We start from the raw sequence: 72,089 nt of genomic DNA, 5'->3' as shown, positions 1-72,089 counted from the left end.
GAGATGGTAAAAAGGTTAGATTCTGGGAGGATTTATGGATGGAGGATAGGCCCTTGGCCAACACTCGCTTTCATCAAATCATGAATCACCTTAAAGGTATCCTGGGGGTCTTTGTTGAGGATTACTTGGTCCCAGGAAGGGGCTGGAAGGACATTGTTACCATATGCTACAATAGACCCAATCTGGTCCCCCTGGCTCAGAATCTGCAACTCATTTTGTCGAGAACTGGAATCCCCTTGGCTCCGATTGAAGATACCTTCATATGGAAAGAGACACAATCGGGCTATTTCTCGGTCAAATCTGCTTACAATCAGCTCCTCAAGCACCCTGTTGACGCGGAATGCTGGAAGAAAGTCTAGAACCCTCAACTAATCCCTAAAATTAATTTTTTCTGGTGGGCCCTCATGCATGGTAAAACCCTTATGCTTGATAATTTGGAAAAAAAGGGGATTCCATCTCCCCAATAGATGCAGCTTGTGCAAAGCTGATGAGGAATCTATCGACCACCTTTTTGTACTCTGTCCCTTTGCAGCTCACATTTGGTCTATCACTCTTCAAAAATGCGGTCTCTGTTGGGTCTTTCAGAAGAATATAAAAAAATTTGCTTTCGATTGGACCCCCCCCTCCCATCATCCCCTCATCATTCAACTCTAGAAACAAATCCCACCGCACATCTGTTGGGCCTTATGGAAAGAAAGAAATAACAGAATTTTCAGAGACACTGAGACCCCCCCAGACTCTGTGGCTCACATCTGCTTTAAGATGATTATGGAAAATTTAGAAGTCACAAAATGGAAAATCCCCCCGATCCTCCTGATGAGGTGGAGAAGAAGATCGTTGTTTTCTGGAAGCTCCCCTCTGGCTTTGACCGCGTCAACAACAACGCCAAGATTAAGAGACGGATGACTAGATGGTCAACCCCCAGACTTCACTGGTTCAAGCTGAATTTTGATGGCTCTGCTCAACGCAAGTGTTAGGCTGGTGGTGGAGTCATAAGGGATCATCTTGGGAATATGGTTGCAGCCTATGCTGGCAACCTAAGGGATAATACGGTCACTCAAGTTGAAGGAATGGCCCTCCTTTGGGGTCTGAAAATGGATAACTCCATAGGAATAAAGCATCTCGAAATTGAAGGAGATTCTCAAATCATTATTGATTCTATCAAAGGAAACGCTTCAGCAGGATGGAGAGTGGAACCTATTCTGAGAGACATCAGGTGCTTTCTGGTCAAAATGGAGGACTTCTCTATATGCCACATATTCAGAGAAGGAAACAAAGCCGCCGATTCCATGGCGGCTGAAGGAAGACTGCAGAATGGCTTACGATGCTGGAGGGACTCCAATCTGCTGCCAATCACCATTAAGGAAATCTTGGAAAAGGAAAAGGCCTTTTTCAAGGAAAGGACAGCCCCCTCCGCTCAATGAGGAAGGAAACCTTCTTGTATTTTTTAAATTGGCATGGAGATCCCGCCAATTCCCACCCTAGACGGCCACGTATCAAGGGTAGGCTGATTCACCACTACCACATGGGATGGATTCATGATGAAAGTACTAACATCAAAAATGATTACCCTCTCATTATTACCCGGACGAAGCCAACTGGCGACGACAAAGGTGGCGTTAGGAATCTGTCAACTCACATTGGCTCGAGTAAAGGCTCGCACACTCTGAGTAGATCTTCGGATATTGATATCTACGGGATTGTAAAGGGTAATAATCACTCTGATTATTATGACCGTTCACTTCAAGTTTGACACACCGTTCTCAACCATTCGGTCTCGCATTCGCTTCGGCTCTGTGTTCTGGTTTTTCAAACTGTGAATCTGGAGGACTCAAGAATGGGGGGGACAGGCTCAGACTGGAACCCAACAAGGTGGACGAGTTCAAAGCCAAACCGACAGCCTGGTTTGTGTGCATCGAAGGCGGTATTGACAAATTCATGAAAAATATGACGAGAGGCTCTCCAAACAATTCGTGACTTCTTGGGAGGACAGAAGGGTGACCATGGGGGGAATCTCTTTCAAAATCAATGAAGAGGTTATTGCTCAGGTGACGGCCTGTCAATGGAGGGCAGAAAATGGAAAAAGCAGAGCCGAATCACGGATTCTACCAGCCTCAACCAATTTTTCTGCCAAGGAGAGAACCTTATCAAGAGGGCTGGAGGTTTCAATAGGGAGGAGCTTCCCCACCCGTAGGATGAAGTCTGCTACATTGTGATGAAATATTTTACTCTGGAGGGCAGGTATGGCATTTTTTACTACTACCATCTCCCGTTCCTGAACCATTTGAGGAACAAAGACCTCATTTCCATTCCATTCTTTCTTCTGCATTCGATGGATGCTAACATTAAGGATATAGTCGAAGCTAAGAAGAAAGGGAAAGATTTTCCCATCCTGCATTAGGGCCTCATGCTCTGCCTGTATAACTTTCACCTCGCCCTTTGACCGCCCCATTCCATTTCTGTGCAGAATGTCAGCCCCTCGACCCAATCCCCAACCAATATTGACTCAAGCCCTTGGTGCCCGAAATTTGGATCCTCCAGCAAGAAATCCAAGAATCATTCCCCAGAGGAGGTGAGGACCCCTAAAAGAGTCAAAATCCAGGAGATTGACTCGGACTTGGACATTATCGAAGAAGCCAACACCCCCCGCCGCTTGAGCAGATTGGCCACTAAACCCTCGGAGAAACCCCTGCGAGACCCCTCTTCCTCGCATGACACAAGCAACTCCATTCTGTATGTTAAAGTGCCCCTGACCCAACACAAACAAACCCCCCATTCTGTGAGCTCCACCCAGGTTTCTGAAAGCCTTGTCTCCTCTATGAATCCGGAGCCAGCCAATTTCCCTTCCCCGACTTTTAGGATTGAAAAAATGTTGGTTGTTGAAGAGGCCAATAGCGTGAAGGAAGAAGAACCCAACCTGACTGAGCTCAGAAAAAAGATAGAGGCCATTTCTGATACTATGCAAGTGATTACCAGCAGACTGGAGGTGACGGAGTCCAAGATGCACGATGTGTCCAAGTTCACGCTGAATGTCATGAGATGCTCGGCGATGACACTGTGCCTCTTGTAGGATATCGCGGCCAAAGGGAAAGGCAAAGAGGAGGATGACTACAAAGGCCTATTCAAGTTCCTCATGAAGGAATGGGCTCGAAAGTTGCTCCCTAAGAAGAGCCAAGGGAAAAAGAATTAACTGTCTGCATGTGGTGGTGTTTTTTGTCTATGTTGTGTAGTTGCGGGTTGGATAAGCCCAGTTTTGGCTTATGTTTATATTTTGCTGGTTATAGCCCTGCGTGGCTTATGAACTATACTCTGACTGGGTTTTTTTATTGCTAATAAACTCTCATATTATGGTTTTTGTTTTTGATAGAGGTAAAAGGCTGCTACTTTGCTGTTAATGTGCGAACAATGGCCCTGCCACTGTTCTCTTAATTGTACCTATAGGTCAGCCCCCTCCTTTTTGGCTACTTTTATTATAAAAAACATAGTGCTATGTCACCAAAGGTAAAAACAATTGGCTTAACTAAGACCAATCGACCACCAAAACAAAGTATATAATCACTTTATGCAATATCCCATAATTTGTTAGTTTTACAAAGAATATTGGTTCCTTCTTGTTACTAACTATCTTTTACTAGGAGCCCAGGGGTCTGAACAAGGAATTTTACATGTGAATATGTTTCCAACAAGTTGTAGACAACCAATCTAATAACATTGAAACAAGAAGAGCTCCACTTATTCCCAAAACCATGATTAACAACACTTTCTACATTGGACTTAAAACACCACATATTAACATTTGACTTTTTACATTGTTTGTGGTCCCTTCGCTTACTCTGTTTTCCATTATCTTTTATGTCATACTTCGCTCCTCTATATTCACTATTGTTGCCACATTTAAGTTTATTTATTTATAGTTTCTAGCACTCCATATGGGCTCTAATGCTTTTAAGTATGAGACTAAGCAAACAACTAGGGTTGATAAGGGCTTGCCCTATCTCTTAGACCCATTTCTAAGTAATTATCATTGGGCTGCTCATTCAATCCATTCTTCAAAATAAAGAAAAAAACTACTATAAAAATATTTTTATTCAATTTATAATGAACATAATATTAAAAACCATTTATAAGGGTTTGTTTTAAATCTTAGATCCAACCATGAGATATTATTGCCTCTAAAGTGGTTTAGTCTAGATCATTGAGCTAGCGATTCGCTCTATTCTCAAAAATAAAGAAAAAAAAACTACTACAAAAATATCTTTATTTTACTTCAATTTACAATAAATCTAACATAACAAACTATTTTATGTTGTCTTAAGAATTAACTTCAATCAATCATATTCATATTAAATTCAATTGAAACAATACAAATTTTGAAAACAATGTGAATTCGTTTATTTTTTAATAATTAATTTATGATAAGCTTCGGTCAATCAAATTATGTGCATAGAATAAATAAAAACTATAATAATAAAAAATTAAAATATTATTAAATTAAAAATATATATATTATTTGCTTGAAAACAAAATTAGATAAAATGATAAAATTATTCATAAGTCAATGTCCTAAATTTAGAATATTTCATTGAAAGACAAATGACAAATATTCTCTTGCAAAATTTCCATGTTTCTTTTGATTAAATTTAAAATGAATTCATAGAGTGCAATCCTTCCCAATTTGTATTACTCACTCTATTTCAAAATGTACATTAGCCATTATTAAAATTTCTCCATCCTTATATATTACAATAAAATTTATTTATCAAATTTACTCTTATTTATTAACTAACCTAAATACTATATGATGTAGTATAAATTCCAAAAATGAATTCTAATGAATGATCAATATTCTTAATTTTGTATAGGTATAATAATTTGAAAAAATAGTAAACAAATCATAATTAAAATAGTCTACAATTGGCTTTTTGAGAAAAGTGGGTGGAGCTCTGCAACCAAGGACGAATACGAACAGTCCTTGGCGGCAGGCCGACTCTTTGTCCGAGGGCTCCCAAGCCTACTGGGAGGCCCCCGCATTTACTCCTGCTCGTGCCTCCATTAATGGAGAAGAATAGCGATGGGATTGGAATTAATACCAACCAAAGTAATAACAGTGGGAAAAAAACATTATGCCAAGCCATTCAAGGGCTCTGCACAACTTTCCCAAATGAGGCGAAGTTCGAGCCGGAGGTCCCTCATGATGCAGCAGCAAGCCAAGCCTGCGAAGAAGGTGAGGTTCCCTCAACTCATAGAGTTGTCATTAAACCTAATTCTTCCATGACTGATTGCATTTCTAAGGAAATTTCTAGGCTTAGGGATTTTGCGAATTTTTTAGTAGCCCTTGATGTAGATAGGATGTCGTCTAGACAATATTTAAATAGATGGTTTCAAGATATTTGGTGTACAAAACTTGGCATTCATTTTTCTTTCTCTAGAATGTTACAAAAAGGGTTATTCCTTATTTTTTTCAATCATAAAGAAACACAGAAGAAAGTACTCAATATGCAATTTTGGAATGTAGGAAATGCTTGTTTTAGGGCCGTTCCTTGGACCCCTGTTGCATGTAATGAGGAAATCATGGCACTCTCTAACCCTAAATGGGTAGTCATTAAAAATGTTCCGCCATTCTTATGGAACTGTATCTCAAAAATTACCGAACCTCTAGGCAAAGTAATCAAAATTGACTCTTCTGCTGCCTTATTACCCCATATGGATGCGAGGGTTCTCATTGCCTTCAATCATGGCTCGATTTTCCCCTCTGGAATAGATATATGTATTGAAAACCAGTTATTTTCATGTCCCTTATAGTATTTGGGGGAAATTAATGCATGTCATAAATGCAGAAGAAGTGGGCATTTCCTTAAAAATTGGCCTCTGATAGGAGGGAAAAATGTTGCCCCTTCCAAGAAGACCTTTGTTTGACACCCTTTACATTCGGCCTCGGAAGACCCCTCGAACCCTAAGCAGACTAGCCCTACTCCCCTCCCATTGCACCCTGAATCTTCATCTCTCGGCCCCTCCATCAATACATAGCCTAACTTTATCGACCTGCCACCTCCACCCGACCCTGATCCCCCACCCTATCACCCACAAGATTGCCCTAATCCATCCAATGCTCCTCCCTCGATTGCTGAGTCTTTACTCAAGTATCAGATGGCCCTGAAAGAGGCCAATTTGGCTGCCAGTGTCTCTATCCTACTCGAATCTGATGTAGTTGGAGTCTCCACTAATAAAGGTGGACCCAGAACTCAAAATGCACAACAAATTATCCTTGAAAATTTGAAAATGGCTGCAGAACACAGAAAACAACTTGAATTATCAATAAGTAACCAAAAAAAGGAGATTGAGTCCTATACCATGCCCTTCCTCCAAGAGTTGATCGAAGGGGAGGATGGTGGTGCTCATGATACCACCAATGCTACCGGTTTTGTAAGTCAATCCCCTCAGGGGTCTGAATGTAGGGGCAATTACGACATTCCTGGGGAGATGAACATTCCTCCAATATCAAATACTCCCTTGGAGACCAAGGTTGAGGGTGAGGAAGCACCACACCCCACCAAACCCCTTGAGCTGACATTTGGTGACATCAATGGGGAAATGGGACTTACTATTCCCCCTTTCGGCCAAACCTTAGAGAAGGATCATGGTACTGGACCTAGTTTGAAGTCTGAAGAATTTGAGAATATCAACAATCATGGGGATAATCCATTTTCCCCAGATCTTAGAGCTTTTGATTTTGGAACTAATAATGGGGGAGATGACCTAGCTAGAAATAAATCTAAGAAAAAAAGGAGGAAAAGATCTCCTAAGGCCGCTAAAGAGACATCAGTTAAGAAGGAATCATTGGGACTTGAGCAGCTCTGTGAGCTTAGAAAGAAAAGAGGTAGACCACTTTCAACAGTGGCTTTTGATGCTAGTCACCTCTCTAAGCTCGAGGAATGGCCTAAGTGCTTCGAGGGGTTTAAGTCCCCGATGGACACTCCTGAATTAACCTCCTAATGTTGAAAGTCATCTCATGGAACATCAGGGGACTTGAGGCGCCTGATAGGAAATATGTGGTCAAAAGATTTCTAAATATGCACAAGGACATTGATTGCCTTATGCTCGAGGAGCTAAAATCAATGGGATTTACCTTAAAAGTTGGTCTAAAATCTATCTGGAGGGAGGCCACTCCCTTCTACACCAATCACCCTAAAGGAAGAGGTGGAGCTGCAATTTTATCAAACCCTAAATGGGCGAATAAGGTCACTAAATTGGGACAATCCCCTTGTGCAAGGGCAGCATGGGCTATCATACAGAATGGCAATTCCACCTTTGGCATTTGTTCAATCTATGCCTCCAATGACTACCGAGAAAGAGGGATTATGTGGGAATGGCTTGCAAACTTGGAAGACATCCCCTGGCTCTTGGGAGGAGATTTCAACATGGTAATTAATGCACAAGATAAACATGGAGGAAACAAGGTGGAATGGAAGGGTGCTGAGAGAGTGCAATGGGAAATGATGGTTAACAAGATGAGACTGATTGATCCTTTAGCAGGAAAGAAGGGAGAGTATAAATCAATATGGTACACCTGGTGTAATCACCAACAGTATAATAAGAGAGTCTATTGCAGGCTTGATAGATTTTATTTCAACAAAGATTTCTTCGAAACTGTTAAAAATGAGGAGGGTATTCAATATGTTGTCATACCATATACACTATCAGATCATCATCCTATTATGGTTCGGCTAAAAATAACTAATAGTAGGGTAGCCCCACCAAACCCTAGCTCAAACTTTAGAATGAACACTAGTCTACTAATGGATGAGGACCTAAAGTGTGCCCTGTGTCTTGTTAGAATGTTTCATAAATACGGTAATAGCCAAGTGTCCAACATTGACAGATGGAACCAGAATGTTAAAACCTGAACCTCACTCTGTCAGGCTGTGGGTAAAAAGAAGGCTAAGGATACCAGAGCCTCTGAGTTACAACTACATAGTGCCCTCCAAGTGGTTGAGCTGGACCTTCAAGGGGATACATGTATCACTCACCAATCAGCTTATTAGGGCCAAGACTGATCTTAGAAGATTGCAAAATAAAAAAATCAAAGGGTGGAGAACTAGGGCTCAATTAAATTGGTTGGATACTGGAGATTGAGGTTCTAAATTCTTCTTCCAGCTTCTTAAGATGAAACAAGCAAGAGAGAAAATAGACACCCTATGGGAGCAGAATAAGAAACTCTCTGAGCCAACTGAAATTCTTGAGTGCTTTGCTCAGTTCTACAAGGATCTGTTCTCAGTTGAACTAGTTAGGGAGGAACAAGAAAATGCCAGAAAGATAGTCATGTCTTTGGTCCCCAAACTTATTGATAAGGAGGGTAGTAGGATGCTTGAAATGGCTATTTCAAAAGAAGAAATCAAGAAAGCTATATTGGCCCTCAGTAATGATAAATCCCCTAACCCTGATGGGTTTCCAATAGAATTTTATAAAGAAAATATTGAATGGATTGTTGATGACCTTCATTCCCTATACACTGAGGCTATACACATTGGATCCTTGGGAAAAAATATTAATCAAGGTCTGATCAAGCTTATTCCTAAAGAAGGTGACCGAACCCTACTTAAAAACTGGAGGCCTATTACATTGTTGAATGTGTCATACAAAATCTTAGCTAAGTTGACTGCATGCAGATTGGAGAAAATCCTGCCTAAGATTGTTAGTAATACTCAAACAGGGTTTGTTAAAGGACGTTATATACTGGAAAACCTAATTACCTGTTGGGAATCGCTCAACTGGGCTAAGGAATCAGGACAAAATGGAGCCATGTTACTCACAGACTTTGAGAAAGCCTATGATAGGATAGAATGGGATTATATCATTCAGATGCTTCAATCATTAGGCTTCCCCCCTGGATTTTGTAATATGGTCAGAACTCTATTATGTGATGCCAATGCTTCTATTGAAGTAAATGGGATAAGGTCCTCCAATTTTGCACTAACTAGATCCATCAGACAAGGATGTCCTCTAGCCCTAGCCTTATTTGTCCTAGCTGCTGATGCAATGTTCTACTTACTTAAGGACTCCTCTATCACTCCTCCCATTAGGGGTATATCCTTAGCTAACAAAAAGAAAATTTGTAATGTCCAATTTGCTGATGACACTACAATATTAATTAAGCTCAAGGAAGAAAACCTTGCTGCTCTGCTGAAAAATATTGATCTATTTTGTCTAGCTTCTGGTAGTAAGATTGCTATGCACAAATCCAATCTCCTTGGTTGGAATGACAACCCCCCGGGCTAGCTTTCAAAACTCTCTCTCAAATGGTTGGGCCCTACTCAGATTGTAAAATACCTAGGTATCCCTTTCTCTGTTCTTCCAAATCTAAAAGAAATGTGGGAATGGGTAAGGAATAAGATTGATAAGAAGCTCTCCAAATGGAACAAGAACTTTCTCTCCTTGGCTGGAAGATTTCAGGTGTGTCAAAAAATATTGGCCTCATATAATATCTATTTCTCATCAGCTTGACTCTTTAAGAATTACCAATTTAATCATGTTCAAAAGCAAATTAGGGAATTCCTATGGTCAGATGGAAAGGGTAATAGGAAGCAACATGCAGTGAAATGGGAGTGGTGCACTATGCATAAACTATTTGGTGGGATGGGGTTGAAAGACTTGAAACTACAAGGCATTGCCCTCGCCTCCAAGTGGATTCTTAAGGCCATGGAAAGTTCTTATAAGAAATGATATTGTATCCTCAGTCCCTAAGAAAGCCAAGACATGGAAAGATCTCCCCATTCTTGACCTTCTTCTTGGACAAATTGAGGTATCCCCGGTTGGTTCTGATATCTTTAAGGCCTTATGGAAGGCTTGGGAACAGGTGAAGTATTTGGTACATATCAAAGTGAATGGCACTATACAAGGGCATATTGCCGATAACGGATCAATATGGTGGAATCTATTCCATAATGGAAAACCATTAGCCACTCTCCAAAGCTGTTGTGCACTAAAATGACACAATATGGGTATTAAATACTTTGAGCAGCTATTTGAGAATGGCCAATTGAGATCATGGGAGGAGCTGAAACTTACCTTCTATCCCGACATCCCAGAGCAAGACCTATAACATACTTAAAACGGCTTTATCCTCTGCTCCCCCCCCTCTCCTCCACCCCCCCATCTCTGCACTTTGCTAGACCGATGGCACACCTCTCCCCTCCCTTAAAGCTAAAGGCATCTATTCTTCACTTACCGAGGCTGATACCATTTTTCTGCACCTTAACAGATGCTGGGGTCTAAACTAGGAACCAAAGGACTGGAAAGATAGGCTGTGTAAATTTTGGATGGCTCATAATGAGCCAAAAAAAAAATTCTTTGGCTGGCGCCTGCTGTTAAATAAACTCCCCATAAAAGATAAGGAGGGTAATTTCCTAAACTGTAACATATGCAGAATACCTGAAACTATGAAACATATATTTTTTGAATGCCATTTTGCAAAAGAAATATAGAGATTGTTTGGCTTTAATTTGGAATCTAACTCTGTTGAATACATAGATGTTATTCTAGGCTATATCAAGGGTTGTAGGAAAATTGCAAATATCTTTTGGTCTTGTTTTTTCTTTGGAAGTTCTTTGGCTCATATGGAAGTATCGTAATGATGACATCTTTAATAACAGTACCAAGCACCTCATTGAGTCTCTTAGAAGACTCATTATTTACTCTATCTCTATGCAGGTCACTATTGTACTTAAGTTGGACTCGGACAAATTTGACAGATGGATCAAGGAAGGGTCTACTACTTTTTACATCCGAGAGTTATCTCACAGATTCACTTGGGAGAGGGATGAACCGGGCAAGGCTGCATTTGAGCAAGCACTAATGGCCTTTACGAGGCACCTGGAGCGTAGACAGATACACATGGAGATCACTCGAGAGGAAGTTGACCTGATTCATGAGCGCACCTCTCACCCCCACAAACATGCCATACTTGATGGTCGGGTGGAAGTGTGGCAGGATGGAAACTTGGGGTGGGTGGCTTGGATCCCCCCATTGGGAAACAACTCTTCACCGGATTCTGAAATCTTATTTACCTAGTTTTCTAATGTTTTTTGGTTGCAAATATGTATATCTACTCTAATCATCTTTCTTATAGTGGAGGTGCTCGTTAACTATATATTTTTGTGCATGCACCTTCCCTTGGTGCCTTGATACTGCTGAACTCAGATTTTTCTGATGCTATGTAATGATTATATGATATCTAATCCAAAAAATCATAATTAAAATATATTTATAATTTAATTAATATAAATTATTATGAAAAAAAAAAAGTGTGCATATAGAAAACAGCACCCTAAGAAAAAAGAGTAATTCTTGTTTAAAAAAAAGTTTTATTGTAGCAAATCTATTGACAACAATAAAATTATTAAGAAAAGAGTGAGGACCTCCTGGTTAGTTGACCTTTTAAAGATATGGATAACAACCACAAGACTATTCATACATGGCTGGAGGTTATGAGGGCTTTCTTTCTCTTAGACCCATCCGTGTGAGATTACTGCCTCTAAATGGTTTGGTCTAGATCATTAGACTCCTGATTCATTCCATTCTTGAAAAACACTACTTAAAAAAATATTTATTCTATTTCAATTTATAGTAAACTTAAAATTACAAACTATTTTATAGTCTTAAAAATAAAGTTCAATCAATCATATTCATGTTAAACTCAATTGTAACAATATACTTGTTGAAAAAAAATATAAATTCATTTATCATTTAATAATTAATTTATGATAAACATTGGTCAATCAAATTATGCATGGAAAAAATATATATATCTAATGTTGTTGTCTTTCGTAATTTGCAGGTTTCTTTTGATTGCGTTTACGTTGAACTCATTCATAAAGTGTAATCATTCTCAATTTGAAATTTGTATTGATCACCCTATTTCAAAATGTGCATTAGCCATATTAAAGCTTGTTCATCTTCAGTAGATTACAATAACAACTCACTGCATAAGTACTATAAAAGATAACCAGCTTTTATGCTTTGTTTAGTTTAGCAGAATGTTTTATGTCCACGCTGTCACATTGGTAAAAACAGTAAATTTTTTCACACCAAGAAGGTGCTACTTGAAGCAAAAGTATAACACAATACATAATTATCACTCGAAACTATACAGATAGTTTTTCTTACACAGGAATAAGAGAGGCGCATGCAGAACAAAGCCCACTTCCTGGTCATATGAGTAGATAAAATGTAACATGAGATAGTGAATGTCGAAGATTTTTATGTTCACTAGATGGGAAAAGCCACTGCATTAGTAGGGATAAAAAGTCCTGTCACATTGGCAAGTTCTCAGACCTTAATTTTCTAACCTTTCTTCTTTTAGTCAAATAATAGCAGTTATGGTCTCTGTTGTTCATTTGTTCCTCAAGGCAGCTTTATTATTTATATTCTATTAAGATTATGTCATTTGTATAATCTATATGTTAAAGAAAATGTATAAAAAGCCAAAACTTTTAAGTTCCCATATGCCCTATTTATCATGTATTCACAAATCAGCAAATCTAAGGCCACATACTCAGTTTAATTAACTCGGTCCAAATTATCAATTCTAATCAAAATGACCAGAGTCCTCGAAAATATTAGGTAACACTGAGTGTCAGTGCCTTTCCTGCCTGTAGCATTCTTTTCAATATTCAAATGTTAATGCAAAAGAAATTAACATTTGCAAATCTTAACTTTAAAACTTCATTGCAATTACTAAAACCAATAACAGCAAATAAGATTGTGATGATCACATTCTATGCAATGGTTCTGCAATATACATCCCTAGTTCACAAGTTAAGATTTTTTGAACCAAATCCTGCCAGATCTGAATTTTTCAGACCTGCTTGGTGTTCCTGATTCGGTCTAGACTTCTCAATTCCTTTATAAACTTTTTTCATTTTTTTTTTCTGGATTTCCAATATTTTCTACCTCCTAATAAACTATTTTTTTCTACCTCCCTAATAAATCATTTTATTTGAACCTGGTATCCATCGAGTTTCCTTGATTAAGTTAATGATAAAAGGCCACAATGAGGAACTTTCTGGAAAGCAAATTCCGAAGGAAATATGAGAAGCACGTTATTATTACAACTAAAAGTTTGATCTACAAACAGTACACTTGAAAGCTTTCTGCCCCTAGCATTATAATATTTGTAAAGGAAAACAAAACTAATTTAAAATTAATGCATTTTATCAGATGCATCATTGTAAGGAGAGCATCAATACTACTCCTCTTTGAACAAGGCACGACCAATTAGCATCCTTCTTATTTCGCTTGTGCCAGCACCAATTTCAAATAATTTTGCATCTCTTAATAGACGCCCCGTAGGATACTCATTCACATAGCCATTCCCACCTAAACACTGGATTGCCTGCAATGCAAGCAAAAGTAAGTTTCTTGTTAAAAGATCATAAAAGAAAACATTCATTTTCATGAAGTGAACCAAAAGCAACAGATAATACATATCTAGGGTATCTTTCAATTTTGTTACCTATTAAATTTAAAATTTTATCAATGTGGAATCAATGAGCTACTAAATTTAAAAAAAAGCAATCTATGAAAGTGGCACCAATAAGATCACACACTAGACAAGAACCAAACAGAAGATGTATTAAGCCATGGAAATGTTAAAAAAAAAACTTAAATGTCAACCAGGTAGATTGAGCAAAAATAACATTTTATTATTTAAACAATGTTGTTCACATTTAAGACAAAGCTTGATGTTTACTTTACCAGCTGTCAAATAATAAATTTGTGCTTACAGCTTATCATTTTTCAAACATTTGCTGATAAGAAAGTTTAATTTAAGAATCGTAACATTGTCTAGTATTGATCATTGCAGCATTATAGTTAATTGTGAAAATGTTATAATAGATTCAAGAAATAAAAGAATAGCTCTGAATATTGGATTGGGAGCCTTACACAAAAATGCACGAAATAGGAAATAAAGAGATATGGTTGCGGACGAGAAAAATATCACAGGTCTCTGTTGCTCTTACAAGCAATTATGATAAGAGATAGTCTTAGGAGTAAACCTGTCAATTCCCAAGAGATTGAAGAGAAAATTGGTAAGAATCTCTTTTAGAGATGGAGAAAAAAAGGATTCATTGAACTGATCATATGATGCAATACTTGGTTTGCTCGGTCATAATGAGTTCAAGGCTTTTAGAGGTTATATGTTTTCAACTTGAAATTCCCTTTCAATCTAATGTCACACCATTTAGACAAAAGAGAGGCCCCTGAATCCCTTTCTAACCCCTTGAAAGTTAAAGGAATTACTAAAGCTAAAAGGATAGCATATCATAATATTCCTCTTGGGTGCCAATTAGAAAGAAGAATGGAGATATTAGGCTCTCTGTTGATTTCAAGAACTTGAACAACATACCAATAGTGGACAATTACCTGATTCCTAATATGGAACATTTTTCGCAAAGGGTCATTAATTCAAACTTAAAGTCAATAATGAATGGGTTCTCTAGATAAAACCATGTGCAAGGAAAAGAGTCAGAAATAGAAGACTGTATTCACTGTTGGATATGTTTATACATCTTATAGACTATACAACTTGCCACGATAGGGAGTTCAGAGTGTGTTTGAAGCCCCTCAGCTTGGGGGTATTTATACTACCCTCCCCAAAAATGGTCTTAAAAAAATCCCACCCTAAACACATCCCCCCATCCCGCATCTCAGAAACTTGGTGGAACGTAGAAATTTTTTTTTACCATCATGACAGGGCTTTCAACAAGAGGCAAAAAGAATGCCATCCACCTGGGAAATCTCCAAATAAGGCTGATGTAGAAATTGAGGATATTACCCCTAATGAGGAGCTAATTCATCAATGAAGGAAATTACTGAAGGAATTTCATCAGTGAAGGAGATGGATGAAGAAAATTCATTAGTGAGGATGGAGATGCAGGACATGAGTGACTTTTCAAGGAAGATGGAAATGCTTATTCAAGGGATGAAGTGTAAGGGAGAAGATTCACCTCATAAGGTGGAAGATAATGCTATTATTGGACATGAATTTGGGGGGATTAACTCAGATCTCAAGAAGGATCATCTCTTTAATAACCATGTGCCTTGACAATTTATACCCAAGTTGGATATGAGAAAATTTGATGGCACGGATCCAACCAATTGGCTTTGCTAAATGGAGCATTTCTTTGATCTTCATCATGCTCCAAGTCAACAAAAGGTGGCTATGGCATCATTATACTGGAACCAGACCAATTTATTTGGTACTCTTATATGTGATGAAAAGAGAAAGAAGGGTTGTGTGGTCATATGGTCAATTTTTCAAGAGGAACTTGCTACCCATTATGGAGATAATTTTATGGATAGCTACTTCGGCCAACTCACTAAATTAAAAGAAAACAAGTACAGTCGAGGACTATACTCATCAATTTCAAGCCTTTTATTTGAGAGTGGAGAATATTACAAAAGAAAATTTTAAAGAACTGTTTCTAAGAGGTTTAAAGGACCACATAAAATATGAGGCAGGTTTGTTCCAACCACAATCCTTATCACAAGCAATACTTATGGCAAGACAAGTTGAAAATAAATTTTCGACCAATAGGCAACAAGGGATTGTAAACATAAGAGAAAGGAGCTCTCCTACACAATAGTCGCCTCAACTTACTGGGTTGACTACACAACAGATTGAGAAGAGATAAAAAGGTTTATGTTTCAATTGTAACAGCAAACATAGTTGAAGACATATATGCAGTGAAAATAAATTATTCTATATTGAAGGTTCGAGTGGGAAAGAATGTAATGTCCCCACTTTGAAATAGAATTTAATAATAAATAATAATAATAAAATTAAAATACAAAAGAACAAAAAATAAAAAATAAAATTAAAATATAAAAGAATATAATTAAAATTTGATTAGAGTTAATGAATGGTCAAAAGGCATGAAATGATAAGTTGTGACTCCCCCGAATATGAGGTATAAAAGGGAGAAGAGAACTCATTTTCAAGGGGGGATAATTTGGGAATCAGGAGTGCATATCTGATTGTGAAAGGTCGTGTCCTTTTCAAAGGGCAGAAATAATGAAGAGTTGCACTCTTTCAAAGGGTGCTAATGGTGAAAGGGTGTGTCTCTTGCCAAAGGGCATACATGATGAAGAGGTGTGACCTCTCCCTCACATTGAGAGATACAAAAGGAAAGGAATCAAAGGCCTCTAGTGACATCACCATCGATCAGATCAGATCAGATCAGAACTGTTGTTAAGTTACAGGCAGTAACATCATTGTTCTTGGTGGTGTTGATGGTGTTTTCACGCACTATCAAACACAAAATAAAGTATTGAATACTCTATCCTCTCTTGAACAAAGACTTCTCAAATGCTGAAGATGGAGAAGGATCACTTGAGATGACTCCAAGGTTTACGATGTCAGGTCTTGACGTGTTGGATAGCTTCAATGGTGTGATGTATTTGTTTTACCTGCAAAGGGACTGACATAATGATTTTTCAAGCTCAATGATTGACGCTCTTCAAATAATGTTGCAATATCGCTCTCTCCTACTACTAATGATCTTTGATAAAAAAAGGGAAAAAGGGAAAAAGGGAGCAAGGTTTAGGAATGCTACGCTAATGCTAATACTAAGAATCCTACATAATGGACAATCTCAAGTGAGCTCAACTAAGCTTTGCTTGGACATGCTATGAACATCTCCACAATACTAGTGGAATCTTTTAAGGGTAGCTTGATGATTTTCAAATCACTACCACAAGCATAGATACCTTCAAGATGAAGCATATCAATGATGAAATAGTAATTGAAGTTAAGCTTTGGCTATGAATTGGTTCAGTTGACTATGCAGGATACTTCACCATCGATGGTTTACTAGTAGTATGAACAACGAGAGCTTCACTATCAATCGTGCACATGCATCTTTCATCCATCTGAAATTCTTAAAGCAAATTCTATTCTAATTTTTTTTGTCTTTTCAAATATTAAGTTTTCTCATACAAGGAATGAAGAAACAAGCAAATGCTCCAAAACTCAATAAGTCACCAACACTTCAATGATTTTATTAATTTTGCAACATCTAAGCAACAATTCCTCAAAACTCTTCTAATCGATCCTTTATAGATGAAATGAGTTGAGCTTATATAGAGCTCTCAAATACAATGAATGGCCAAAATGAAATCAGAATCAAGGGCCAAGATCTTGCCACCTAAACCCTAATTAGGGTTTGCTACAACAAAAACCTAATCTTATTGCAAATTATTTAATATCAGCCAATGGGAATGTGACATCCATTTGGCACAAACATTGAGGAAAAATCCTCCAATAAGAAAAGTGACGCCACATGGGATCAAAACAAATTATCTTCTAGAATCTTGTTACCCCTATCCTTTTCTTTTATTGCAAATTCAACGAATCTAGATGTTATGAATTCAATCTCGGTTATTGGAACTGCAGGAAGGTTCTTCAACTGTTCTTCCAAGTAACTGACTTTGTCTAAGACAGAAGCAAAGGTTTTCTCTCATTCTAGCCCATAATCTCTAGTCTTGCTGGCAAGTACTGTGAATGAGTGTATATCGTCCAACTATTTCTCAGAAGGTGATCCATCTGCTCCAAAGAATATGATATGAAGTCACTCTTTCAACTAGCTGATCGTGGAACTGCAGGAAGGTTCTTCAACTGTTCTTCCAAGTAACTGACTTTGTCTAAGACAGAAGCAAAGGTTTTCTCTCATTCTAGCCCATAATCTCTAGTCTTGCTGGCAAGTACTGTGAATGAGTGTATATCGTCCAACTATTTCTCAGAAGGTGATCCGTCTGCTCCAAAGAATATGATATGAAGTCACTCTTTCAACTAGCTGATCGACATCTATGTAAATTCCTTCATTCATCTCTTTCTCAAGAATGATCTCAGCTACCTCTACGATCTTGTCATGTATCAAATTTTTGCTCCACCAACTTGGGTGCATCCACTGCTGATATCTTCAAAAATAACCTTCCTCATGCGAAGCAAGTTACACCACTGCTGGAAATCAGGTGATTGTCCATCTCTCACTACTCCACCCGTTGCCAAGGTTTGTCTGGGTAGTTTCTTCATTGCTTGCAATCTTGGCATGGTATAGTCTCTAGTGTAAACGAAAGTGTCATAAGCTGCCATGAGAATTTGAGTTCTTTCAAGGACACTTACGGCTTTATCAAATATCTTCACTAATTCTTTCACAAATGCATTTGCCCTTTTGTAAGTCTTATTTATCCAAGTATCCATCAGGTGTGCTAAAGTTCTCATCTTTTCCAAATTGTCAACCGAGTTTGGAGGAAGCAATGGTGGTGGCGTAGCTGAAGGATCATGCTGCCTTAGTTGCTACTTGAACTCCTGGAGGTAACTCTTTGGTGCACTCACTTCTCTTTCCAATTTCTTATTATTTTCTACTTCCAACTTCAGCATGTCATGAACTGTCTTCATTGTGTCGTTCGTATCTTCCAATGCTTGCTCAATGGTGGGAGGACCTAAATCAATAGTCTCCAAGTCATACTCTTTTGTTGTGATCTCACCTTCGGGCTTATCTACTCTTGGAGTGGCAATCTATCTTATTTGAGATCTTGCACCATCTCTTGTCATCTTTGACATATTCATTGCTTTCTTCTTCTCAACTGTCTCTTGAGTTTTGTTCAGGAAGCTGTCCAAATCAATAGGATCTTCCTCTGCTAATATCACTTCTTTTGTCAACCTCTCCCTAAGCCATGCTGGGATAGCAAATTTCTCTTCTCCTACTTGCACCTCATTTAGCTGTTGATTCTCTCAGGGTGGAGATGTTACTCTTTGATCTTCATTTTCAATGTTTACATATACGTCTTTGCCTTCTTTGTCGTTGATTGGCTCAAGTGGGACTAAATTGTCTTGACCTAATGATTGCTCACCCTTATTTGTCCTTTTTACACCTGTTGTTCTGAACTATAGATTCCATGGATTCATTCACTCTATGACCAATTCTCTCTCCAAGCGGATGATTTTCCTGGCTAGCTGCTTGATTCATCTCTACTTCGTGTATGGAAGAGGTACTAGTGGAAGGGCGGCTTGAACTTGATTTGTGCTTCTTGTTTGGAGGCTCTTCCTTGTGACTCTCTTTTCTCTTCGATCCCTTGGAGTGAGCTGACTAGGTAGCACTTCCACTTATGCTTTCACTTTCCATATCATCATCAGAAGACTCTATTTCTCCCATCAATTCGAATGTCAGCTGGGTATCCAGATTCTTCAATTTCTAGATTTGGATGTCTACCCATTGTTTTGTATATGCAAAGATTGGCTTCATTAAATCTTTCAAGTTGGTGATCTCCACATCTATCCAATTGACTTTCACCTCTTTGTCTTTCTTTTGTTCATATATTGGTTGGAGGCATCTTCTACTATCTTGCGCTTGATCTGGAATGTCAAAGACCTTGCATGTCCTGATGATGTCAATAGGTAATCTCGAGCACATCCTTTTTCTTATGTCTAGATCATCTTGAGCATTCATGAAATGATCTTCCAATTGTAGCTTGTGTTTGTGCCTTCTTCTGCTAGATCTTTTGATAATGTCGTAGGGATCAAAGTTGTCTCTGGAAAAGTATGGGATAAGAAGGAGAGATTTCAATTCTTCTTCCACCTTCTCTTGTGCTTATAAGGATGGACACACTTCCAATGACTGTCCAACTAAAATGGGAAATGGAATTCTTGACTTGTGTCTATTCTTCTGTACTTCGTTGTATGTCATCAACTGCCTCAGCAACTTGAGCAATACTATCTTGTCAATAGGATATCTTGGTAGCATGTAGGGCAGACAAGAGCATCCTTGTATCCTTATGTAGGTGAACTTGGGAAACTAGATAAACCAAGCACCAAACTTCTTTATCAATTCTTTTGCTTGTGGGGATAACCTCTAATGAATGCCACCTTGCAAAGTTCTTGTAATATGCATAGTGAAGGCATCGTTCACCCTTCAGTAATGTGCTCTGCCAGGATAATGTAGTTGTCTGTATGACTTGCATGCTCTCAATTCTCTAGCTTGCATACCAACTAGACCTCTATAAATTAATCTCGCATACTCATGAGCTCTGGCAAGCGAATATATGAGGTATGAACTCATGAAGAATGTTCTGGTTCGTGCAAGTCTCTTGAGTTGTATATCAATGCTTTTGCTTATAATTCTTGCCCAATTGATTCTCTCCTTTCCAGTCGATATGATCTCCATGAAGTAGAACATCCAATTCACGAACTAGGATGCTTGAGGGGTTCCCATGATTTGGTTGAGCAAGGTGATCAAATCACTGAATTCCTCCTTGAAATCAATCCTGTGAAGCTTGGTGGGTAGCTTAGATATGCCAAGCCTGCTCTTCAATAACCAATACTTGTTGATTATGCCAAGCCATTTGTCGAGATCATCATCATAGAATGCCTGCGCTACTTCCTTGCTTTTGTAAATCAAGTCGTTGAATTCAGGTATGTGGAAAGCTTCACTAATAGCCATCTTGGATAGATAGGTGAGTTCTCTACCATCAAGTGCTACTATTGTCCTTTTGCTCGCATCATAATGTTTAGCACACTCGACAATCAACTCATTGCATTGTATAGCCGAAGGGAAGCCTGCCGCTTTCACTATCCCGCTCTCGATCATCATCTTTGAGAATCCAGAAGGCTTGGTGGTATACAAAGGTCCTTGGAACTTCTTCATGTTGATTTGCCCAAGGTTGGTGTCTCCCACATTGCCCCAAAATAATGTAATCTTGGAATCCAACGCTTCTTCCTTCGAATCTTCCTTGATGGGAGCCTGCCACACACCTACTCTGGTCTTCGGGGCTGCCATGCTGTACTTGTGAGAGTTGCCCAAGTTAGGGTTTTGATATGATTATAATGTTAATAATGCTAAAATGTCTCAACGTTAGTAATTCCTTCCAAAAAGCTTATAGAATCATCAAAATCACTAATGAATTACAAAACCCTAGACATATATAGAACCCTAGATTTGCTTGAAATATGGAAATTACCATCCAAGTTAATGAATTACGCTTTTGAAGTATGCTTAGATGATCAAAAAGTAATGAACAAAGCATCCCATGATTAGAATCACATGAAAATAGCAAACATGTTGCTGTACCAGCCCAAAATTAGGGTCTGGCTTTTAAGGAAAATGATCAAACAAACTTGTTTCAGACCTGCAAATTAATTCCAAATGGACGGGTAACTTCAAATTGATCGTTCTTTTGGCAAAATTGCCCTTTATATCAAGGCGCTTTTGGTATCAAATGCTGGAGTTTGTCTAATTACTCATGTAGAACCGCTGTCCTCTCTATTGAATTCGCTGTTTCCAATGATGAATTCGCTGAAGTTCAATTTCCTCATGCTTAATAGATACAATGTTGCTGCTATCAATGGCACATCCACTGATTTGGGAGGATAGTTCGCTGTTGACTGTGACAAATTCACTATGCCTTGAATGACTTCGCCTCCTTTTGATCAAAATCGCTGTCACTAGCTGAAGGAGAATTGCCTAGCAATGGTAAGATCACTGATCATAAAGCACAAAATCGTGGATTATCAAATGAAATGATCAATCCAGCCTATATAGAGATGAAAGGGCATGTCCATCAGTTGCATTAGGCCGACTTGTATTTCATTTAATGATTTACAATTTAAAGCTCAAAGCCGACTTGTGTTATCAATTTTGAATTTGAATAAAATGTTTCTCTTCATTGTGGGGGCCTTTCAAGGTAGCGCAAATGCTTAATGTCTCTCTCTTTCCTTAGATGCAAATCACATTTCCTCTTGTGTGGCGGAGATGTGTATCCTTAGTTCACACATTTGGGGGAGAACAAGAAGTCTTAATGCTTAGGTCGCGCTTTGAAAGCTTGATAGGAAGTCTTAGTTCGCGTTTTAAAGGGCCTGACCGGAAGTAACAAATCCTTAGTTCGTTGATTTGGGACTTCATTGGAAGTCTCAATGATTAGTTCGCTGATTGAAGGCCTCATTGGAAATCATCCATCCTTAGTTCACTCTTTGAGGGGGCAACTGGAAGTCAAAATCCTTAGTTCGCTCTTTGGAGGCTTCATTGGAAATCATCAATCCTTAGTTCACTCTTTGAGGGGGCAACTAGAAATGTTAGTTCGTGTTTTTGAAGCCCAACTAGAAGTGGAAATTGAAAGATTGATCAGCTTGCTATACATTTCTCTCCTTGACTTGTCATTGATTAAGCTTGCAACATCTTCTTGACAACGTATTTAGCAAGATCGTGGTCCCTTTAAGAAACAAAATACACTAGGCTTAGTTCGCTGATTTTGATGGCTACTGGAAGTGTCAAGGCTTAGTTCGCTGATTTGGAGCTTGACTAGAAGCCTTAGTTCGCACATTTTGGGCTCCACTGGAAGTGATCCCAAAATGATAACCTTACTATCTTGATCCCTTTTGTTCCAATCCTCTTGATGGTAATTTGAACTCTAGCCTATCCTTCCTTAGAGTATTGACCCTTTTACCTTAGCCAAATTTAGCATTTCATCTCTGTCCAAGCAAGCAAAAGATGATGATCAAATGGAATGATCATCGCAAATCATTCACTCCCAAAATGTTGAGGATAATATCAACTCACTTATTCATCCTAAAGGATCGCTACTAGCAATCTAACCTAAAACCCTAAAACTGAAAGCAAAAGAAAGGGGGTCCCCATTTGTGATGGGGCGATGTGTGAAATGGTCACAACAGGTGGTATGCATGGGGATGAGCTTGCTTAATATATGAAGCCTGATAATGTTCTTATGCAGAATTTAATAGTAATATTAATATGGACTGCAATATGTATGACAGTCATACTTAATTTCATATACATTCATAATACATTAGAAGTTAGTGTACTCGTAGCCCATTCCTTAATCATTCACTATTGCCCCTCATGAGGATAGGTTGGTTTTGTTAAGGAGAGGCGGAATAATATCTCACAAGATAGGTAAGCCCAAGGTGGGATATTTACGGAGTCCTGAAACCTTGAGGGGGCCTACTTGTAGACTGGTTTCCAAGTGCCCTATGACAAGTAATTCCCCATCCTCCGTTAGGGTTGATGATTAGGAAAGAAGTAAGGATTGAGGCTTATGTATAGTAACTGTCAAATGTATTATGAATCCTAATTGTTCCTTAATTTTAATAATCTGATTTAAGATATAATAATGCATAGTGATGTATGTTAATCATTGGGATTTGGCAACCTCCAAATAGGGGACATTACAAAGAAGAGGTGGCACAAATATTAGAGGGTAATAGGAAGTCAGATGAGGAGCCAAATGATTCACCACCAATCATTTCTTGTCATGCACTCTCAGGTTTTAGCACCCCACAAACTCTCAATATAGTGGGTTCTTAAAGAAGGAAAGAGTAACAGTGTCGATAGACTTAGGTACTCATAATTTCATCAACAAAAAGTTGGTCATTTGTCTAAATTGTTTTATATATCTAGCTCCAAAGTTTAAAGTATTGATTGCAAATGGTGAAACTATTAGTTGTTCTAGGAAATGCCATAACATTAAATTATCCATGGGTGATTATCACCATGATTGCCTAATGTTTTCTATCTCCAAGGGTGAAAGAAATATTATTTTAGGAGTACAGTGGTTCACTACATTGGGTAGAATTGAAATGAACTTCCACGAACTATTCATGAGATTTCAATTAGAGGATAATCGAGGTAAGAGGGTTGCATGCAAAGTCCCCATAGATGGTAAGCTCTCATCAAAGAGCAATTGTACCTATCCAACAATTCCACTCTTAATCGCTATAAGAGGATGTTCAAAAATTTGTTGCTAAATGTTTGGACTATCAAAGAAATAAAGTGGAGACAATCAAGACACCTAGTCTCTTGCCGCCCTTAGTTATTCCTAGCCAACATTGCAAAGAGGCCTCAATGGACTCCATCACAGGGCTTCCAAGATCTTAAGGTAATATCATTATGGTGATGGTGGATCGCCTCACTAAATATGCACAATTTTTTGCATTATCGCATTTTATTATAGCAAGTACAATGGCAAAAGCATTTTTGGAGAATATACAAAAGCTACATGGTACATCTAAGGTTATTGTCAGTGATCGTGACCCTATTTTTACAACTTTTGCATAGGTTTATTCTCATGTTTGGGTAATCAATTGGCTTATAGTTCTTCATACCATCCTCAATTCGATGGGCAAGATGAGATTGTTAACAAGTGTTTGGATTTGACTATGAACTCATAGGGGCATAGAAACGAGACTCTCCAAGACTTGCGAGTACTCAACAAGTCATGAAGCGAGGCACGGTTGGCAAGTTTCCCCGTCTCAGACTTGGAATCTACCAAGTTTTTGCTAGACTCACAGAGTATTGGGACTCGCCCAAACTCAACAAGTATGGGCCCAAGACTCGACCTTTTTTTTTTTTAAACTCTCAAAATGTCAATGCTCTTTTGGTTTATGACATGCCCCTAGAATATACATGAAATATAACATTTAAGTCCCCATCTTGGTCTTGAAGTCAGTCTCATTGTCTTCATCAAAATGTATACACCAAATATAACATTTAAGTATAAGTCACACTTTAAGTTATATTTCATGTATATATTGGCAATATGTTTGAGTGTTTTTAGATCTCTAGGAGTTATAATGCAAATTCTAGGTTTTAAAAGATCTTATAAATTTTCAGACTTTTTAGTCAAATTTCAGTAATCAGCAGGCTCCTATCAGTATTCTTTGACTCTCTCTATCTCATTCTCTCCTCTCTCCCCCAAGATCTAGACCTATCTCTCTACCTCTCTATCTCTCTCTCACCCTCAAACCCCCGTGAGGGATGCTACCCTCAACCTAGTTTTGTTGTTTCCCCCAAACCCCCATCAAACTACAAATCTAAGCAAGTAACAAGCCAATGATGAATCATGACCATAAAAATCTACATATTACATATCCCTTGTTGCAAATCTTTGCATATTCATAGTTAAAAAAATATTATAGATGCTACATCATCCATGACTTCTTGAGACATGAAACATGAAAGTTGTTGTGAATTTTGTTGTTAGGCTGCAATTTTAGCTCGTAAGCCACTTGCCGCACCTTCCTTATCATTGGATAAGGTCCATAGAAATATGGCTTTAACTTTTCTACCCCATTGCCCTTGATTGAAGACTATCAATAAGGCTGTAAGTGTAGAAATACCAAGTCTCCTACCTCAAAAGTTCATTTGATATGGTGCCTATCAGCATACATTTTTTGTTGGTTTTGGGCTTGTTGCAAATTTTCCTTGAGAGCCTCCATAATGTTTTTGCTTTGCTGCACCAAATCCTTAGCACTAAGAACCCTACTATCAATAAAGATTAGATCCACAAAAGAAGTAACATCATAACCATAGAGTGCTTTGAAAGGAGACATCCCAATCAACATATGGTGAGTTGTGTTATAACAATACTCACCCAGATGCAGCCATTTAATCCATGTCGTTTGCTGGCCTGTTACATAATTCCTTTAATAGCCCTCAATCCATTTGTTCACTATCTTTGTTTGGCCATCCATTTGGAGGTGATAGTTGGTACTTGGTGTTAGTTATGTTCTAATCAAACAAAATAACTCTTGCCAAAACAAACTTAGAAATCTGTTGTCCCTGTCACTCACAATTGTTTTTGGTAATCCACGAAATCTGAAAATCTCCTTGAAGAACAAATCAGCCACTTGAGGTGCATTATAATTTGAAGATGCAGCATAAAAATATGTATATTTCGTGAGTCTATCAACCACCACATACAAACTTTAACTTGGACCTTGGGTAAGGCAGTGATGAAATCCATAGATATGCTCTCCTACTTTTGGCTGGGAATGGGAAAGGCCACAATAACCCTGCTGGAAACACATGCTCTGCTTTATTTTGTTGACACTCTTTGCATTCCCTTACATGTTGCATCACATCTTTCTTCAATCCTTTCCAAGAAAAATATTCCCTCACTTTTTTATATGTTTCGTAGAAACCTGGATGACCAGCCAGCAGAGTGTTATGGCAAGCTTTTACAATCTTTTCCTTCATTTTAGATTCAAGTGTGATGTATACTCTTCCTTTGTAAAGAATCAATTCATTTTCTGTTTTGAACCTATCATCTTGCTCCTTGCCTTCCAAAATATCATTAGCAAATGAATTTTTAACATACTAAGCTGTAATCAATGACCTCCAATCAGCAGTTATATTAGAAATAGAATGCAAATGAGGTTTTCTAAATAATGCATCAGCCACTATATTGTTAACCCCCTTCACATACTCAATGTCAAAATCATAGGCCGGAATTTTACTCACCCATTTTTGCTGCCTATCATTTAAATCTCTTTGGTTAAGAAAATACTTCAAACTATTATGATCAGTCCTAACTACGAACTTCTTGCAAACCAAGTATTGCCTAAACTTAATCAAAGCATGCATTATGGCCAGCATTTCTTTGTCATAAATGGAAAACTTACATTCAGCCTCTTTAAGCTTCCTACTCTCGAATGCTATGGGATGTTTATTTTGCATCAAAACAGCCCCTATCCCTTCATTGGATGCATCACATTCCAAAACAAAAGAAAGTGAAAAATCTGGAATTGCCAAGACCGGACACAAACTCATTACCTCTTTGAGCTCATCAAAGGTTTGTTGAGCAGATGGCATCCATACAAATACTCCTTTCTTAGTTAGATTTGTCAAGGGTGTAGTGAGCTATGAAAAGCCGCTTACAAACCTCCTATAGTAGCTACATAACCCAACAAATCCTCTCAACTGCGTTAGATTACTTGGTCGAGGCCACTCTTGGATGGCCTTGATTTTCTCATCTACACTTACTCCATGTTAACTAATTTTGAATCCCAAATATAAGATTTTTTGCATCCCAAACTCACACTTAGAAGCTTTGGCATAAAAGGACTATTGTTCTAAAATACTCAACACCTCATCCAAATGTTTTAAATGCTCTTCCCAAGTTTTGCTATACATTAAGATGTCATTAAAAAACAACAACACAAACTTCCTCAACTGAAGAATAAATACCTGGTTCATACATGATTGGAAAGTTGCTGGAGCATTTGTTAATCCAAAGGGCATCACCAAAAATTCATAGTTCCCATTATGAGATCAAAATGTTGTCTTGTGTACATCCTCATCCCTAACCTTGATTTGATGGTATTCATAACACAAATAAATCTTGGAAAAATACTTAGCTCCGTGTAGCTCATCAATCAATTCATCAGTTCGTGGAATTGGGTAACGGTTCTTAATGGTTCTCTTATTGAGAGCTCGGTAATCAATACACATCCTCATAGTTCCATCTTTCTTCTTAACCAGCACTACAGAAGATGCAAATGGGCTGGAACTAGGCCTTAAATGCCCCATATCCAGCAATTCTTTGATTGCCTTTTCAATTTCTTCCTTGTATACCTTTGGATGGCAATATGGAGTAATCATCATAGGTTTTGCCCCTTCTTCAAGTTCAATAATGTGCTGGAAACCTCTATTGAGGAGCAAACCCAAAGTTATGTCTTTGAATACTTTGTTATGCTTGTCTAAAATAGACCGAATCTGCACATTGATGGCACCTTCTTTCTTAGCAATACTTGTATTAGTGATGAGGCATTTTGCTGCCCATGCTACTTTTTTCTTTCGAAAAACCCTTTCCATTCTCTTAGCTGATATTTCCATGGTTCCTTTGCTGGTCAACCCATGTAGTACTACCCTTTTTCCATTATGTTGGAAAGAGAGGCACTGTCTATGGGGGGGATTATTTGCAACACCCTCCTCCTCCCCCGATAGTGTATTTACAAGTGAAAGACTTGTTAATACACTATCGGGAGGAGGGGGCGGCGGGCGGTGTGCAAATAATCACCCCCATAGCCAATACCAAAAAGAGATCTCACCCATAGCCAATACCAAAAAGAGATCTCCATCTTTTGGTGGCCAGTATCATATTTGTCAATTGTGTGCAGCTATTGGCATCCCAAGATGACTTCCATGTCCATGTCAATTACTTAAAAGGCATCCTTCAATTTACATTCCCCCATAGCCAACTCCATTTGGGGTACCTTCAAGAGAGAGTAGTTCCACTAGCTACCCTTATTTCAAACCCTTCAATTGGAGCCATGTTTAGACCTAGCCTTTTTACTACTTCTTCATTAACATAATTATAGGTAGCTCCACTGTCAGTAAGGATGATTACTCGCTGCCCCTTTAAGACCCCCTTCCATAACGTGGTTCTCTTGTGAGTGCAACAAGTGTGCCTCCCCCAATTGCCTCATTTTTTTCTGTTTCATTTTCAGAATCAGCCCCTTCACTTTCCGTATCATCATCAAAGATCACCTCGATATAATGCACTTGCCCCTACCTAAACATTGATGCCCAATCTGTCACGGTTCTTTGCATGTGAAACACAACTTTCTTCTCCTCAATTCTTTCCTCGGTATCTGTTGTGACCATTTCACACATCGCCCCATTGCAAATGGGGACCCCTACTTTTTTGCTTTTTAGGGTTTGTTTTCTAGGTCTTTTAGGGTTTTGTCTGTTAGCCTTTGCATTTTGAGTGTTGCCAAGGGGATCACATGGATAGCAAGTCCGGCTTGAGTGATGTCCTGATCCTGAAATTTGGCTAAGTCTGAAAGTCCTGATCCTGAAAATTGGCTAAGTCTGAAAGTCTTGATCCTGAAAATTGGCTAAGTCTGGAATGTCCTGATCCTGAAATTTGACTAAGTCTGGAAACTGAAAAACCTCCAAAAACTAGATTTTGCAATATAACTCCTGGAGGTCTGAAACCACTCTCAAACATCCTGAAAGTATATATGGAATATAACTTAAAGTATAAGAAAGGAGAAAGATTTCTTATACTTAGATGTTATATTCCATAAAATTATCCTGTCGGAGAGTTCAAAAAAGTCAAATTTCGTTCCTGACCCTTGTTGAGGATCCGGAGCGAATTTCGCTCCTGACCCTCTCAGGAGGTCCAAAGCGAATCTCGCCCCTGACCCTTCCAGAAGGTCCAAGGCGAAAATCAATCTAGGACTCATTTCTTGCTTTATTTGACCAAATTTTGATTTGCAAAGCATTTTGTTTGGACTTTGGAATTGATTGAAAACCTTGAAGGAAATGATGAATTTTGGCCAAGATTAGGAATTTCGCTCCTGACCCTTGCTGAGGGTCCAGAGCGAAAATCATCATAAACTTCATTTGCCACCTTGTTTGAGCTTGAAATCTTGTTCCTGGCTTTGAAAACGATCTTACCTTGCCCTGTGAAGTGATTTGAAACTTGAAGATTGAGCAATTTAGCCTAGATTGTGAAATTCGCTCCTGACCCTTGCTGAGGGCCCAGGGCGAAATTTTGAATTTCTCTCATCTTGCAATGGAAAAAGTCAAGTTTTGGACATAGACGAAACAATGACATCTCCCTTTACCCACCTGAGAAAGTTTCAATTTGAAAAAGTGAAGGATTTTGTTGAAAATGCAAAATCGCTCCTGACCCTCTCTGAAGGTCCAGGGCGAAAATCACAAAACCAGCATTTTTCTCCCAAGTTTGTGCTAAGGTAGAGAGGGTCTTCCAAAACGTGATGAACAAGGATTTGCCTCCAAAGCTTGATGATCCTAGCCTAATTTGCAAAAGTCGCTCCTGACCCCTACTGAGGGCCCAGGGCGAAAATCTTTGGAGCACCTATTTTGTCTTACAAAAACAAATCAAACATGCATGGAATGGATGAAGGAGATCATTGCTTACCCTTATAAGGTGGATTGACATTAGAAAGATGAAGGATTAAGAGCAAAATTGAAAAATCGCTCCTGACCCTCTCTGAGGGTCCAAGGCGAAAAAACCCTAAATACACTTTCCTCCTAAAGATCAAATGAAATCAAATTCAAAACTTCAATTAAAAATGCCATTTAAATGTCTAGATGAAGTTTTGGGCGAAAAAAAGGAGGTATGCAAGGTCTAGATTGAAAAGTCGCCCCTGACCTTCACCAAGGGTCCAGGGCGAAATTGGTGATATCCTTCATTTTTACATTGTTTGAGCGTTGATATTCTTAAAATTCACCAAATTTGCTCACTTCGAAGCCTTTGGAAGATTAAATCAAATTCATATTAAATTAAAGGCATTTCAATTTAATAAATTAATTTTGTACCTTGAAATAATCAAAATAAACATCTTAGAGGTATTAAAATTAATTTAAATAATTAAAAGATTAAAGGTTGAGCGCACAAGGCATTATTTTGTCTTTATTTATCAAGTCGGCCTTCTTCTTGGTGGTTTTTTATTTTATTTTAAGGCTTAATTGGTAGGTTGGCCTCAACAAGGATCAAGGTAAGGGCTCTATATAATGGGAGAGGTTCTTTAGCAAATTCAAATCATTCTTGCATTATCTCTCATGCAAACTTGAAGAGCATATTTTGAGGAGTGAAATCCAGAAGATTGAAGGTGAAATTAAGCAAGTTTGAAGGTGAATTTCCAGATTTTGGAGAAGCTAGTGGAAGGTGAAGCTCTTTTGAAGGCTAAAGGAGGCGTACTTCATCCAAGGGAGGGCTATAAATCTTGCCCAACAAAATCCGGTCTTCTTCCTTCATTTTTCAAGGTTTTGTACTTAAGTACTCAAGGGAAGGTATGAAGAATTACTTTTTTGAAGATCTCATTCAAGACTTATTGTGATCCCATTGCAATTTTGTAAAATCTAAGTCTTGAAAATCCAATTTCCATTCATGATTAATTTGAAAATGTATAGTTCTTGATTTATCATGACTTTTTTCAAATTAATATCTTAAGTTTTACCTTTGAAAGGTCTTAAATTTCATGCTTTGAGGTTTGATGCTCAAAAGACTAACTTTAATATTTTGTGTAGGCATCAAATGGAGATCTCGGAGTTGGAAAATCAAGCCAGATCAAGGACGGTCTCCTCCAAGAAGATCAAGCAAGGATAAGGGCGACCTCCTCCAGTCTAGCATCGACAAGGACGGCCTTCTTCGATCCAGCATCATCAGGAATAACTTCTTCCAATCCAGCATTCCAAGGCGAGGTACATCACCATACTGCAAATCAAAGACAAAAGAAGTCAAAGCAAAGGGTTCGTTGAAGAAGCAGATAGTTCTAGAAGAGTTAATTAAAGCTAACTTCTCAACATTACCAAATTGAGTATCAACCAAATGTCAGACGAGGTGGCATCCCAGTCATCACTTCTCCAATCGATGTGGTCCACCTTAGCGTGTCCAGATTCAATGTACCTAATTCATGGGAGGTGGCACAAACTTCTATGTACCTACCCCAGCTATCCATTGGTCGATTTTTCTAAAGAAGACATGTGTCCAATTAATACAATTATTTCATTGGTCAAGCATTAAATGTTATGTAATGGTTGTAACAAACCCTAATTAGGGTTTTCATTATTGAATCTTGGCCATTGATCTCGAATTGATCTTAGCCATCGAATTGTATTGTGGGCACTATATAAGCCCCGACTCTTCATTTGTGAAAGGCGAATATAGAATGGAGTTAGAGAGGAGTTAGAATATAGAGTAGTTAGAAGGTGATTAGCTAGTTGATAGAATAGCAATTAGAGTAGAGTAGAGAGAGAAGGCAAAGATTGTTGCCAAGATGTTGTTGTAAAAGACTTGTAAAACTTCATTGAAGAAATGGTGAAATTTATGGGCTGATTCGACAATTTGCATGGTCTCTATACTTCTCATATTTGATTTCATGTTATTAGATGAGTGGAAGAAATGTGCTTGATTGATGGTGGAATTCATATATCCATACTACTAGTAGTTTGTTGATTGCAGACTTGCCTTGTGTAGTCAACTAGAATCATTCAGCTTAAGCTTAACTTCAATTGTCGCTTCTTCATTGATATGCATCAACCTGATGGTGTCTATGCCTGCAGTGATGATTTGAACATCATAAAGCTTTCCTTCGAAGATCGCACTAACCTTGTGGAGATGGTCCTTGGATGTCAAAACAAGACTTAGTTAGAATTTCATCAAAGATCATTCATTGCTCTTACATTCTTAGTGTTAGGATTAGATCCTTTCCTCGCCCTCGTCTTTTTTCCTCTTTTTTTTCAAATCTAAGGCAGTAAAAACCTGTGTTCCAGCAATATTCAAAGCAAATCAGACGTTCGGTCATCAAGTGCAAGTCCCCTTGTGATTCCAGCAAAATCACATCATACCATAGAGAGCTTATCCACACGTAGAGATCCTACAACAAAGAACCTTGAAGTCACCCTGATTGATCCTTTTTAGCGATATCTTCAGCATTCAAAGGCTTTACTCAAGAGAGGATAAGGTACCCTTGGGTATTTTATTTTGTGTTTGATAGTGTACAAAAAACACGTCAACAGTATCCTAGGAGGTATTAAACTCCTTTGGAAGGGCTTTTTGGTCTGCAAAGGTAGGGCTGCCCTCTTATTGCTGAAGTTGCCCCTTGCTACTGAATCTTCTAGGTTGAGGGCTATTGTGATGGCTTGTTGGAAGTTTGTAGGGTTTAAGGCTTTGAGTAACCCTCTAAGAGGTCCTGCTAAGCCATCTGCAAAGAGTACGATCAGCCTTCTATCTATCACATTAGGCACCATTACAGCAAGTTTTTAAAATTCTGATTCATAATCCTCCACTTTGCCATCTTGCTTCAATTGGGCTAGATTCCTAAAATGCACTCCGGGATCTGTTCTATCAAATCTTTCAATTAGTCTTTGAATAAATTCATTTATGGAAGTTATTGCATCATGTCCTTGAGTCACAGTCCCATGATACCACCATTCATGGGCCACTCCTTCCAAATGAAAAGTAGCAAACTTGAGAGCTTCCTCTTCAAGCATGGGGTTTAGGGAAAAGTAAGTATCCAACTTTTGCAACCATGACCTTGTTGATGTATGACTTGTCCCATCAAAGTTGGGAATTGTGATCCTCCCTAATTAGTGTTGGATGTCCTTCCTCTCTTCGTACCCTTTCCTCCTATGTCCACCTTTTGATTTCAGACTACAATACTCTACAAAGGTCATATCATTCTTAAAAGCTTCACTCAAGGATTGATATTCAGCATGGGGAGGATCCATTCCACTGACTTGATCTGGTTGCTCTTCATTAACCTCCTCCTTTGTCAAAACCTTCTCTCTAAAGGAATTGGTGCTGACCAGGACTCTGTCACCATCAACAGTTGTCCTTTCTCCAACAGAACTGCTACCTTCCCCCTTATCATTTGCAAGCCTGTCAGTGGTCGGTTGTTGATTGAGATCCCTCAATAAATGGGCTACTTCCTTCAAAGTCTCAGACATGTTGACATGAAGTTCTTTAGACCTTTTGAAGAAAGCCTTGGCCTCATCATCGGAGTCTCCCATTTTAGATTCCTTCTTTTTTCCTTGCTGTAGATATCTCTGTTCTCTCTCACTCATTCATCAACCCCACAGGCTGGCAAGGTTTGAGGCTCTAATACCACTAAAAGATACCCAGCCCTATCTTTTGAATTACTGTACTTTAAACTATCAATTCCTTATACTCAAATTAACTAGAATTCTTAAATATTCAACAATAAAAGTTCTAACTTTCCAATGAAATGATTCAAATACATATAAATTCCAAATGACAATGAGAGTACCCAGATTTTAGAGGCAAATACAAATGAAGACTAAATTGTATTCAGAAATCTCATAAACGTTCCACAACTAAATTGTACTGAGAGATTTTCAGAGGTCTAAACTTCTGAAAACTATTAACAGACTTACATTTGACCTTAATATGAATTGTGGTTATACAAGAGACGGGCAGATCGATCCTTCGGCGTTGGCAGTCACCAAAGCCTATTATCACCTCCCATTTCTTCTGACCTGTAGCTTCTTAGCCTTCGTTAGCCTTCAATGGAAGTGGGTTTTGATCTAGAATCGAATACTTCTTTCTGCTATTAACACTTCACACCCTTTATGCTATTGTCCTGATATCGACCCTTCTGCAAGTGCTAACTTTGCCTTGTCAGAGACACGGGTAAAGGTAGGCTAGATTGTCCTTGGGCATCCCAAATTGATTTGAGTCTACAGCAGCGTTATCTCTCCTTGCAATGTGATTACTCCTGCAAATTAGAACCAATAATCAAATTTCCTTGCTGAGTGTGCTTGGCAATAGAAAGACAAGGTAGGAAGAATCGTCCCACCTTGCTAGATCCTTGAGGGTAATGTCCCAGGTCTTTGTTCATGCACTAAGGCTTCACAAAAAATTTCCAAGCATGAGAACTCCTAGCTGGGCGACCTCCTTATATACTTGATGTGTACCGAGGTAGCAAGGTCAACTTCCAGCCGGTTGACAAAAGAAACAAAAACGATAAAATTAAATTAAACTAATAAACCCACCAGCTCCTAAGTCGGCCAAAACACAATTTAGGAAATTTATTATTAATTACATTTATTATAAATTTCCTATTTATTTAATTAAATAGGAAGCAAACGGGGGTGTTAGAAAACATTGCGTAGAGGCCGACTAGCCTCATTTATATCAGGCTCATGACATGGAAGAATTTACTAGTTGAACATACCACATGAGAAGATAAGTTCATTCAAAAGCATCCAAACTTGATTAGCATTGAGGACACTACTTCTCTGAAAGGGGAGCCATGCCACGTCCTTAATCCTAGAGTATACATAGGGTTATGAGCAATCAGCTTGTGGCTACCTTAACTCTTAATTAAGTCATATTATCATTATTCTATGGTTGGTTAGTTATTTAGGTCAGCCTAGGGCTTATATGTGGTTATCTAAGTCGGCCTGGGTAATATCCTAGGCATAAGTAGGGTATTTATAGGAGGTAGCTAGTTTCATTTGATCATCAAAGTGTGAATTGTGTTCTTATTGGAGATATTTGGAGGTTTGCCCCCTCGAAGTTGCTTGTTATTCTCACTGATTATAAAGTATTGCAGCATATTTTATATTATCTTCCTCTTTGTGCAAGTTATTAACTTATTTCATTACAAAGGAAACGGTTAACAAGAGAGTTGGCTAAGTCTGTGAAGTAATAACTTCTAGGTGTGACTTTATAACCATCATCCCTATAAGGATTCCTCATTGTTTTCTCACTCTCAATAATTATTTGGTGACTGCTCTCTTAAAAAAGTTAAGTGAATAGTTGCCTAGGTTTGGTCCTTTCCTACAATAGGTTTATTAACTGTTCAGAACTGGATCAGTCTAAGATAGATGTGAGCCCATACATCAAGATATTAGTGCCTTCTCTTTGAGACCCATACGCATGGCCCTATTTCTCCTATAGGGAGGTGAAGTGTGAGTGGTTCTCCATATTTTGTTGGCACTCACTACCCATTTTGTAAAAGTTAGGTTAAAAATATTTATTGGCATGTTGTAAAAACCATGCCAAATAATCTCTCAAAACTGTATAAGCCGTAAACATGGGCCGATGAAAGGTATAGCAGGCAACGAGGAAATCACATTCAAAATTCTCTAATAGGTATTCCACTTTAAACCTTTTTCAACACATCACTTTGTCCAAATCCTATAATAAAAATTAACTGCTGAAAAGTTAAATGCAGTGAGCTCAAGTGGTAAAACATTGGGGCTTTTATAATGGAAACTAAGTTCAAATCCCTAAGAGAAACATTACATTCTTTAAAATGTACAAACATTGTTGAGTAAATTACCACATCCAATTTTGAGTGTTGCATACACCAATAGACAAGACAAGGTGCAACTTGCCAAATAATCTCTGAAAACTGTATAAGCCGTAAACATGGACCGATGAAAGGTATAGCAGGCAATGAGGAAATCACATTCAAAATTCTCTAATAGGTATGCCACTTTAAACCTTTTTCAACACATCACTTTATCCAAATCCTATAATAAAAATTAACTGCTGAAAAGTTAAATGCAGTGAGCTCAAGTAGTAAACCATTGGGGCTTTTATAATGGAAACTAAGTTCAAATCCCTAAGAGAAACATTAAATTCTTTAAAAAGTACAAATATTGTTGAGTAAATTACCACATCCAATTTTGAGTGTTGCATACACCAATAGACAAGACAAGGTGCAACTTCTGAGTAAATTTGACAGAAGGGATACCCCTCAGTCATAGCATCTACATGGGACCCTCACAAGGAGAGTTTACCCCCAAAAAATAGCAACTGCTGACAGTTATTGTCCTCACACAGTCAATTCCTTCCTATCATGCACAAATGAGCAATATGGCAACTAAAAGAAATAAGAATACCAAAACATTTTTCTCCAACTGCATTATCCCTACCAATTTTTGTAATGTTGGAACTACACTCGTAAGTTCATAACCATTGATGTAGGTGAAAACATTTAGCCACAAATATACTCTCTCTAAGTGCCACAGGTACAAACGTGGAAAAAGTACTATAAGATTTCCAGCTATGTGTGATATTTCTATGATGAGTTCAACTGTGAGAAAATAGTTCAACCCTGTAATCCAACCACTATCACTAAAACAAAGCTTTATCCCAGCCTAAACCTGGAAAACCTAAGCCACAATGGAGCCCGCAGGATAACCTTCAGAAAATTTATAAAATAAGGTAACTAAGGCTTATAAATATCCCCAACTATTGTATATCTTTGCAATGCACTCTACTGTACAGATACAGAAATTTTGCACATATTACAAAAATATCAAAATGGTTGTTAAAATATGGACTATACATCCTTCAAATATACTACTACTCTTGATTCTCAAAAATAATAAGAGAACATTAAATAAAGAGTGTTCCATAAATTTTGGAGGCCAGAGTACACATCCAAGCTCATTATCCCATTTATCAAAACAAACAATTAATGTCATAAAAGAATATTTATCATAAAATGTGACAAGAGTCAATAAGAATATAACAATATCTTCATCTTCATACATTCTAGATTCTCCCTTGGAACTTGTTAAGGGAGAATCTACAATATATGAAGACAATGACTCCCGTTACATTTATGATAAATATGTCCTTATGATATATCAAATCTTTAGTTTGATGAATAGGTGTATGAGCAATATGTAGTGTATGGCCTACAATAAGATGTTGCCCCTCTTCCACCAAGCATTTGGGAAGAACATGGGTATACCTTTCACTCTTTTGAGCCCTGCGAGTGTGATTCTACTTTGAACTCCCAGATTAGAATAATGATGACCATCTTTGTGCATAATATCCCTACTAGCCTACCCAACGGATGGCGGATCACTTTAAAGTTTAGACTCTCTTTAAAGATTAGTTTTTGTTTCTCTTCTATGGTATCAATATAACTAGAATAGAATGATAAAGCTGGTTAGAGCCATAAAATAGTAAGATCAACAGGCAGTGAAGATTGAGCATATTTCATGATAGATTTCATGCAAAACTATGTTACTGCATTTGTGGGTACTGAGGACTGTACCCAGCCCAAACAGGTCAAGGTACACATCCAAGCCCGCGTCTATGCTAGGCATGCCCAAGATGCATACTGGTGTTCCATTTATGCTCCAGGTAAATCTAAAACATTCCCAGGAGGTACCTGTAGTACCCATGCCATTTCCTAGGCCTTCCCAAACTCAAAGCTTACTCTACTAAAAAATGAGGTTTTTGGCATTCTAAAGATGTGAAAATTTTCTTTTCATAAATGTCTGAATTTTGTAGTGTATAACCCTTCACTTGCCTCTGCTAATTGAATGCATACCAAAGCTGCCAGAAAATATATTGTCAAACTGCCAAACCCAAACTAGCAACATAGGTGAAACCAATACTCCAGTTATCAACAAGGGTTCAAAAGGAGTTTTTATTCATCATTTCCCAATGATACTCAAGTAGGATTACACTGCTTGCTGGCCATATGATTAAAAGCTTATTTCTTCCATGTGTGTATGCAGATAGTAAGCTACAGAGAAGACAATTGTAACACTATTTAAAAGCAAAAAAAACAACTTCAATGCAAATTGTTTTACAAACTCATGAAAACTTGTAACATTCTAGTTATACTTTTGGCCTTGATTTTCTATTTGAAAGACATTAGTTTTCAAATCATATTAGCATATTGATGAACTCATGCCATTGGCTAGAATATCAGCTTCCATCATCTAATACTTGGATGCTGTCAAATTCTCCACAATTTTTTCATTGAAGGCGATTCCCCGAAAACGTAATGATTACTTAAATTTTTAAAAAAAAGAGCAGTGCAGTTTAACAATGCCAAAAAAGAGCAGTGCAGTTTTAAAATTTAAAAATATAAAAATGGACTAACAAATGTCCAAGAGTGAAATTTTACCTGCAGAGCAACTTGGGTAGCATTTTCAGCAGCAAAGAGAATAACGCCAGCACAGTCCTAATAAATTAAAAAGAGTACTTAAGGAAATATAGCTTGGCCAAAAATAACAAAAAATAGAAAATAAAACAAAATGAAGTTGCCAACATAAAATAGCACTACACACAGTGAAGCAATTATTTTTCATAAAGATTACTTATCAACATTTACAAGTCTACCACTGATATATTCTACATGAATGAACTCTTGTTTATTAGTTTCATGCCAAGATGTAATGTCCCCCTTTTGTAAATGCCCTAATTTTTGCCCTAAAATCACAATTTCAAGTAAAACAAGAAATGGAATAGAGGAACACTAACTTGATGATAATCATATGATATACCTAATTTGATGGAATTCAACTGTAGGGAAGCTAGAATAAGGTGACTTGATAGGGTGCCCTTGAGACCCTCTATCCTAGGCCCAAGAGAGGATATACCATCCCTCTTGGCCTCATGTGGCCTTTGCCATCCATATAAGGTGGCGTGCCTAGTGAGGTGTCCTATAACTATTCCCCTTCATCATGACATCCTTTTCCACTTCCTATGATTGGATTCCTTAGCATAGTGACCTACCATGATAGAATGTTGGGGTGCAATTACAATAAGGTGTCTTGGAAATTCTTCCCTTCTAGGCCCAAGGGCAGCAATCGTTGTACCCCCTTGGCCTCATGGGACCCCCGGTCACCACCATGAGGTGGCGTACTTAGAAGAGGATGTCAATGATGTTTCCCCTCCTTGTAAGCCTTTGAAACCCCTATCATGGCTGATTATATATATATATTGGGGTACAATTACAATAGGGTGCCTTGGAAATCTTTCCCTTCTAAGCCCAAGGGCATCAATCGTTGTACCCCCTTGGCCTCATGGGACCCCCGGTCACCACCATGAGGTAGCGTACTTAGAAGAGGATGCCAATGATGTTTCCGCTCCTTGTAAGCCTTTAAAACCCCTATCATGGCTGATTATGACATTTAAGCAAAACATACAAAGAGTTCTACATTATGGCACATATATATATGTATATAAGCAATCATAAACAAATATCATATTTCTAAAATGTATGCGCATTAATCAACAGTGAGCAGTCATAAACAAGATTCATTATGCTAAGTATATCACAAGAAACTCATACCAAAACCACAGTATATGATCAATCTGCTGTATGCCTCAATTTATTATCAATATCAAATCTCATCTCTTCCATGTTCCTTGAATGCATGGTTGTTATTCTCTTATACTCCATCGAGATTGGAAGGTTATGTCCTTTCCCAAAGTGGTGACCGTTGGGATGAGAGGTGTCTCCTTGCCAATTGCATGTCCTCTCATAACTGAACCGCTCCTACAAATCATGATTATCGCTGCCATTAAGGGGAAGGGAGTAGTCCAATCTCTTCTAACAATTTCTTGTTCAACATCAAACCTTACTGTACCTGGCCTGCTGTGGTTAACACATGCTTCTGTTGATGTTCCAATTATCGCTGGAAATTGTGAAGTCTTACTATTTGTAAGACAATTTCTAGATTCTGTTCAATGTTGATTGTAATGTCAATGCGGGGGCATGACACAAGAAAATAGAACTAGGATGACCAAAACTAAAATGTTTCTTCTAGATGACTTTGCACAAGTTTCTAACTTATAACAAAAGATCACCAAAACTAAAATGATTTTTCTAGATGACTTTTCACAAGTTTCTAGCTTATAACACAAGATCATCTCACACAAAGGAGTTTTGTGGGACCAAGTACATTGCTACACTGCCTTGAGAGGAGGAAACTGCAAAGCACCTTTCCCTTGAGCCCTAACTTGCCCAAAATGCCTAGATAAATTGTGCCTGCATACTCTAGGTGAAATTGAAACAAGCTAATACTATGAGGATTAAAAGATTCTGAAGATATACTGACCACATGAAAATCCTAAACTTATCCACAAGTTAGCTCCAGGTCTTATCATTTGGTATATATAGAAAATGCATAACAATAGAATCTTTGACTACGTCACAAAATCTAGGGAGACTCTTCTTCAAACCATCAAAAAAAGTCCGAGTGGTTGATCTTAATTGTTTAAAGCATTGAGTTCTCAATATGGAGACCCAAGTTCGAATCCCAATGGAACGTCTAATATGGAATTTTAAGTTGTGATTCTTGGTCTTCCATAGTTGGCTCCTAATGTGGAGGGGGTTTCTAAAAAAGCGGATTTCTAAATTGCGACTCTTGGTCTTCCAAAGGTTGCGTCTAGTGTAGTTGCTCAAAAGGAGTTAATATTAGTCTCATGGTTGTGATCGCAAGAGCTTGTATCAGTTTCATGTTGATGCTTATATTCAATTCTAGTAAGTGTTTTTGAATCTCGTACATGTTTTAGTAGTCGTGTGTTGAAACTTCTAGGTTGTGATAGAGTACTTTGTTGTTGTTGCAAGGAAAAGGTCACCATTCATTTGCCTCCATATTCTTGACTGGATCAACATATCAGATTAGGATTTCCCTTCAGATTGTTTTAATCAATGTCATTTTGATCTGTTTAGTCTTTCTGTATTTGTGTCATTATCATCTTGAGTTTTTTCACCACCTAGGCAACAACTTTGTCAACCTCTTTTACTTATTTTGAACACGTTAAGATCAACATTTACATTTTGGTATTCTTTTCTACCTTCAACTTATAGCATATTCCAGCCTGCAATTTCTTGCAAGTATCATAGTTAAATTCACTAAACAAACATTTCCAAGATTGATCTTTGTCAGTTCTCTTAAGTGTCATAAAGCCACACCATGGTCCTCAAGCTCATAGGGGACACCAAGGTGCCTCCAAGCTAGCAAGCTCTAAAGAGAAAGAACAACAAAATCTGGGGCTACATTTCTCAAATGCATCTTCTATGTTGCATCATACTTAGATTTTGGCATTATTTCTTGCATTCATTACTGTCAATTGTCATGATTGGACTAGATTAGGGAAATTGTGCATGTTTTATTTCAACATTTTGTGTGGCCCCTGCCACTTATTTGTACTCACTTTATCGACATGGTTGTACATTTCTTACTCTATTTACATTCAAAAGCAAAGGATTCATTCTCTTTCTAGTCTTGCCACTCTTTTAAGACCACTACATATTTTAAAGTGTTTGAATGAGGATAGGTTGGCCTATCCATAGTAGCTAGCAAGTAGGCCCTTTTCTGACCTATCATTCTTATTGCAGCCATAGGTTCTATTCGCCCATTTGTGTGATGAACCCGATTTAGGGGAGGGGCCGTGGGCTCGGCGATGTTTCTTAACACCCTTAATATTTCTGTTTTTTAAGTCATTTAAATAAAGATTGGGAATTTTAAACACATGAAATTGTTTAAATTCTCGATAACGGTTTTAGGGCCACCTTTGGTTTTTTTTATTTAATTTAACATATTTTTCTTCCCAGCTGACCTTGGTTCAGTGGCTTTAACACAACATAGAATGCTTCTTATATGTGAGCCCTTTTGCTGTTTGGGGATGCTTGGAATTGGATTGTATCACCTCTTGTAATATCCCCTCATTTTTCCTAATAAAATATATATTAACGTATCCTTCAAAAAAGAAATATTAATAATAAAAACAATATTCAATACATATTAGTAATATGCATCAACCATTATAATCTACTATAATTATCAAATGCTATGATAGACAAAGTCTTACTATTTTCTAATCAAACGTATTGGTCAAAGAGGTGGCGACTCGAATATTTTTAGGGCGGCGACTTTTCAAGGAGTCACCGCCACTGATGACGCTTCATTGGGTGGTGACTCCTCACCAACGCCTCCACTACAACGAGGAACACACGAAGGATAAAAAGGCTGGAAATCAGAGGGAATACACTTCAAAAACTGCCCAGGCATTCGTCTCTCTTTCTGGTACGAACTTCTACTTGAAAGCCCCTATTGCTCTTCAGATTCTGCAAATCAAGTAAGTTTGTTCTTACTGTAAATATTATATGGTTCTCTATGATCTGTAATAATCATATAATTCTGAGAATGAATCAATCGTATAATCCTAAGAATGGGTCAATTCAAATTGTGATAGACTAACCGCTATCCATAATAATAATTTCTGCAAATCAAATAATCAAGAAACTTGTAATTGTTAAATAATAATAAACTATAAATGATCTGAGAATCACCAATCCTTTGAATTAATTAAGAGCAGATAATTGGAATTTAACAACCATTCTAATACTGGTAATAAATTAAATGACTAATGAGAATTGAGCACTGGTAATGGAGTGAATAACTAATAATGATTTGAATATATACAATAACTTAAAATACTGGTAAAGAATCAGAATACTGTTGATAACTTGAAATATTCATATCAACTGGAATAAACCAAACCAATCCATATAAAGTGGGGAGAACTGCTAAAAGGGCACCCTACCTGATAACATGGATAGGGAGAACTGCTATAGGGCACCCTACAGGACAACAGTAGGTGGGGAGAACTGCTGTAAGGCACCCTACACTATAATATTGAGTAGGGAGAACTACTACAGGGCACCCTAAATGACAATGTTGGGTAGGGAGAACTGCTATAGGGCACCCTAAATGATAATACTAAGTAGGGGAAACTATTGATAAATCATAAGACACCCTACATGAATATATTTTCCACTATCCAAATCTATGTCTTTATATTCGATATTGTTGCATAAATCTTTCCCCATAATTAATTCTGAATATATTTACTTATATGATCAGACATTAATGTAATTCGTAGTATTTTCTAACTTTGTCTTGCAGGTTTGGCCCAGCAGAGGCTAAGGTACTTACTCTTAACCCCTACTAAGGCCTATAACTAGGGCATTTTTAGTCATTTCCCCTAAGGGACATTACAAGTGGTATCAGAGCATGTTCCTGCCAGCCTAAGGGAATCGGTTGATGCAATTGAGTCAACGAACCTTAAGGGCCCTCGAAAGAGAAAGGAAGAAAACCACAAAAGTCATGGAACATGAGTTTAGAGCCTTCATGGAATAAACCACCCAAGCCCTACAAAATATAAGAGCAACCATAGGTAATCTCAGGCCTAACCAAAGGAATGAAAGGGAAAGATCTCCCAGTCAATCAGAAAATGATGATAGGTCAACCCAAGAATCTACCCATGGAGGAAATATACCCCCCTTCCTAATAAGGGAAGAACCAACCAAAGGCGGTGAAGAAATTCATTTACCTGGTATAAGGGAACTTGCCGCAGAATATGCAAGGTTAGACCCCGAGATTAAAAGAAGTATCCCTTTCTCTGAGTTTTGTGAAGCCGACTTGTTGTGACCATTTCACACATCGCCCCATTGCAAATGGGGACCCCTGCTTTTTTTGCTTTCTAGGGTTTGTTTTCTGGGTCTTTTAGGGTTTTGTCTGTTAGCCTTTGCATTTTGAGTGTCGCCAAGGGGATCACCTGGATAGTAGGTTCTGCTTGGGTGAGGTCAAGTTGATGAGTGATGAAGTCTGGAATGTCCTGATCTTGAAATTTGGCTAAGTTTGAAATGTCCTGATCCTAAAATTTGACTAAGTCTGGAAAACTGAAGAATCCTCCAAAAACTAGATTTTGCAATATAGCTCCTGGAGGTCTGAAACCACTCTCAAACATCCTGAAAGTATATATGGAATATAACTTAAAGTATAAGTTCTTACTTATACTTAAATGTTATATTCCATAAAATGATCCTGACGGAGAGTTCAAAAAGTCAAATTTCGCTCCTGACCCTTCTAGAGGGTCCAAAGGGAATTTCGCTCCTGACCTTTGCTGAGGGTCCAGGGCGAAAATCAACCTAGGATTCATTTCTTGCCTTATTTGACCAAATTTTGATTTGCGAGGCATTTTGAAGGGAAAACTGCAAATGTTTGAAAACCTTGAAAAAATGATGGATTCTAGCCTAGAAGAGGAATTTCACTCCTGACCCTTCCAGAGGGTCCAGAGCGAAATTCATTATAAAATTCATTTCCCACCTTGTTTGAGCTTGAAAACTTGTTCCTAACTTGGAAAATGACCTAGCTTTGCCTTGTCAAATGATTTGAAACTTAAAATTTGAGTAGTTTAGCCTGAATTGAAGATTTCGCTCCTGACCCTTGCTGAGGGTCCAGGGCGAAAATTTTATTTGAGCTTATTTGTCACTAATTTTGGCTAAATTTTTATGTGCAAGGTCTCTTGGAATGAAGGTTGAACATCATTCAAAGGTTTGGAAGCATGCAAAATGATGAATTCTGGACAAGGAAGGCAATTTCGCTCCTGACCCTTGCTGAGGGTCCAGGGCGAAAATTTTATGGGGGATGTTTTTGCTTAGTTTTGGAATGTCAAAGAGGTTTCAAGGTGAAAAATGAAACATTTTGAGTCTAGATTGCAAAATTCGCTCCTGACCCTTGCTGAGGGTCCAGGGCGAAAAGGCTTAGAAGGAGGCTTTCTTGCTTGGTTTGGTTGAAATGAAGTATCAAAAGCATGATGAAAGATGAGAACCTACCTTGCAAAGGAGTGTCAAGTTAAAAGCATTAAGAAATATGCCTAAAATTCAAAATTCACTCCTGACCCTCTCAGGAGGCCCAGGGCGAAAATCCTAAAATCTCCCATTCTGCCTTGCAAAACGAAATCAAACTTGGATTGGGAGCAAGAAGAAAGATATTTCCTGGCATTGTGAGGTGGATTGAAGTTGGAATGATCAAGAATTTGCTCAAAAAACTCAAAATCGCTCCTGACCCTTGCTGAGGGCCCAGGGCGAAAATTGCAAAATCAACCTATTTCTTTTGAGTTTTGGCTAAGGCAAGGATGCGCTAGGGTAAAAATGGCCTTCAAAAACATGATGAATAAAGATTTGCTTCTAAAACTTGATGATTCTAAGCTAGGGAAGAAAAATCGCTCTTGACCCTTGCTGATGGCCCAGGGCAAAAATTTGAAAAACTCTTATTTCACCTTGTAGAAACAAAGCAAATTTGGATGAGATGAATGAAAGGGATCATTACCTAACCTTGTGAGGTAGATTGGGGTTAAAATGATGGAGTAAGCAAAAATTTGAGAAATCGCTCCTGACCCTTGCTGAGGGTCCAGGGCAAAAAAACCCTAAATGCACTTATCTTCCAAAATTCAAGTGAAATCAAACCCAAACTCCAGTAAAAGATGCCATTTAGAATGCCTAGGTGAAGTTTTGGACTTGCAAAAATAGGATATTCAAGGCCTAATTTGGAAAATCGCTCCTGACCCTTGCTAAGGATCCAGGGCGAAGTTATTGGCATTCTTCATTGATACCTTAGTCAAGCATTGATATTCCTCAAATTCCCCAAAATTGCTAACTTTGAAGCCTTTGGAAAGATTAAATCAAATTCGCATTAAATTAAAGGCATTTTAATTTAATAAATTAATTTTTGACCTTAAAATAATCAAAAGGGACATCTTGGACGCATCTAAAAGTAATTTTTTGAATTAAAATTTGTTAATGAGCGCTCAAGGCATTATTTTGCCTTTATTTGGCAAGTTGGCCCACTTTTTTTCAAGGTTTTATTTATTTTTTACCTCTTTATTAGCAAGTCGGCCTTGGGGATAGAAGAGGTGAGCGCTCTATATAATGGGAGAGGTTCTTTAGCAAATTCAAATCATTCTTGCATTATCTCTCATGCGAATTCAAAGAGCATATTTGGATGTGCGAAATTGGGCAAGTTGGAGGATAATTTCCAGATTTTGGAAGGTGTTTGAAGGCGATTTTTTGCCAAGTGTGGAGACTAAAGAAGGTGAAATTCATTTTGAAGGCTAATGGAGGCGTAATTCATCCAAGGGAGGACCACATTCAACCCTTGTCTAGCAAAATCCGGTCTTCTTTCATCATTTTCCAAGGTTTTATAGTTAAGCATTCAAGGAGGAGGTATGAAGAATCATTTTTTTTGAAGTTCTTAATCAAGACTTATTGTGATTTCGTAGCAATTTTGTAAAGTCTAAGTCTTGAAAATCCAATTTCCATTCATAATTAATTTGAAAATGTGTAATTCTTGATTTATCATGTCTTTTTCAAATTGATATCTTAAGTTATACCCTTGAAAGGTCTTAAATTTCTATGCTTTAAGGTTTGATGCTCAAAGACTAACTTTAATCTTTTGTGTAGGCATCAAATGGCGGCCCAGGAGTCGGAAAATCTATTACTTGGCAGACTCTCATCAAAGAAAATCAAGCCAGATCAAGGACGGTCTCCTCCAAGAAGATCAAGCAAGGATAAGCGCGACCTCCTCCAATCTAGCATCGACAAGGACGGCCTTCTCCGGTCAAGCATCATCAGGAATAACCTCTTCCAATCCAGCATTCCAAGGTGAGGTACATCATCATCCTGCACATCAAAGACAAAAGAAGTCAGAGCCAAGGTTCGCCGAAGAAGCAGTTAGTTTCAGATGAATTAATTAAAGCTAGCTTCTCAGCATCATCGAATTGGATATCTACCAAGTTGCCAGGTGTTAGACAAGGTGGCATCCTAGTCATCACTTCTCCAATCGGTTTGGTCCACCTCAGCATGTCCAGATTCGATGTACCTGACTCATTAAAGGTGGCACAAACTTCGATGTACCTACCCCAGCTATCCATTGGTCGAATATTCCAGAGAAGACATGTGTCCAATTAATACAATTATTTCATTGGTCGGAATCAAGTTTGTTGTAATAAACCCTAATTAGGGTTTTCATTGTAGAATCTTGGCCATTGATCTCAAATTGATCTTAGCCATTGAATTGTATTAAGGGCACTATATAAGCCCCGACTCTTCATTTGTAAAGGCTAATAGAAAAGAGTTAGCAAATAGAAAATAGTTAGTCAATAGTTAGAAGGTAGGTAGTCAGTTGATAGAATAGCAATTAGAGTAGAATAGGAGGACAAGGCAAGAAATTGTTGCCATTGATTGTAAATAAACTCCATTTTCATTGAAGTAATGGTGAAGTGTGTCGTTTCTTGCAATATGCATGGTTTCTTGTTGAATCTTCAATTCTAGATGGTAGATGATTAGATCGAATGAAGGAAATTGTTGAATGCACCTGTGTGGAATCTGTCTAATCCAAACCACTAGCCTCTTGCTGATGGTAAGTGTGCCTTGCGTGGTCAATTGGAATAAAATGAGCTTAATCTGAAGTCATTACATGTCTATTGTTTCATACATTATCTTGAATGGTGATTAGTGTTTGATGGTGTACGATTTGAATATATTGGAAGCACCCATTAGAAGATCGCATTGAGCTGGTATCGAATTGTTCATCTTGATGGTGAGACCTTGCCCAGTAGGACTCCACCTAGTCATTCATCCATCTTCTCGCATTCTAGGTAGTAGAGTAGACTTCCTGAACCCTGCATCTTTTGCCATTTGTTTGTATTCCAGTTAGTTAGTAGGACTTGTGATTCCAACAAATCAGACGTTCAGTCATTGAGTGTAAGTCCCCTTGTGATTCCAGCAAATCACATCATACACAAAGAGCTTATCCACACGTAGAGATCCTACAGCAAAGAACCTTGAAGTCATCCCGATTGATCCTTTTCGCGACATCTTCAGCATTCGGAGGCTTTATTCAAGAGAGGATAAGGTACCCTTTAGGTATTTTATTATATGTTCGGTCGTGTACAAAATACACATCAACACGACTCAAGAAGAAACTATAGAAAAAGGAGGGCACAACCTAACAGGGAAGTACAAAATAAGGTGGGAAAAATGACCATTCCCAACTTCGATGGGTCTGGAAAAATCTCAGCCCATTCATGGATTCAAAAACTAGAAACTTACCTCACCCTTTGTCCCATGATAGAAAAGGATGCTATCACTTTTGCCATACTGCATTTAGAAGGAACAGCACATGAGTGGTGGCATCATGGCCTAGTTACACAATATCATAAAATTGTTAAGACCTATGATCCCTTCAAGGAAAAACTCATTGAAAGGTTTGATCATGCCCACCCTCAAAAACGCTTCAAAGAACTTACAAGGACAAGACAGAAAGGAACTCGAGGAGTATACTTCAGAATTCCAAAGGTTAGATGTTATGGTCCTTGGGATATCCAAGGAAAGACTCATCTACCTATTCATAGAGGAGTTAAATGATGCAACCCAAGGGCTAGTAAGCGCTTTTGAGCCTCCTACTCTCCAAAAAGCAATCCTTAAAGCTACTCAACTAGAAGAAACCCAAACCAAGGGGCGGGATCATTCTAAGAAAGCAACATCAAAAGACGAACACTTTCATGACAAAGATGGCAGCAAGAAGACCATCTCACAAGCAGAGCGAGAAGAACTAAAGAGGGAAGGTCTATGTTTTAAATGCGAGAAGAAATGGGAGAGGGGGCACAACTGTGAAAAACCCAAGTTATTACAAATGCAACGAAGAATGGGGTCCAAAACATGATTGCAAAAAAGAAAACCCAAGAATAAAAAATGCTTCAAATGTGGGGAGAATTGGGAGCCTTGTCATAATTGTGTAAGGAAGGGCCAAGCTCATCACATTAAGTCCGTAAGTGATGAAGATGAGGAGACCCCTTGCAAAAAAGTAAAATACAATATTGAAGATAAGGAGGAAGGAACATTAGCATCCATCTCAAGGGCAGCAAAACACCGCCCTTTTAGGATCCGAGGAGTAATTAAAGGGAAGAAGGTGGCAGCCGTGATAGACAGTGGAGCTACACATAACTTTATAGATGAGGATCTGGCCAAAACATTGGAGATGGAAACAGAAGACTTCAAAGGAATCGAGGTAGCTCTAGTTGATGAGTTTACAACTTCATGTACCAAAAAAGATCCCTCAGCTTAACATCTCTGTAGGGAAATATGAGATCAAGGATAAGTTCTATACTATAAAACTAGGAGACAGATTTGATTTTGGGTATCCCTTGGCTAGACTCATTTGGAGATATGAATATAAACTTTTCAAAGTTAGTATTCTGTTTCGAAAACAACGGGGAGAAGATTACATTGCAAGGACTCTTCGATGGATCTCCAAGGGTAATTTCAGCAAGGAAGATGGAAAAAGTCCTTAGGCATAATCAAGCAGAATGAATAGCCCAATGCCTAATCTTGGACAAAACCACTCCCAAAGGTAAAGAGGTCCACATAGACATCCAACCATTGCTAAGGAAACACAAAAAGGTTTTTGATAATATTCCTCCAGGTCTACCTCCCAAAAGAGGTTTTGAACACTCCATTGAACTAGAGGAAGGGACAAAACTAGTTGTTACTACACCTTACCGCCATCCGCACAAATATAAGGAAATTGAAAAAACTATAAAAGACTTATTAGAGATGGGACACATCCAGCCAAGTTGTAGCCCATTCGCTTCATCCGTTGTGCTCTCCAAGAAAAAAGATGGCATGAGGAGGATGTGCATTGACTACAAGGCACTAAATAAGAAGACAATATAGAATAGGTACCCCATTCCTCGGATTGATGAGCTCATTGATGAACTTCACGGAGCAGTCTACTTCTCTAAAATAGACTTAAGATCAGGGCACCACCAAATTCGGCTAAGGGAGGAAGACATACCAAAAACAGCTTTTAGATGCCATTATGGGCATTTTGAATTTCTTGTTTTACCGTTTGGCTTGCCAAATGTCCTCACCACCTTCCAATCTTTTATGAACCACACCTTTTGAGGTCAATTGAGGAAGTTTTTACTGGTTTTCTTTGATGACATACTGATCTATAGCAGAATCTGGGAAGATCATTTGAAGCACATAGATGAAGTTTTAGAGATACTTGAGCAGAATTCCTTATATGCAAAATTAACAAAATGTGAATTCAGTATGGAAGAAATCTTGTATCTGGACATAAGATTAGTGCACAAGGAGTGAGGGTAGATGAGGAGAAGATTGAGGCCATCAGGGGTTGGCCAAAACCTAGAACCCTTACTCACCTACGAGGGTTTTTAGGTCTATGAAGCTACTATAGGAGGTTTGTAAAAGGATTTTCAAAACTAACAGCTCCACTCACTGATCTTACTAAGAAAGGGGCCTTTAAATGGGATGAAGGGGCCCAAGAAGCATTTGAGAAACTCAAGGAAATCATGAGCTCATGCCCCGTCCTGGCCATACCAGACTTTACTTTGCCTTTTGAGCTATATTGTGATGCCTCGAGGGAGGGTATTGGAGCTGTGTTGATGCAGAACAAACACGCCATAGCTTTCGAAAGCAAGAAACTTAAGGATCCGGAGAAGATATTTTCCATTTATGACAAAGAGATGCTAGCAACAATGCATTCCCTAGCAAAATTCAGGCAATACTTAATCTGTGGGAGATTCATTGTTAAGACCGATTACAACAACTTAAGGTTCTTCTTGAATCAAAAAGACCTAAATGACAGGCAATAGAAATGGGTAAGTAAATTACAGGCATATGATTTTGATATTGAATATATGAAAGGCAAGAATAACATCGTGGCAGATGCTCTATCTCGGAGACCCTACCTTAATGCAATGACAACAATATCAACCAATTGGAAAACATCCATACTTACTAAATATGCTAAGGATGCATTTTCTAGTGACCTAATTGAAGGGAAGATACAAGATGAAAATTATCGAATTGTGGATGACCCCATCCTTTATAAAGATCGATTATACATTACACTAGGATCTAAGGTGAAGAAGGAGATCTTAAAAACTATCATGATAATCCCTCAGCAAGTCATCAGGGATACTACAAAACTTATAAACAAATCATAGAGAGATCCTCGTGGAAGGGCCTCACGGGAGATATGCTAACATATGTTGAGGAATGCATGGTATGTCAGAGGAACAAAGATGAGCATACTTTTCCAACAAGATTACTCTAGCCATTACCAATTCCCAATCAAAAAATGGGAAGGTATATCTATGGATTTTATAACCGGATTTCCCAAAGTACAGGGGAAAGATTGTATTTATGTGGTAGTTGATCGACTGACAAAATATGCACACTTCATGGCAATTTCCACAAAATTCAAAGCACCTCAGATAGCCGAGATTTTCTTAAAAGAAGTCTTTAGATTGCAAGGATTACTTCATAGCATTGTGAGTGACCAGGACAGTCGTTTCCTCAATCTCTTTTGGCAAGAACTTTTCAGGCTAGCTGGAATAGAACTAACCCCCAGCACAAGCTACCACCCCAAACAGATGGACAAACTGAATAGTTAACAAATGGTTGGAAGGATACCTACAAAATTATGTTACAGGAGAGCAAAATGCATGGGTCAAGTGGCTTCATTTAGGAGAATATTGTTATAATAATACTCATCATATGTCTATAGGGATGAGTCCCTTCAAGGCTTTGTATGGATACACCGCCACATCCTTTGGAGATATCATTCATTCAGAAAGCCAAGTTCCAAGAGCCAGAGACTTCATACAAGAAAGCATGGATATAATGAACGAGCTTAGGGATAACCTTCTCCAAGCACAAAATCAGCAAAAAGTATATGCGGATAAAAAGATAACAAAACGGACTTTTAAAGCTGGAGACATGGTCTTTTTGAGGTTACAACCTTACAAATAGTCATCACTCAAAACCAGCGGGGCAGAAAAACTTAAGCCCCGTTTCTATGGGCCATATAAACTAACAAGGAAAATCAGAGAAGTAGCTTTTGAATTGGAGCTACCTTCAACAACAAAATCCATAATGTGTTCCACGTGTCCCGCTTTAAAAGGGTATTGGGTCAACAAGTCACTCCATGTGCAGAATTACCCCCCCACTAGATGTTGAAGGAAAATCGATCTTGAAACCGGCAATGATACTCAATATAAGGGAGAAAAAGTTAAGAAACAAAATCATTGAAGAGGTACCTGGTAAAATGGAAAGGTCTACCCACTGAAGATGCTACATGGGAAGGACTTGAAATATTTGATCGTCCCAATTTGAAATTGCTTGAGGGCAAGCAAATCTAGGGAGGGAGGACTGTAATATCCCCTCATTTTTCATAATAAAATATATATTAATGTATCCTTCAAAAAAGAAATATTTAATAATAAAAACAATATTCAATACATATTAGTAATATGCATCGACCATTATAATCTACTTTAATTATTATCAAACGCTATGATAGACAGAGCCTTATTATTTTCTAATCAAACATATAGGTCAAAGAGGTGGCGACTCGAATATCTTGAAGGCGGAGACTTTTCAAGGAGTCACGGCCACTGAGGACGCTTCATTGGGTGGTGACTCCTCACCAACGAGTGTGGGGGAAGAATAAAAAGGGAGCCGCTCCACTACAATGAGGAACACACGAAGGATAAAAGGGCTGGATATCAGACAGAATACACTTCAAAAACTGCCCAGTCATTCGTCTCTCTTTCTGGTGCGAACTTCTACTTGAAAGCCCCTATCGCTCTTCAGATTCTGCAAATTAGGTAAGTTTGTTCTTACTGTAAATATTATATGGTTCTCTATGATCTATAATAATAGTATAATTCTGAGAATGAATCAGTCGTATAATCCTAAGAATGGGTCAATTCAAATTGTGATAGACTAACCACTATCCATTATATTAATTTTGCAAATCAAATAATCAAGAAACTTGTAATTCTTAAATAATAATAAACTATAAATGATCTGAGAATCACCAGTCCTTTGAATAAATTAAGAGCAGATAATTGGAATTTAACAACCATTCTAATACTGGTAATAAATTAAATGACTAATGAGAATTGAGCAATGGTAATGGAATGAATAACTGATAATGATTCGAATATATACAGTAACTTAAAATACTGGTAAAGAATCAGAATACTAATAATAACTTGAAATATTCATCTCAATTGGAAGAAACCAAACCAATCCATATAAAGTGGGGAGAACTGCTAAAAGGGCACCCTACCTGATAACATGGGTAGGGAGAACTGTTATAGGGCACCCTACAGGACAACAGTAGGTGGGGAGAACTATTGTAAGGCACCCTGCACTATATTATTGAGTAGGGAGAACTGCTATAGGGCACCCTACATGATAATACTAAGTAGGAGAAACTGTTGATAAGACACCGTACATGAATATATTTTCCACTGTCCAAATCTATGTCTTTATCTTTGATATTGTTGCATAAATCTTTCCCCATAGTTAATTCTGAATATATTTACTTATATGATCAAACCTTAATGTAATTCATAGTATCTTCTAACTTTGTCTTGCTGGTTTGGACCAGCAAAGGCTAAGGTACTTACTCTTAACCCCTACTAAGACCTATAACTAGGGCATTTTTAGTCATTTCCCCTAAGGGACATTACACCTTTGTGCACGAAAGGAGACTGGGACGGCAATCTCAGATTTCTAGTAAGATGGGATGCAAACCTCAACCTTACAAATCAAATTACCAAGCTAGTTCGCTTCCCAACTAATCTTTACAATACTTTGATTGCAGAGGACATTCACAATGAAAGGTGCATAAGCAGACAAGGCAGCCACGACTGGGACCAAAGCAATCATCTCCCTACAGCAACTCACTAGCATCTCCTACAGGTGTTGTATTCGTGGGAACTGGACTCTCAAGGGAAGTCAACGGTCTCTACCCGATTATCATCTTTGTCGTGTCTTCGACAAGCAAAGTCAGACTTCTAAGCGATTAGCTAAAGCACCATGGTGATTAGCCCTAGTCGATATTGTCAGGAAGGAGGACCAGGAATCATTGGGCATAATCCATATTTTCAAAAGTGTGTAGTATTATGAAGGTCATCTAATAAGATCCAGCTAATAACAATAGCTATCCATATCAGAATACAGGAAAAAATCAGTATGTCCATCTCTATTTTTGTACAATCTGGAAATGATGAATATATATCGAATCCTGTTTTGAATGTCACAGTGGATTTTTCTATCATTCCGAGTAGTTATCCAATCTATGTTTGTTTTTCCTTCAAACTATTCTCTGTTTACATTGCTATCACATAAGTAAGAATATCTCAGTGGTATCAAAGCCTTAATCCTGCCAGTTGTGGAGTTATTTGATGAGTGAGAGGGAACAGAGGTACCTATCGAAAGAAAGAAAGAAAGGTTCTCGCATGGGTGATATTGATGAAGAGCAAAGGGCTTTTTTTAGGAGATCTGAGGAGTTGCATCTCAATATGTCTGAGACACTTAAGGAGTTGGCTCAGCTGCTTAGGGGCTTAAAAAGAACCCTAAGGGAACTGTTGTGACCTAATCACACATCACCCCATCCCAAATGGGGACCCCCTACTTTTTAGGTGTCCTCTTGGTCTTTTGGTTTTGGTTCTTTGGGTCTTTTTGCAGCAATTCCTTCAGTCCTCCCAGTCTACTAGTGTTTCTGATGAAATTTGATCAAGTTTGCAATTTGTTTGAACAAATTTGGCTAAGTCTGGAATTTGTTTTGCCTATTTTAGGGTTTTTCCCTTCAGACTTATGTTTGAGGCCTTTTCCTTAGGGTTTTGGAAAATGTGAACGTTGCAATGAAATCAGAGCCCTTCAAGAAAACTACCAGTGGAATTTGAGCGAATTCTGAGCACTTACTAGTTTTAGTTTCACTCTATCCTAGATTGTCTTTATTTGGCCAAAAATCAAACTTTCTATTTTTAGCAGTTTCTATTTTTAGTAAATTTCTATTTTTAGTGTCACCCTGTCTCGGTTTGCCCAGATATGATGTTTTGAAGTACTTACCATCTTTTAGTAAGTCTATTTTTGGCAGGTCCACCTCAGGCAGTGGTCACAACACGGAAGGCAGAGCATTCCTGAAAAATCTTTCTCTAAATACGTAAAGTTGAAAAAGCAAACAGTTGGTCAAAAAAACGGCTAAGTGTGGAATTCCTTCCTAAAGTGGAAAAGCATTGAGAAATCAGTCTAAGGCATAAGAATCCACTTTAAATCAAAAAATGGCATCCCAATCTGGAAAAGTAAAAAAATGGACAAGTCTGGAAGAATTTCCAAGTTGTTCAAAAATCCTTACCATGGAAAAAATGCATTCCAAAAGAAGATGGGTGCTAGATGAGGGTCTTGGAGGAATTTTCTTCCAAGACCAAGAATCCTCCACAACACCTAAATGGCGCCCAAGTCAAGAGGAAGAGCGCCAAAGTGGGTTCTGTTGTGACCATATCACACATCGCCCCATCAAAATGGGGACCCCTCTTTTTTTGGTTTTTCTTTTTGTCTAGTCTTGCCTCTCTCTTCTTTCAGGATGAAATGAGTGAGTTTATAGGGTTAGCATAGATCAGATCAGGTCAGGTCAAGTTAGGAGTCGTCATTGCTTAGAAGTTTGTCTTTTAGGTCATGTCCCTCCAAAGGTCCAAGAGCGAAAATTTCCTTCATAGGCATTCTTGGGAGGACGAATTCGTGATGCCATCATTTGGAGTTGGAAACGTTAGATGATGGTGAGTTTCATGGTCGAGGAGTCTTGTCCTTAGAAGGGTCGGTGAGTGAATGTTATCTATCATGACTTTGTCCTTCGAAGGGATGTTGAGCGAGCTGCATTTTCAAGCCTTGTCCTTGGAGCGGTCTTAGAGCAAATTTGACTCATGTCCTTGCTTTGGTCTTTCAGCAAAGAGATGGTATTTAGGTCATGGCCTTAGAAAGGAAATTGAGCGAAATTTGTTGATGGTCAATCAAACTTAAAGAATGTGGTGAATGAAATATGTTATTTAGGTCCTGTCCTCATGAAGGTCTAAGAACGAATTCATACTTTGAGCTTGTCCTTAAGCTAGTCCAAGAGCGAAAATTTCATTTAGGACTTGTCCTTTGGCAGGACATAGAGCAAAAATGTGATATAGGGCCCGTCCTTAGGCCGGTCAGAGAGTGAACTACTTGTTTCAGACCTTGATCGATCAAATCAAATGATGCAATTTAATTTTGGTCTTAGAGAGGACACAAAGGAAAATTCCTTTTGGGGCCTGTCCTTAGACTGGTCTTAGAGCGAACCATCTTTTGAAGGTTGTCCTTCCAAAGGACATTGAGCAAGCAGGTTTATAGTCTTAACCTTGTCCTTAGGCTGGCTATTGAGCGAACTTTGAAAGAACATAGACCGAGTCCACATTTTGAATTTATCTTTAGGCCAATCACCAAGGTGAGTTCGATTTTAGGTCCTGCCCTCATTAAGGACATAGAGCAAAAAAATAAAATAAGATAAGGGTCTTATCCTTAGCAAGGTCGAAAGGCGAACTTGATAATAGGTCCCATCCTTGGAGAGGACACAGAGCGAAGTGAATAATATGTCTTGACCAAGGCCTGGTCATGAAGCGAATTTATCTTATTATAGGTCATGTCCTTAGGACGGACAAGGAGCGAAATTTCTAATTTTGGTCTTGTCCTTGGAGAGGACGATGAGCGAATTCCAAATAGGTCCTGTCCTTAGGATGGACAAGGAGTGAAATTTCTAATTTTGGTCTTGTCCTTGGAGAGGACGATGAGCGAATTCCAAATAGGTCATGTCCTTAGGACGGACAAGGAACGAATTGATACATAGACCCTGTCCTTGGAGAAGATGAAAAGTGAATTACACCATATAGGGCCTGTCCCTAGCATAGGCATGGAGCGAAATCAATATTGAGATCGAAATGTATAGACCTTGCTTCCCATTCCCAAGCAAAATCGCATGATACAAATGTTTGGCACCAAAATCTATTCAAAATTTCGAATTCCCATGAAGAAAACTCAAGATAAGGAGTCGGCCACCATAAAAAGCTGTTTATTATTTATCTTCTTATTCATTTACAAAGTCGGCCTATTTCTCCAAAAGCATATCGCATATATAAAGGCATTCCCAAGATCATTTTATAATCAAATCAAAACAGTTGTCTTCTATCATCAGTGAATTTGATCAGCAGATTGAGCGAACTTCCTTAGCAATCAACATACTTCGAATTCAAGGAAGCGAAATGAATCATTAGTAAAGCGAATTTATTAAGGATGCCACAGCAACAAAGTCGAAGTTTAGTAAATTGAAGGAAGGAGTTCATCATCTATCCAATAAGGAAGGCTGTCATATAGCGATTTCAATCTTAATCAGTTCAGATTTATCTTTAGGATTGCATACATCAACTAGTACTAGTCCTTGGTTCAAATTCATTAAATCACAGGTAGGGACTGCATTTAGAAATCGAAATTAAGGTCTGATTAAGATAGGAAATTCAGAATTCATCTTAGTTAGGGTGCATATCAGTCTTGTTCAGCAGTGGATTTCATGTAAGGTTTAATTCATATTTAAGAAGATAAGGCCTCAATACATTAATCAAAACACTAACTTGATCACCTCTCACAGGTAAATTTATGGCAACATCTAAGGCAAGTGGATCGTCATCAAGGCAAGCTCTTATCAAGGAAGTTCAAAGGAGCGATGATTTAGAGACCAAGATTACATCACGATGGAGCAACATTGGAGACACAAACCTTGGCAATTTCAACGTGAAGAAATTTCGTGAAGCACCATATATCGGCAAACCGTCACCTATAGCCAAGAGGATAATAGAGAGTGGCATCATCAAGACAGCTGGCTTCGCTCCTGCAGTTCGGTGTCATGAATTGATGATTGAGTGTGCCAAGCATTATGATTCACACTCGAGGACGATCGTGGCAGAGGATGGAACTGTTCTTGCCTACCTATCAAAGAGAGCCATAAGCGAAGCCTTCCATCTACCAGAACAGAGAGATATGATCTATAAAAGTCTAAAAGGAGCCAAATCAATCTATGAGGATGATCCTGATGCATGCCTATCAATCATCAATAGGGATTGGTTGCAAAAGAGTAGACCCCGTCTTAACAAGATTCCCAATGGGCCACATCGCATGGACTTTCAAGAAGAATTCAGAGATTTGATCACTTTGCTTGGTCAAGTTGTAGGAGCTCCTCAAGCCTTTTGTTTCAACAAGTGGATATTCTTTTTCATTCAAATCATTATTCAAGGGCAGGGAATGATTAATTGGGCAAGGATCATTAGTAATTGCCTAGATGTACAATTAAGGAGGTTGATTCCGACTAAGTCATTTCACATGAGCTCATATATATTATTTAGCAAGGAGCTTCGAATATGCAGGGCTACCACATAGAGGCCGAGTTGGAAGAGGGCTCAGAGAGATAAGGGTTTGTGATTCTTATGAGATATTGCATCATCCACCTAAACAACATTATAGATTGGTCAATGATACTTTCATGATGCATATCACCAGGACCCTACAAGGAGGAATTCATCAAAGGTTGTCTCAAGATGCACAAGACCTAATCAAGCAATATGGGGCGTGGTTTATTTAATTTCCCAAGTTCACATATATAAGGATCTAAGAATGTCCTTCTCCTCCTCTTATGTTGCCACGATATCCTACAGATAGAATAACATTTCTTGAGGTGACAAGGCAATTGTTAGCATGTACTAAATCCTTGAGGTACAAACATGGAGCTGTCAGCACTAATTCCATTACACTTGGGAATTCAATAGAAGTTTGTCCTTCACTTCAAGCAGCTGAAAATGTCGAGCCAGAATTATCTCTCTGTTTATCTACCATTTGCTTCTATAGAAAATTTTGATCCTCGTGGTAATGTAGAAGAGATGGCTGGAAGGAAGTACACGCATGTGTCTCAAGTAGAAGACTGTTGGATGAATGCGCAAGATGACTTTGAGATAAGGAAGAAGATGCACTCTCGGATGCCCCTCGACCTAATCAGAAGATGCAAGATATATAGAGTGGCTGACCAAGCACAAGATAGCGGTCAATACATCCAATCTACCTATGAGAAAGCCGACAAAGGAATAAAGATCAATTGGGATGAAAAGGAAGTCATGGATTTAAGAGAATTGATGGATCCCGTTTTAGCTTGCACACGAAGATGGGCAGATATTCAACATCAAAAGCTAAAGAAGCAAGATGGGATCATGACTTTCAACTTAGAGACAAGGATGGAAGAGGAGGAAAGGGTAAGCGTGAGTGAGAATACTTCACACTCAAAAGGATCAAAGAGAAAGAATGAACAGGGAAAGAAGGAGACTTCCAAGAAGAAGCAAAAGACAAATCTTGATCAACCTCCCAGCGTTTCTTCTAGACATGAGAAAGAAGATCAAGGCGAAGATCAAAGAAGAAATGAAGATGTGGTTCATAAGTAGATGAAGCAATAGAGTCAACAATACAGAATGATAGGAATGACAACCAAGAACAAGGAAGAGTGTCTCAAGATTCATCACACCCAGCCCTTCATATTCAGATTTGTGATGATGAAGAACAAGGGGATAATAATGAAGTAACTTCTCCTCCTAGGAATGAGCTTTCACTTGAAGAAGCACAAGTAAGAGAAGGAAGATCCTCCATTCCTGAATGGCTCAAAGAGAGGCTTACCAAAGAAGTGATAGAAGAAGAAGAAGAACAAGCATTTGATTTAGACAGTCTTTTAAATGGATCTCAAGAAATCATTGAGAGAAGGAAAGCTCCAAAGATGTCTAAGATAATAAGGGATGATACAGGTTTTAGAAAGATAGAGATTGCCACTCCCACTGCAGATAAGTATGGAGATGAGATCTTGGCAGAAGAATATGATTTGGAGACATTCGACTTGGGTCCACTCACTTCCGAGCAAGCCATGGAGGAAGCAACTAAATCAGTAAAAGCAGTAAATGAGAAGCTAAAAGCCGGAATAGAAAAGAACAAAAGATTAGAAAAAGAAGTACGTGCATGGAGGAGCTATATTCAGCAGTTTCAGCAGCCTTTGAGACATCAAAGTCCTATGACCACACTACCTCCTTTGCTTCCCATCGAGTCAGTTGATCACATGGAGAAAATGAGAAAGTCAGCACAACTTCTAGAGGCTTGGATCAGTAAATCTTTCACAATGGCTAATGAATTTGTAAGGAATATGATAAAAATACTTGGTATAGCCATTCGAGTTCTTGAGATAGTTCATAACCTCATGGTGACAGTTGATACCTTTGTCCATACTAAGGACGTCACCATTCCTGTTTTGCAAGCAATAAGGAAGGCACCTAGACAGATGCTGGTACAAGAAGGGATAATTAGGAAAGAATCAACCCCTAATCTGCTACAGTGGTCAACCTTGCTCCAAATAAAGAAACTCCTTTTTGAAGATGTGAGTAATAGATGTAACCAAGTGGAAGATATGGTCCATCCTATTTATGATAAGATCATTGAGGTAATGTGTATCATTCTTGACAAACGAATGGAAATTGAAGCGGATGTGGACATTCAAGAACTAGAAAGAAAGATAAAGGTTATCTTTCAAGGAGATGGTGGACCAATCACAGAAAAACAGTTGGATCTTATGCATACCACTATGTTTCATATTGATAAAACAAAAGAGCTTGAGCATGGATGGGAGGTCTCACTTCTTACAGCCTTTGATGAGGTGATTCACCTAGAAGAACGTATGAAGAATCTGCCTAAGATTCCGATTTCTAAAATTGAAAGCATGACGTCCAGATTCATTGAATATGTCAGGAAGGAGAAAGAGAAAGGTAATAAAATTCTAGAAGAAAGTTTGTTATGATCTCATTTGGCATGTTGCATTCCTATTAGAAGATGCTTCCTTGATTTCCGTGTCAGCATGTGTTATTCTCTCATTGGTTGATTCATGGTGATAATTATCTAGATAGGGTTTTCATTTTATGTCAAACCCTAATTAGGGTTTAGGTGGCAAAATCTTGGCCCTTGATCTCCATTTGATCTCGGCCTTTCATTGTATTTGGAAGCTCTATATAAGCTCCACTCATTTCATTTGCAAAGGTGAATAATATAGTTAATAGTGGATAGCAAGAGACAATATTGATGATGGAATGTCGTATTCGATATATAGTGAAGCTTGTTATCCATACCACTAGTCTCCTTGCTGATTGTAAGTGAGCCTTGCGTGGTCAACTAGAGCATTTAAAAGTGTTTAAGTTCGATTGTTGTTCAACCTTTAATATGCATTCAATTGATGGTATCTATTGTTAACAATGATTTGAAAACCTTAAAACTATCATGTCCCCTCCTTGATTGTTATATATAACCTAAAAGAAGCAATTATTGTTATTAATTAATATAATAATTACCAACAAATGATTATTTGAAATTTATCTATTTATTAAATCTTAGTATTTAATTAATATTTATTACTAATAATATTCTAGAAATATACAAATAAAAATAAATTAATATTAAACATAATTTATATATTATAAATTATAAACATAATTTACATCTTCATCGTCCTCATCCACATTGCAGACTTGATCATTGCTACCGTGGAATAATACAATTAAAAGGATTACAGACCCGATCTTACTGTTACAGATCTGAGAGCATCGATGGCATTGAATTTGCTTTTGGTTAGCGTCAAAATTGTTAGTATTATCTAAATAAGACTAACAGCATATCGAAGACTCTAAATAATGAAACGGTTGAAGACTCTAATAATGAAACGGTTTAAATAAAATGGTAACAAGGCATTAGTTAATATGCAGCGTGTAATGTCCCTTTTTTAGCGCAACATGATATGGGGTGTCGTTAGCCTATTCTGACACGGTCCCGAAGGCTAACAAGGACATTGGTGGGATCCTGAGGTGTTTTGGCCTAAGTGTTTTCAGTTTCAGGCCAATCGGTGCTGCTCTGACAGGGTTTCTAGACACTTACTATTTATAGTAAGTTAGTCTCCAAGCAGTGACTTGAAATTTCTAGTGTTTCCCTGGTTGGCATAATTATCAGTAAAAAAAATATTTGAAGGCGACAATGATTTAAAGGGATTATCAACAATGTTTTAATATTTAACGATAAAGTGTAAAGTTAAATTAAATATTTAACTTTATCGTTATATTATAAGGTTGAGAATATAAAGTAATGTTTAAAATATTAAAAGTTCCCTTTAATGTGTACATTGTGGGAAATAATATTTTATCCTAAAATGTATTATCCCACATTTAGGAAATGAAGTGTTTGCATCCAGGAAGAAGATATAAATTGAGGTTGAGAGCTCTCTTTGGGGTATGCTTGGAGAAGATTTAATATCTTGTTGTTGGATTTCTTGAGAAATCTGATTCGTTGGGCTTGGAGGACGAAATCCCTCTTGGTCAACATTCTTCTCGCTGTTGTGAGATACAGTCAGGGGAATTTATGGTGTTTTCATTTAGGAAACACACTGGGTTCATTAAATTTTTACAGGGCAGATTTAAGAAGATTTTGGAGTAGTTTGAAGGTGATAGTGAAGATATATGAGTTGCTGTGAGTAGTGCATGAACAGTGTCATGAACAGTAACATGAACAGTGCGGTGAACAGTGACGTGAACAGTACATGAACAGTAACATGAACAGTAATGTGAACAGTGTCGTGAATAGTGCAGCTACAGTGTGTGAACAGTGTTTTCAGCAGGTTCTATACTTGTGGAGTTCAGGTTTGAATTTGTTTATTATCATATGGTCTGTAATATTCTTCAGATCTGATTTGTATGCTTGGTGTTGGAATTAAATAAATACCATCAGCATTAATCTTCTTGTTTTTGGTATTTGATATGTCTGGTTGTTTTTATATTGAATAAACTTTGAAAGCTTCACAATAAATATCAGTTTATCCAATTTATCCTATTGCAAATCAAGAACCAAAAAAATCCAGTAGTCAGCTTGCAAGCCAACTGTTTGACAAAATTACACTAAGTAAAAAGGACATAAATTTAGTGCCGAACAGGGGGTGCCCATTACACAGCGATAACATTATTTAAGTGTTTGATAACTATCTTGAAGATCGATTCTTATTACTAATCGGTGGCTAATCGATTTATCCAAGCAAGGTGGCTTTTATGTTTCATTTGGGTGTGTCTCTTCATGAAGAGACAAGTATATAGATATATATACTTATTTGTAATCATTTTCAAGGGGGAGAGAACGGTCAGAAGAAAAGGGGAACATAATAGAGGGGGAACATTGAACAGGAAGGAATATTACCAAATACCGAAGGCTGTAATAATGAGATCAGAACTGTTATAAAGTTACAGGCAGTAACATTCTTGTTCTCGGTAGTATGCACAGGGATATGCTTAATACGTATGCCTAATTTATGAAGTCTGATAATGTCTTTATGCAGAATTTTAATGATAATATTAGCATAGACTAAAATATATATATTAAAGTAATACATAATATCATGACAGTGGCAGACCAGATCTGACATGCATCAGACCTGTCTGCCATTATCAGCCACTAAACATATTAATAACTAGTAATGTTTTAAGTAGTGGCAGTATTAGTAATTTATATAATAGGATATTAGCAAATACATAAATAAGTGGTGATATTATTTAAATCATTTATATATATATATACTCCAATCGGAATAAGGAATAATATAAGGATTGTAAATATAGATATTGATAATAATAGATATTAATATAATACCTTTAGAAATTGTTCTGTAGTAATACATAATAATTCATATAACTAGTAAATTAATAAATACGTAAATGATTTATAAATGAATCAGAATAAGATTAATTATTTAGTATGGTAAGTTAGCAAGAACTTGATAGATTAAAGAAAGATGGAACATCGCAGATTTGATTCATAGACTTGACTCTTAATCAAGTTAGTTTAAGTCATAAGTACTTTGTAAATAGATTAATTATGGTTAAAATAGACCAAATCCTGGAAGGGGACATTAAAAAAACATCCTTAGAAGATTGCATTAGTTCTAGCAAAGTTGTTCATGTATGGCGATGCTATAACTAGTTGAGTTTCACTTCTATCATTTCTTCATCCATTCATGATAGAGTAGTTTAGAATTCCCTCTAAACCCTCACCTTTTGCCTTTCTTTTTTTAAAATCATTTAGTAGTATTAGGGAAAATACTTTACTGCATACCATCTGCTAATCAATTGTTGAGTCTTTTGGAACCATAAATGCCCTTTGGTGAAACAGCAATTACAACGATCAACTAGGCTTATTCACACATAGAGATCCTACATTCGGAACCTTGGAGTCTTTTTTGGGTGATCGTTAAGCAAATCTTCAGCATCCAAAAGATTTTGTTCAAGAGAGGGTAAGATACTTTGGTATTTTATTCTGAGTTTGCATGTGCGTAAAAAACACATCAACAGGGTCATGCAGGAATTTCGTCCTCCACAGCATGGAAGTAGCGCCCAAGGTCAAGGATAGAGCGCTAGAAAAGGGTAGGGAAGGAATTTTCTTCCCTAGTTAAAATTCCTTCACAAGGCAAAATTCCACCCAATCAGAGGTAGAGGACGCCAAAGAAGATTATGGAGGAATTCTCAACTTCAAACGAAAATCCAATACCAAGTAAGAATTCCGCACAAGTAGTCAGGGAGCCAAAGTGAAGTGGAGGAATTTTCCTCCAAGATCAAAATTCCTCCATAAGGTCAAAAATCGCTCCAAAATGAGCAAGGCCGCCAAAGTGTGGTAAGGAAGGAAAATGTTTTCAACACCAAATTCCTCCACATGGTGGTTTTAGCAATCAACATAAGGAAGGGAGCACTAAACAAAGGTATAGGAGGAATTTTCCTCCCAAACACAAATTCCTGCATAGCATGATTTTGGTACCCAAGTTGGAGTTATGGTGCCAAATCAACAAGGCGAAGGAATTTATTCCAAAGTTCGAATTCCTCCACAAGGTGAAAATGAAGCCCAAGGACAAAATTATGAAAAGAATTCAAAGCAAGGAGGAAAAACCTTCAAGAAGTTCAAAATGAAAAAATTCCTTCCTGAGGAAAAAAAACTCGCCCAAGATGAAGAAATTTCAAGACAGATAGAAAAAATCGGCCAAGAGAAAATTTTCTCTCTCCTGAATTCCAGAGCTCAAAAATGAAAGAATTCCTAAAAAATAGGACAGGTGATGAATTGATCAGAAATCTACTCCAGAACAAGATGAACTCAAATACACAAAAAAAATCTTCCCAAATAAAAAAATCCTCTCCAAGAATTTTCTCTCTCCAAAAATCTAGATGATCAGGATTTCCTTCCAAGAGGAAAAAAATCGACAAAAATTCTTTCAGGAAAGGAAAATCTTTCAAAATATCCTTTTGAATCCAGAATGGAAAGATTTTCACAATCAGCGAGTTGGTGACATGCAAAGGGAATATTCCTCATTTATGACACATCTTAAGAAAATTATGGGAATTTCCATTTTCAACTCAGCTTTGATCGTGGGACCCATTTGCATGGCGAGTTGTCAAGGGAAACATGACACATTTTAAATGCAACTGCTCAGTTCAACTTCTCGCCAACTTGGCAACTTGGTAAGAAAATTCTATTTAAACAAAGGATTGGAATTCATTTCTCACGCAAGTTTTTGGAGAAATTTGAAGTGAGAGAGGTGGAGAAAAATCGGAGGCAACGAATTTATTTATTTCTAAGAAGTTCTTGTTCGTGGAGGTCCTATTTTATTCCAAATTGGGATTTTACACGCTAGAATTCCTTCTTCATCAGTTTATTATATTCCTTATGATGATTTTAATGTTCATTTATTTTGTTTTCTAGGAATGGTGGAATCCAGCAAGGCTGTGGCTACTTCCTGGTAGGCACAAATTAAGAACGAGCTCAAAAGATTCCTTCCAAAGTCCAAGATTATTTCAAAGTGGAAGGCAATCAGCGACACCAACTTAGGAACTTTCCAGCTAGGAGTGTTTCGGAAAAATAAATTTGGGAATTGCGGGATGCACTCTGTCAGCCCTTTCAATCAAGTTTGTCAAGAGCGGAATTGTCTCAGCTCTCAGCTTTCCTCCAACCATTCAATGTCCAAATTTGATTCTAGAGTGCGCAAAACATTATAATCCAGAAAGAACTATTTTGACATCAGATGGCAAGCTTCTAGCTAACCTGACCACTGAAGCTATTGGAGAGACATCCGGGATTCCAGCATACCAATCTATGACTTACAAAACCAAAGATCGAGCTACGATGATATATGATGCTGGCGTGGAAAGATGTGCTAAGATAATCAACAAAGTCTGGATGCAAAAATCAAGGCCACATATTTCCAAGATGCCCAAACAAATTACCAATTTTGACTTCAAGAAGGAGTATACCGACCTTGTGATGATGTTAAGTAGGATTATGGGATGTCCACATGCCTTCATATTTGAACCATGGATGTTTTTCTTCATCGGCAAAGTAATGGAAGACAATGGGATAGTGGATTAGGCAAAATTGATCAGCCTCTATGTGCACGAGCAGTTGAGGAATTTGAAGAAGCAAACCCAATCTTTTTACATGAGTTCATATGTTATCTATTCACTGGCAAAAATGGGAAAATTTGACGGTTTGCCAAGAAAGGGACCCATGGGATGTGGACCAGGTCAATTGAAGGCTCACAAATGCTATCCACAATTACATCTGTACAACACTACATCTTTCAAGTTAGTCAGCGACACTTTCACCATGCATTTAACCAAATTATTACAAAGTGAACCCCATACAAGGTTGTAGCCGACAGCCAAAGCAATGATACAAAAGTATGGAGCCTGGTATATTCAATTTCCAAAGTCTACCTCTATCTAGGTTCAAGGATTCTCTTTTCTACCACATAAGCTACTGAGGTATCCGATGGACAAAATGGTGTTGTTGGAGCTCACCAGACAGTTGACCGCCTACGACAAAATCCAAAACAAGAAGCAGCTTTCAATTGAATTTCCTATTGTCATAGGTGATTATATAGAAATTTGTCCGACATTGGCGGCGGTTGAGAATTCTCTAGATGAATTGGCATTTTATCACCTAACATCCTATACAGCTAGATCCTACTTCGATCCCTACAATAAGATAAGGATGGTTGCTGGAGTGAAGTTTAAGCATAAATTCCACCAAGAGGACTATTGGGCTAACGGCAGGGATGATCTTGAAATCGGAAAAAGGATGTTCTCCAAGTTGCCTTTTGACATGATCAAACTTTGTGAAATAATTCAAGTGCCGGATCAGATCAAGGAGGATGGGAATCTAGTTCAACCAGAATTTGAAAATTTGAAGGATGGGCCTATTTAGGCTTCGGATCGGTTGGAACCAGAAGTTGATGATCTGGATGTTTTGACTAGACCAGTCTTAAAATTCACCAGGCATTGGGTTGATCAAAACATCATGAGGCTGAAGGCGGGAAATGTTCGCCTAAGTTACCAATTGATGGGAAACTTGGATTCCCATAATGAAGCCACAGAGGGGTCATCACAAGCCTAAGCTAAAGAAGGGGAAATTCCGCAGGAATGAGCCGAGCAAAGTAAAGAGAAGGATGTTCCTACGAAGGCTTGAATGAAGAAGAGAAAAGAAGCCTAGCTGGAAGAGCCTCGGCAAAAAAGGCCAAGGGTGGAGGAAGCACAATCGCCAACTAGTTCCTCCAGTGTGCATGAAGTTGAGATGTTCGCACAAGAAGTTCCAAGGAGTCAGCCTCAAGACAATGTTCATGATAATGTGCAAGCGCAAGACATGCTCGGCATCACTGCTTCTCACAGACCCATTCAACAAAAAAATCAAAGGCAAGAACTTCCTCCCAATCCAGAGCAGCAGGAGCAAGATGGTTTCATAGAGACAATTCTAGAAGACTTGGAGGGAGGAAGTTTCACAGGAACAAGTGCCCATGGAAGTTCAGGACCAACCAGCAGCTGCTTTAGATTGGTTGAGAGAAATAATGAGAAAAGAGCCAGAGGAACAAATGGATCCTGTCCGGGAATTGGAAAGACACCTGAGCAGAATGGACAGACCAATAGAGAAGAAGGCGGCCAAGAAATTTTCAAAGATTACATGGGACGAGTCGAGATCCAAAACATTGCATTTGGCTGAGCCTATAGTGGACAAAGATAGAAGTGAGATCACGCCTGATGAATATGTGATCAAAGAAGTCCATTTAGGGCGTGCTTCCACACCACAGGTGGTGGAAGATCTTGATGAATCTTCCTTAGCAATGAAGGAGCAAATGAAAAAAATGAAAGAAAAGATTAAGAGGCTGAAGGGCGAAAATAGGACCTTGTGTGAATATGTGTGGAGTTTTAAACATCCACTCAAAGAGGAAGATCCATTCTTTGTACTTCCCTCCTCTCTTCCTAAGGAATCTATTGATGACGTTGAAGAAGTCAGGAAAAGAGATCAATGCTCTAAGGAGTGGGTGGAAGATGTCTTTGCTTCAGCCAAGAAATTTATCGAAGACTTGGCTCAAATCCAATGGAGGATTCAAGCTATCTAGAACAGGCTGGAAACAGCGGATAGTTCATGGGAGGATGTGCACATTTACCAAGACCTGAGTATTTCGCGACTTAGAGCATTAATGAAAATTCTCAAGCAGATGTTGATTGATGGAAAGGTTGTCCAGGAAAGTGAAGTTTATGACTTCCCATGATGGTTTTATGCCGTCTACACTAGAAAGGAGTCTTTTGAAAGATTGTCTACATCTTTGAAGGACTCGGTCAGGAAAATACAAGAAGTCCTCAATGCAATTGAGCCACTATTTGCTAGAAGATTGACAGAAGATGAATTAGCAGTTGACTTCCTAGAGGGCAAATTACATGAATATTTCTTTGTGGAATCATTTTCCAAGGCACATCTAGAAAATGTTTCCTTGTTTTCCAGCACTATACGGAAAACTCGGGAGGCAACGACAGATTGGGAGAAGTTTTACTCCAAGTGCAAAGAAGATATTTCCTTGCTGGAATTTCAAATGGAGAATGTGCCAAGTGTCTCTGTAGGAGAATTGGAGGTTGTCATTTCGAAATTCATTGCATTTGCCATTAATGAGCGAGATAGTGGTCATCCATTTTTGGACAAGAATATTTTGACCACATAAGGGAGTGGCGCATTTATTGTTAGAATATTTGACCAAATGGCAACTAAGTCAATGCATGGCAAGATAATGGAGCATTTATTGCACATGGCTGATTTTAAAGATGGTGGAGCATTCAAGGCATTATGGGCGACTTATCGCATGATGGAGCATTTATTATGCATTAGGCAAATTTGAAAGATAGTGGTGCACTTAATGCACAATGGGCACCATTTTTGGCAGGAATGTAATTAATTGTTAATGGGCATAATGGGTCATTAATGATTATTCCCACCTTGTTGCACCATGTGTGTCGAATCCTTTGGGTCAAACCCTAATTAGGGTTTGCATGTAATCAAGGCTAGAGGACTATATAAGGGGGTGACCCCTTCATTTGTAAACGGAGGAGACTGTATGAGATTGTTGTGATAGGCTATTGAAGTGATATACTGTAATACATTGTTCTTTGATGGAGTAGACTTGTCTCATTCCATCGCTTGCATGCTTTCACTTTGCTCACTTAGAGTAGATTTATTTCGAGCGCTTAGGCAAACGAAATTGGTTGCACTGTTATAAGGAGAAGATCGTATGCTCATACTTTTTGTTGATAGTTGATTGTCATCAACAGTGTAAGGTTGGACTAAGCCATTTTATGTGTGCATTTAATCCGAATTATTGAATGGATATTGTTACCTGATAGTATTCATTGATGATTTGAAATCTTTCAAACACAACCCTTGAAGATTGCACCCACTTCATGTAGTTGTCTCAACGTGGCGAAGTGAAGTGTGGTTGATCCTATTCTAAACATTGCTATCTATTGAGTTCTTACTTTTAGAGTAGTTTTCTAAATCCTCTCATTTACTTTCAGCATTTTTTCAATTGAAAAAATCCTAAAAAAGAGTCATTCAAAGCCAAATCATTCACATAAAATCTCCTTGAAAGTTATAAATTTGTGTTAATCTTCTTCAAGTGTGCATAAGTCCCCTTGGATTACCAGCTACATCACCACACGAGCCTATATCCACATAAAGTCACTAGTACGCGGTCTGTACCTTGGAGTCATCGTATGATCTTCCTACAATCTTAGCATACATTTGACTTTGATCAAGAGAGGATAAAGTAGCCGTTGGTAAACTTTATTTTGTGTTGGGCGTGATCACAAAACGCATGTAAATAGGAACTAGTGACAAGAGTGAAGAAAGCACTGCCAAAAAAGGGAAATCAACTGCTCATGGCAAAGGGAGCAATTCCAACGGGGAGAAGTCTACCAATGATGGTGAGAGAAATCTAGTCAAAACATTTAGAGCTAAATTTTTGACAAAAGAAGTAGGCGGAGAAGACCAACCAGATCAGACTGAAGAAATGGATTGCCTCTTGGCTGAATACAATGCTCTGAGTGAAACGGTCACAGACCACATGTTTTATACTGAGTATTGTGGGCTGAAATCAAAGAATAGGGATAGGAAAAAAGGGTGTGATGATAGGAAAGACATTCAACATCGCTTCGGGAAGATCACCATACCTAATTTTGATGGAACAAGCAGCACCACAACTAGTTCATGGCTACAAAAATTGGATAGTTACTATTCATTAAACCCCATGACAGAAGAGGAAGCCATCAAGTTCGCTACGTTGCATTTGAAGGGGGTAGTGGACTTGTGACTCAAGGACAAGACTCGATCTCCACCATAGAAGAATTCAGTCAAAGATTAATTGAGAGATTCGAAAGAACTGACCAAGAAGTGCATTTCAAGAATCTAGCCCAAATGAAGCAAGAAGACAAGGTGGAGGATTAAGTATCTGAATTTCAAAAACTTGCTATTATGGTACCCGATGTGACAGATAGGAGGCTGATTGTACTTTTTGCTAAAAGGTTAGCAGAGCCTCTTAAAGGATTACTCAAGGCTCTAAACCCCACAACCTTCCAAGAGGCTATCACAACAACCCTCAACTTGGATGATCGATAGCCAGGGATAGCTTCAGTATACAGTGCAAAAACCTTTTCAAAAAAGTTCAATACCTCCAAGGATACCCTTAGCAAAATCTAAACAAATGGATATTAGCAGAAACAAACTAAGGAGGAGAAAGTTCTGTTTCTCCTGCAAGGAGCCATGGCAGCCAGGTCATTGGTGCTTAGGAAAGGGACAAATACATTACATACAAGTAATCTCTGATGGAGAGTTTGATGAGATTGATTTTGACAATGAAACAGGAAATGTTGAAGAACTGGCAAGAGGCACCCTTGCTGCTCTCACAGGAAAGCCATGATATAGTGCGTTGTGCATAAAAGGGGTCATTAAAGGGCAGAAGGTGATCATTCCTATTGATAGTGGAGCCACTTATAATTATATTGATGAAGGAGTAGTTAAGAGGTTCGGCTTGAATATAACTCCCATTCAGGGGTTTGATGTAAAAGTAGCTAGCAAAACGATCCTCTCATGTACCCATAAGGTACCTCAGTTGGAGGTGTTAGTAGTTTGTCATTGATGTCATTGGCAGTATCGTATCTGCAGAGGGTTTGACTTGTACTTCCGTCTGCAGGATGCACATACACAGAACATTATGATGAATATTATGATACATATTAATTGGACAGTATAATCAATAATGTTGATAAGAATAGAAAAATATAATTGTTACCATCATTTTGTTTCTCATTTCATGTTAATTATGCCATGTCTGAAGTAGTTGAACAAAGGACCGTCTTGCCTTGGAACTAGAAACACATGCTAATGGTATCGTTGCTAAGTTCTTGGTTGAAAGTGTTTATAATATTTTTGTAAGAAGTTAGTTCGTGGGGGAGTTAAGAACTCGGTTCATGTTGGTTATAACTGTTCTTCAATCTAATCGTCGCCTCTTTACAAACTGCATAAGGTGTTCGATTCATTTGTTTGTTTTGAACACTAGACAATAAAAGTTTGTTTTTATGCGTGCTAAGAAGAATTTGGTGATAACTGCATAAGGTAGTTTGGCAGTTGACAGCTACTTTCAACAGCCTTTTCAACCAGCATTGTTATTTAAAAAAGAACAAAGCATCGATAAAAAGATGGTGTGTATTGTTGCTAAAAGTGTGAGAGAATATGTGAATTGTGAGGGTACAATTAATGACAGTATATTGCTGAGAATACAAAACTTCAGACATAGACAAATACAATAAGTCTGATATTGCAGAACAAAAATGTG

The 72,089-nt window shown here is 38.1% G+C and overlaps 1 long non-coding RNA gene across 1 annotated transcript; it reads right to left on the bottom strand.

Moving 5' to 3' along the window:
• Positions 1-12,696: 12,696 nt before the first annotated feature.
• On the bottom strand, positions 12,697-38,289 carry LOC131062310 (uncharacterized). The gene is made up of 2 exons (XR_009110870.2): positions 38,231-38,289; positions 12,697-13,390 (listed from the first exon to the last, which is right to left on the bottom strand). It is a non-coding gene; the product is annotated as an uncharacterized LOC131062310 (long non-coding RNA).
• Between the last annotated feature and the right edge of the window lie 33,800 nt (positions 38,290-72,089).

This window comes from Cryptomeria japonica, chromosome 7, assembly GCF_030272615.1.
Source record: "Cryptomeria japonica chromosome 7, Sugi_1.0, whole genome shotgun sequence".
NCBI classification, from domain to species: Eukaryota; Viridiplantae; Streptophyta; class Pinopsida; order Cupressales; family Cupressaceae; genus Cryptomeria; species Cryptomeria japonica.
This window is presented reverse-complemented; position numbering and strand designations above follow the sequence as displayed.